Source organism: Drosophila pseudoobscura, chromosome 2 (genome assembly GCF_009870125.1).
Source record: "Drosophila pseudoobscura strain MV-25-SWS-2005 chromosome 2, UCI_Dpse_MV25, whole genome shotgun sequence".
Lineage (NCBI taxonomy): Eukaryota > Metazoa > Arthropoda > Insecta > Diptera > Drosophilidae > Drosophila > Drosophila pseudoobscura.
Genome location: NC_046679.1, coordinates 24,957,620 through 25,018,567, shown reverse-complemented (window position 1 = coordinate 25,018,567; position 60,948 = coordinate 24,957,620). Strand labels below are relative to the sequence as shown.

At 43.7% G+C, this 60,948-nt stretch overlaps 3 protein-coding genes and 1 long non-coding RNA gene across 4 annotated transcripts; 1 reads left to right on the top strand and 3 right to left on the bottom strand.

Moving 5' to 3' along the window:
- Window positions 1-7,953: 7,953 nt before the first annotated feature.
- On the top strand, window positions 7,954-10,570 carry LOC6897749 (uncharacterized; the record flags this gene model as incomplete). Its single annotated transcript, XM_033376418.1, has 3 exons — window positions 7,954-8,478; window positions 10,025-10,342; window positions 10,397-10,570. Coding segments are annotated over 3 exons (1,017 nt in total), but the record flags the coding sequence as incomplete, so codon positions are not given.
- Window positions 10,571-11,132: 562 nt separating this feature from the next.
- On the bottom strand, window positions 11,133-47,955 carry LOC26533586 (uncharacterized). Its single transcript, XR_004468495.1, has 4 exons — window positions 47,818-47,955; window positions 47,134-47,242; window positions 19,955-20,018; window positions 11,133-11,172 (listed from the first exon to the last, which is right to left on the bottom strand). It is a non-coding gene; the product is annotated as an uncharacterized lncRNA (long non-coding RNA).
- A 2,610-nt stretch (window positions 47,956-50,565) lies between these two features.
- Window positions 50,566-54,905, bottom strand: LOC4802709 (zinc finger protein 135). The gene is made up of 6 exons (XM_001359539.4): window positions 53,986-54,905; window positions 52,707-53,574; window positions 52,558-52,644; window positions 51,512-51,985; window positions 51,299-51,448; window positions 50,566-51,229 (listed from the first exon to the last, which is right to left on the bottom strand). Exons 1-6 carry the CDS (start codon window positions 54,121-54,123, stop codon window positions 51,144-51,146), a joined length of 1,803 nt encoding a protein of 600 aa, XP_001359576.3. The 5' UTR covers window positions 54,124-54,905; the 3' UTR covers window positions 50,566-51,143.
- Window positions 54,906-55,042: 137 nt separating this feature from the next.
- On the bottom strand, window positions 55,043-57,913 carry Son (Son RNA binding protein). The gene is made up of 2 exons (XM_001359538.4): window positions 55,888-57,913; window positions 55,043-55,824 (listed from the first exon to the last, which is right to left on the bottom strand). Exons 1-2 carry the CDS (start codon window positions 57,754-57,756, stop codon window positions 55,138-55,140), a joined length of 2,556 nt encoding a protein of 851 aa, XP_001359575.2. The 5' UTR covers window positions 57,757-57,913; the 3' UTR covers window positions 55,043-55,137.
- Window positions 57,914-60,948: the final 3,035 nt, after the last annotated feature.

The following is a 60,948-nucleotide window of genomic DNA, read 5'->3' as shown; positions in this document are numbered from 1 at the left end:
ATTGACCCTATCTCCCATCTCTGTTCTAAATTACCATAATCCCAGAGCACTCTATCATAACTGGAAGCTCCCTGCGCTCCTCCACTCATTGTTTGCCAACGCCTAATGCGAAAACAAACAAAACTCTGCTGTTGTTCGGAGTTGGAGGAGGAGACGATCATTGTCTGCCGACCGACGAACAAACAATAACCGAAGCGTTCTGTTAGAGCAAAATGTCTAATTAAATATTTATCAGGGATTTCGATCGAAAGAGGGGCCAGAGCAAAGGCAGACCAGGCCGGGCCGGGCCAGACCAGGCCCCGTATTAACTTATCAGGCAAATGAAATCTAGGCAGAGCCAAGATTATAATAGAGCTCTACTGCGAGTATGTTCCAGAACAATGGGTCGGGTCTGTTTTTAGTGGTTTTGAGTACTTTTTAGTGGGGAAACTACCTACTTACTCAGCACCGAAATAGGAAGAAGAAGTAAAACAAATAATAACTGTAGTCGCCGCTTAGATAAGAGAGGAGTGCACGTTAATGATCTGCCTCTCTCTCTCCCTCTCTCCCTCTGGAGCTGGCGACACTCTCCGATTCGGTAACGAAAAAGCAAAAGTGGAACACCATCCAAAAGTCGGAGACCGATTTGGCCGTGGATCTGGATGTGTTGACCAGGTGAAAAGTGGCATTGTAATAAATGTTTAACGTGACTTTAGATTAAAATTGTATTACCCGAAGCCGAACCCAAACACGAACTCGTTCACATCGCTCGCACTCGTGAAGTGTGAAAAAGAAAAATCACTAAGTGGGTTGGAGGTGGGAGGCACATCATCGCCGTCACCGTCGCCGTCACCGTCACCGGTTGGGTCTTCTGGAGGCGGAGGTGGAGATGGGTGTCAAGCTCCGTTAGCTGCCGGCCAGTGACACTAATGACATTCAAATTGTTGCGCCAAAAGAAGCCATAAAAAGTGAGCGAGAAAAGCAGCGGGAAAACAAATCAAAGCCTAGTCCGTGTGACACCGAGAAAGTGCGACCAGGTCTCGGTCCAAGCCCCGATCCGCATCCGAATCCGAGTTGGAGGCGTGCAATTGAAAGTGTCGCCGTTTGTTTTGTGGTCGCCGATGTGCAGCCATCAGTCAAACTCACTCAAACCGAGTCCCCATACCCATACCCGTGCCCATCCCCCCTCTCCATTTTCATTCCAGTTCATGTCGTGGGTTGTGGGCTGTCTCATAAATAAATGCGCTTCAATTGTAATATGTATCCAGCAGATACGACTATCAGAGATACATCAGACGACATGCCATGGCATGGCATGCCAGAGAGCATTCCATGCCACCAAGCATTTCATCTGACGTTTTCACTTGTCCAGTGTTGTGCAACGACAGTCGGATGGCCGCCTGACAATCGAACGGTCTCCGAGATGATACAAGTCTGTGTACGCCAAAGTATTCCGATTGTTCCAAGAGATGCACGATGAACTTTTTCCTAAAGATAAGCCAATACATTCCTTGCACAATCTGTTTCTTTACTATTTATATCAATTAAGAGCTTTTCATTCCTAGTACATTTTGAGAACAGATAGATAAGGTATACCTTTACCTCCCTTTATTAGGGCTTCCAACAAGGAAAGTTTGTTAAATAGTTCTGTCTTGAGAACTTCCCAAGATATTCCTATGCCTGCTTCAAAAAAACCTCTTCAACAAGGTTAAGATCAACGACTTCAATCGGGAAAAACATTAAACAGTAAAAACAAATAAATTGCAATGAACACGCTTTCAAGTGCATTTTGTGTGCAAATCGAAAACTATTTTTGGAACCAGAATCGAACATGGAGATCGCCAAAGGAAAGGGGGGGGGGGGGGGGGGGGGGAAAGATAAATATTTCTATAGATGCCAAGAAAAAATGATTGAAAATGCATATTGAAACTCTATTTTTAGCCTTGTGTTGTGTGTGTGGGTTTTGGCCAGCTCATTTCTTTGATTGCATTAATTGAAATATTTCTCAAGCGTGGCCAAGAAAAACAACCAAATGGAAAGTGAAGTGTGAAGTGAAGTCTCGACTTGGGTCTTGGTCTCCATCTCCGTTTCGGTTTTGGGTTTTTGGTTTTTGGTATTTGGTATTTGGTCTTTGTCTTTCGTTGTTGCCTTTCCAATCAGAGCAGCAGCAAGAGGCAGAGCTACAATCTTGGTTTTTTTTTAGTGGTACACTCGTATCATTGTACAATATCTGGGCAATTATCACGGTGCCACAGTGCGAACTATTCGACAATTCGACACGCAAAATTTTCAGTTCATTAAAATTTCAATATCGATAAGGCCCGAGATGCACTTTCGCTCCGCAGACCAGCCAAAAGATACGAATCAACGCCAATTGAAATTGTATATCGGAGTATCAGAGCATCAGTATCTGCATCTGGACCTAGAGTACGGACTCCGTCGCGGCGGTACAGCCTCCGACAATGTCAGTTTTCGTTAATAATAGTTATTGACTTATCCATGGCACATTCTTGTGGCCACCGAGTGGCAATTTGTAACTGTTTGCTTGTGACATGCATGCCTCCATCTCTATCTGCAGCTGCTGCCATCTCCATGAACATGTATCTCTATCTCTATCGGCTCGCCTTGGGGCAACAAATTTTGCACAAATCAGCAGGAAAATTGCGAAAAATCAAGCAAATGAAAGGAAAAGCAACCGAGCCACAGTCGGAGCCAGAGCAAACAATATACTGCAGCATTTGCATTCTAAGATACTCGTACAGCTCTCTGGCGGCAATTTGATTTCAATTTCTGTATCTTGTATCTGTGTGTACGTATCGGTTAGTTACGCTTACAGATACATTACATGTTGGGGCCAACTGCTGTGTTTTGCTGCCTGCAATTTCAAGCAAATTGTTTTGGCATCAGAGCGCCAACGGAAACCGATCTCTGAACTCCAATCGCCTCTCGCTTCATTAGCTCTCAAAACGCCCCTCAGACCTCCCGGACCTCCTCGGACCTCCCCGTACCCGAGCCAATGTCAGACAGTCAAATTTCTTCATTAATAATACCGTCTATATGGTCTGCACGGAGTTTTCGGTCTGAGGGGGGGCTATTTAATCAATCCCTCGACCCGGCACACGCTCACTTTTGCGGCCTGACCCATTTCGCGTGCCAGGGCAAAAGATTATTTTATTTGCATTCAAAATGAGTTACATATTAAAAATTTAAATTCGTACACACCCACCAAAAGTCAGAACTCCAGAACTTCAGAGCCGTACAGCCGTAGAGCCGTAGAGCCGCGGAGCCAAAGAACACGCCCCGAAGACCAGCCCCAAAAAAAATTACACAAAAGATTGCCAAGAATACTCTGTGTGGCTGAAATTAATATTTCATACATGGACAACGTTTTGGGCTTTTTCATAAGCAGTATAAATTGAGTTTGCTTCAGGGCGTGCCTGAATGTTTTATTCAAGTAAAACCAAGTGAAGAAGTTACCAGACATTGATCACTTTTGAATGGAGTATTCTGCCAAGGGAGAACCCCATTTTAAGGTTGTATATCTTCTTACAGAGAAGATCTGTCAAATCGGTCATTCGTTCAGATAAAACTTCAGACACGTAGGAAATATTATTTAAGTTTCTGGGAGTCCATTTGACTTCCCTGCAAGGATCACTCAATCCTCCATTAGTGGGGAGTGCGGGGTGTGCATAAATATTCTGTGAAGAGCATTTACAGCATAAAATATGTCGTATTCGTTACCTTAACTTTGATCGAGGCGAAGCCACAGCAAATTGTCGCATGCGTAGGCCCATTTTGTGTACCATTGTTGTTGATTTTTTGGGGCTAATGTCGTCGTTTGTATGGGCCATGGTTTGTGGAGTCAAAAAACTCAAGCTCAAATTCAACGGGCGAGTGTGTCCGGTTGCCAGAAGAGGAGGCACAGCAGAGTCGCCACCGACTGACTGGCCAAAGGCCCAACCCAACCAACCCGAGACTAAACAAAATGGGGCAGTGCCCTCAATTATGCCCCGGGGCTCACATGTGTTCCGCAGATGCAGCAGGAACTAAATAAAACTTTGGTTTTAATGTGCCTCGACGGCCGCAGAACAGAAGCAGCCCCCACCGATCCGTCTATTGTTTGGGGCAATGGTTTTCAATGCTGGAGCCCAGAGCCCATCGCTTCGTTAATTGTTGATGAATCGGTGGGGCTTTGATTCTAATATTAGCTCGAAAAATGCCAGAACATGTGAATGCGAATGGTTCTCATATCAGCACTGACTGAAGATCGTCTACAGATGATATATGTGCCCAACGCAAATCATCGAAATGGAATTGCCATACATTTCAGATCAATAGGAAAGAAATTGTAATATCAAGAATATATGGATTTGCAACCAATTCTTATCGTAGTCTACCCAATTAAAGAGTTCCTTTTCGGTTGATGTTCCTCCCGACCTGCCGACCTCCAAGTACCTCCTCTCCCAAATAGCGCACTCACCAACACCTCCTCTCTGAGGACAAATGACAAGAATAACGGCTAGCAGGGCAACGGAGACAAGGCACATCGAAAATAGTACGATAAGGACACAACCTGAGAACAATTTCGAAGTCAGCTCAAAATACACAGACTAATCTTACGATCCAACGATTACGATATCTCTAATGATGCCAATTTCCGAAAAATTTCAACGATATATCGATTTAAATTTGTTTCACCATCGAGCTTATGTATATCCAGAGTAAGTGCTGGCACACCTTTGAGTAATTTTGATGCTTCCAGATTGAATATAATTCGAAGAACTAATCTTGGGTTACAGTTACCTGTCGCCTAAAGGCAGTGAGACGGAAAAGGACTATATCCAGTGCAAGTCCAGGTCAAGTTTTAAAAGTTACAAATCAGAGTTATTCCATAGCTATTATTTTAAATCTATTATCTATTAGTTATAATACATCACATGTCCTTCAAGGTCGAATATTAAGGATCGTACTCCACTTGGTTGAAAAAAGTACATATAATCAATTTAAATTTTATTTTTAAAATAATAATAGTTACGGGATTAACTCCTATGTGTAACTTTTAAAATAAAAGTGTTATTTTTTTTTGTTATTTGGAATTTTTTTTAATACAAATTAATAAAAAATTGGATAATAATTGTTAGACTGCAATTTTTATTTTAAAACTTAGAGCAGTTACGGTCTCTGGTTGAAATAATACCGAAATTGGAATGGAAATCAGTGTTCTATTAGATAAGTTATTTATTATATATTAAATATTGGTCCTATAAAAATCATTAGGCTGGTTCACTTTTAAAGTTTCATTTTCTACACTCCTTTTTGGACCAGTTATTCTATAAATAAATGATTAAAACGGTTCATTGAAACTCACGTCAAGGAGGCCTAGCTTCTGATGCGGAGGCATTATATTTAGATTAAGCACATTAGAAGAAGATCTATAATTTGTATATTGGGATCCGATCGCTTATACCCTCTGGAAGGGTATCTAATTTGGAATTTCAATTGAATTGAAAAACCTGCTAATGCAGAAGGAATTCTGGTTAAGAATTGGGATTCAATTCGCATTTGTTTAGGATAGAATTTCAATATAAGTCCACATGTTTGGAGGGCAACAAACTATTTGCAAATTATTTTCTATAAATAAGATAATCGTACTATATGTGTACTGTATGTGGAATATAAACATGATCTCCCTTTTAAGAAGATTGCAGGTATCACTGACCTACAGCTAGTTCAAATGTCACTACGGACTCTGTTGCCGAGGCACTACGATATCTGTATACCCTTGCGAACCGTTTCCATTGAAGTTGTACGGATAGATAAGCGGATACACAGACAGATGCACCTCTCGATAGCCCCTTGAATGGTATTCAAATTAAATTTTAATTGATCAATCAAAGCTACTCATGTGGAATGAATTCTCTGATACGAATCTGATACGAATGTGAGTTTCGCGCTCATGGAGGATCTCCGGACGGCGCTAAAACTCGGAGATAAATACCGCTGAACCCTGGAGATTCAAGGAATACTAGAATTTGCGTAGTCGGGGTGGCTTTTATTGAGGGATAGGTGTTTATTTGAGATTTGTATTGTGTACCAACAATTTCCTACAATTGAGATACTATCGATGTACGCCGGATGTAATTCAAGCTAAGTGGAATGATCACTTACTGTAAATGGACTCTTTCATGCAGAAAGAAAAACAAAACTTGTTGGACTCTCGAATGTTATTTGACAACCAAGAGCTGGAGCGATGCCTTCCCGTTTGTTGATCGGCAGTCCTCTCGGACTGTTTTTAATACTTAACTTCAATGTTAGCGTACGTATGTGGCAAGTTCCTAGTCTGAACTGGCAAAATAATATTTCCCCAATTTTCAGGATGCAGTCGTTTTCAAGTTTACGAACATTGCTTGCGAGAGCTACAATAAGTCCTGGGTCGTGTTCGAGAACTGTCGTTTGAAGGCCGTCAGACGGGACAAGGTGATACTTAATTTGAACGCGACTCTAGTAAATCCGGCCCATGGTGTCACAATACATGGGAGAGTTTTGAAACGGGCGAATGGCTATAAGCCTTGGCTCTTCGATGTGACCTTTGACGCCTGTCGGTTCATGCGGACGCAAAACATCCCAATTGCTAAATTGGTTTTTGGGCTGTTTAAAGAGTTCACGAACATTAATCATTCGTGTCCTTATGCGGTGAGACTTAATAAAATCGTTTCAATTAACATCTAAGATCCGATTACAGGGTCCACAGATTATCAAGGATTTTTATTTGAAGCCCGAGCTGTTGCGTCTTCCCTTTCCTACCGGAGATTACATGCTAGCGCTTCGGTGGTTCTTCGAAAACCGTCAAGTATCTGATACGAATTTCAGTTTTGTGTTCATAGAGGATCTCCTGAAGAGCAAATAAGGAAAACCCTTGTTTCTATTCTATGCAAATAAATGAAGAACAATGAATTTATTTAATAATAAATTTAAGATCTATTCGTCTTGTCTCGGCTCAAGGTCTAACTGAAAACTAAAACAGACTTCCAACTGGAGATGGAAAGGTGCAAAACAGCAAATCGGGGCCCGTCTCAGATTCTTCTTCCATTGCAAAATGTTAACACAACGCAATTCAAGAGCGGCTCTTTCACCAAAGGACACGAGTACAGGAATATACTATGCAGACAACAAGAATAACGGCCAGCAAAGGCCAGAAGATCATACACTGAGAATAATTTCGTGGTGAATTCTGGTTTATTCTTTATTCTTCAGATTTCAACTATGGTCCCTTAAACTGTATAGCAAAAAATGTACAACACAAGAGCATCTACAAGCAGGCAATGGTAGTTTCTCTGACACAATTCAAGATTGATGAAAGTTAACAAAAGCAAAAGTGTCCAAGGAAAACAGATGGACTAAAGTATTGTAATTAGGGAAAAGGATACGGAAAGTTTTATGGTCAGTCTATTTATAAAGACAGAATGGAGGAATGAAGAACTCGTTTGACTGCATACTTTTAGGATATATAGAGACTGAGTACCGGTACTATTTACGTTCGCTTAATGTGTCCGAAAACGGACAATCAGTTAGAAGCAATAATTAAAACAAAATCAAAATGGTTACATCAGTTTTAATTACTTTTCATTTAAGCATGGGAGGCCCAGCTTTTGATACCGAGGCACTATATACCCTTGTGAAGCGTTTTGAAGAACATTTATCGTTTTTGAACTGGAATTGCACTCCTCATTGTGGATTCATCACATGTTCCCACCCACTAGAAGGGTATACAAATGGTATTTAAATTGAAGAAACAAAGCTACTAGAGCGGAATGGACTCTGGCTTAAAATATTGCTTAACTGGGATTCAATTCGCATTCGTTTATCGTTCGATTAGAAGCAATGCAGCCCAAGCTGTTATTCTGTGTTCTACTTGGAATATTTCTTACTTCTACATTCGATTCCAATGTAAATATAACCATACACCTCCAGTGAAACAGCTCCTGCACTAATTCGAGTTCACAGGATGCGGTCGTTTTCAAGTTTACAAACTTCGTCTGCGAGAGCTACAACAGATCCTGGCTCTTGTTCCACAACTGTCGTCTGAAGGCCGTCAGTCGCAGCAAAGTGCTCCTCAATATGAATGCGACGATGCTAGTTCCGGCCAATGATATAACAATTCGTGCCCAGATTTTCAAAAAGGCAAGCGGCTATAAGCCCTGGCTCTTCGACGTTACCTTTGATGCCTGCCAGTATTTGCGAAAGCCAAATCAACCCTTTGTTGCTCTAGTCTATGGGCTCTTCAAACAGTTTACCAACATTAATCACACATGCCCCTACGTGGTAAGATTATGCGGATATTTCTCGAAACTTCAGCATCTGAAACTTATTTTACAGGGTCCACAGATTATCAAGGATTTTTATTTGAGACCAGAGCTAATGCGCCTTCCCATTCCAACGGGGGATTATTTATTAACGATTCAGTGGTACTTAGATAAGAAGCCACAATTTGATACGAATGTTAGTTATACTTTCGTAGAGGATCTGTTAAAGAGCAAATAATCCATGTGTTGTGGATTGAAATAATGGGTTTTCGAATAAACTGCATACATATGTACCTATGTATTAGGTGCAGTTTTTCAGTGTTTTGTACAATTTTAGACCTTTTATACCCGATACTCAAAATGAGTATTGGGGTATATTGGAATTGTAGGGAAATTGGGTGTGTGTAACGTCCAGAGGGAAGCGTTTCCGACCCCATAAATAAATATATATTCTTGATCAGCATCGATAGCATGTCTTTCAGTCCCTATGAGTGCCTAGTGCTCAGCGACTATAAGAGCTAGAGCAACGATATTTTGTATCCAGACTTCTGTGATACGTCACTGTCACAAGTATATTTCAAAACTCCGCCCCGCCCTCTTCCGCCCACACAAAGGGCGAAAATCTTTGACATCCACAATTTTTAAGATAGAGAGATCATAGAGAGATCTGGATCAGATCGGATAATTTTTATAGCCAAAAGGAACAAATCACGCTCAGCCTGTGACTCTCGCACGCACTCTGTGTCGTGTCGTTTAATATTCGCGGCGTCTGCCGGAGGAGAGCCATACTGACTAAGTATCGGGTATAACTGTAGAGTTGCGGTGTCCGCAGCAACTCACAACGTTCCCCTCGTTTCTTCATTAGGTCGTGCTCAAGAGCACTTTTTCCCTATCTCTTTCCCAGTGTGGCTTATTAGTAAAGGGTGAGTTTTCACTACCGCCGAGTATTCAAAGTCTCTCGCTCTTTTGCGCTCATTGCAACTGATTTATAGATGTTCTATCTATTCAGCACGATGTGGTCAAACGTGATCATTGGAGCTCTCTTCGGAGTATTACCAGCCGTTCACTTCGGCACGTAACGTAGGAAATGTATCTTAAAGTAGAACATACAGATGAAATATTTCAGGATGCAGTCTACTTCAAGTTTACGAACTTGAATCAGTTCTGGTTGGTGGTCGAAAACCGTCCTCTGAAGATATTTCAATTCATGGCCAGATGTTGTAAAGGGCAAATGCATGTAAGCCTTAGCTATTCGACGTTAACTTTAATTCCTTTCAGTACCCTTTGTTGTGATAATGTATGGGCTTTTCACAGAGTTTTCCAACATTAATCACACCTGCAAAAACACCTAAAATTTCGTCAGGGACTTTTATCTGAAGCCCGAACTGTTGCGTCTCTGATAAGAACCCACAAATCGATACAAATGTTGGTTTCCAATATGTGGAGGATCTACTGCAGATCGATTAGAAATGGAAAATGACTTCACTTTTAATTGAAAATAAATGACACAAGAAACGATATAGGTGGAGTATATTAGTGATTCTGTCATGCGGAAATCCACTGGGCACTCGATTAGGCATTGGGGAATCATTTAGTCGCAGAATCTGAGGTACAGCAGTACCATGTGGTCCAGGCTGCTTTTCGGTGTTATCTTCGGAATTTTCCTTGCCGCCAACTTTGAAGTTAATGTAAATATCACATCTTCAGGAGGCTTCAGACTCAAATGCTCAAATACTCCACAGGATGCTGTCGTCTTTAGGTTCACGAACTTCGTCTGCAAGAGCTACAATGCATCCGCGTTTGTGTTCAATAACTGTCGCCTGAAGGCCGTCAGTCGGGAAAGGGTGCTCCTCAATATGAATGGGACGGTACTACATTCGATAAATAATGTATCGCTTCATGCCAAGATTTTCAAAAGAGCAAACGGCTTCCAGCCGTGGCTTCTAGAAGGAACCGTCGATGTGTGCCGATTTTTGCAGAAGAGAAATAATCCGTTTATACGTATCGTCTTCAATCTTTTCCAGGAATTTTCCAACATCAACCACACATGTCCGTATGTGGTAAGTGATATTTCAATATTCTTGGATTCAAATCTGTGCTAAGACCCCCCACAGGGTCCACAGATTGTCAAGGATTTCTATCTGAAGCCCGAGCTACTGCGACTGCCCTTTCCGACCGGAGATTATCTGTTGTCGATGCAGTGGCTCTTCTATAACAGACCCCAATTCGATACGAATGTTAGCTTCGCCTATGTGGAGGATCTGCTCGTACTTAAAAAGAACAACTAATGCAATATATTTTTAAAATGCAATTAAGAATTTCTTGTTATTTGTTTTTTATTTTTCAACTGAAAGGAAACCGTAATGACCCGAAAAGGTGATGTAATGGCTGCCTGGCTTGGGACAGCGGAAGCCCGTTGTCGGTTTGAAACGTTGCTACTAATGATTAAACGTACTCGTATCCGAACTTTTTTATATGCAAGATTTTTTTCACTTGCAACCGATGTTGAACAGAGATTGCAGATTGTTCGATATCATACATTCCTTGTCTGCAACAGTTTTTAGCCACCTCAAGGCACCTTGGCCTCTTGGCACCTTTCCTTAGCCAGAACGTACGCCACCTCATGTCCTTCGATGCCTTGGAGGCTGACTTTGTCGTGCTTACGATACGAGTATCTAGTGCTTTCCTGCTCCCAGGACATTTTTGGCCCTTACGATGGACGAACCCATGATTCTTGTCGTCGCTGGCACCTCCTGGCCCTCTATCCCGCTCTGCCCCAAGATACTCTATCTTTGTAAACGCATTCCAGGAACGATTTCATTGCTGTATATTTAAGATAAACCTACCAATTGTGGTCCGATTGAATTATTGTCAGTGTTTCGAATAAAATCTGCAAAGAGAAGAAAGAAACAAGATACAAACTAGAGTTCGTACAGCACCAATAATGATTATGGGTAGTTCTATGTAGTGATCGAAGCCCCTCGAAACAGAAACCCGTCTGGCGTGCAGAGGCCTAAAGAGGCACTAATGAAATTCCCATTGACGTAAATTCCCAACATCCCGACATAGACATCAACCAACCGCAATCGATGGATAAACAAAACTTAGCTGCTCTCTACGCCCCAAAAGAATATCTCACTAACAATCTTGAGTGCGGCAAGCTACCAATTTTAGGCATACGAACTCGACTCTCGAAGAAGAGAAGCAGTAACAGATACCAGAGATACATTTGGGGGGGGGGGGGGGCGGGGGGAGAGGAACGACATATGAGTGATTTCTATGGGTCTCCTAACGCAAGCGAGTATTCTCGAGGTCAGCCACTTTTGTTACGAGACAGTCTCCCACCAATCCCTACCCACCCTCCCCACTCTTGTATCTGTATCTGTATCTGTAGCTGTAGTCCCCGTCTCTCTCTATTCTGAGACACTCTTGACCAAGATATACTCCCAGCAAGCCAAAACCCAAGACTCTGGTTCTGTCCGGTTTGCAGTCAATGCATTTGTATCTATGTATCTGCTGTTGCTGTTGCTGTTGCTGCCGTGTGGTTTTTACTTAATTTACTTTACTGTTATGTTTTTGCTTTCCGCTTGTTAGGCAAGAGCCATGCAACCAACCAGTCAAGCCATCGACATGTGTACGTGTGTGTATCTGTCAGATACTTTTCAGTTTCGGCTGGTTCTATGGTGCAATGGCCATGCATCCATCCAACCATCCATCCATCGCTCGCTCGCTGCAATACACTTGACATTTGGTAGGCGGAGGCGGAGGCGTGGGCTGAACATATAAATAATTTCATAACCAATCCGTATGTGGATGTCTGTGTAATATCAAAGCGTAATGCCAAAGGTTAATGCCAAACCGATTTGACCAGCGAACAACGAAAAAGCCCACTATTTTCAAGTATTAAATATCTTATTATTACAGCATTTTTTGTAATTTGTAGTTTGTTTGGTGTCGAATCCAGCGGTTATGCAATGGTCTCTTGGCCATAAACAGCTGGGCTGGCCATTATCATCGCCATAAACAATTAGTGCAAGACCGAATCAATAACCGATTGCTGTTCACCTTTTACAGCTTTGATTTTTTATTGCCACACATCTCCTGTCCCTCGCCAGGCCCTGGCAACGCCCCGGTATCGCCCCGGTATCTTACGGATAGCAGTTGTATCTTTACGAGCTGAGCTCTCGCTGTATCCCATAAACAAAGAGGACGCTTTGTGTCCCATTGACATAGATTGCAATTTATGAAATTTTATTGCTCTGCTTGTGCCATATATTGGAGGTGTGTGCGTGTGCGTACGCGATTGGGCCTGACCTCCACCTGCCCCCGATGGAGGCCACTGCGCGACCCAAATACGATCTAAGCCTTTGAAAATGCTGGGGATAACAATAAAGTTGTTAAAAGCGGATGGGGAATCAGTATTCGGATCAGAGGAGATCCGATTGAAGGAGGAATGGCGATGGACACGATGGAACCCATAAGTCCGAGCTCAAGATACTAAACTACACTCTAAAAGATACAGAATTGAAACTAAGAAATTAAGATTCATTACGTCTAAGTCTCACTGGTCTGGAGCTGGAAGAAGAGAGAGAGTAGTTGTGAGCTCTCTCTGAGTACATGCCAGACTTGAAAACATACTGCTAAGCCACTCTGTGAGAGAGGAGAGTTATAACAACCGAAAGATAGAAAACTGAACACACTTTCCGAGACAGATTCGAGATTGTACCTTTAAGAATCTATATCAAATGTTGTACATCCAAGATATGGCTCGGCATCTGTAGATGCATCTGTAAGATACCTCAGGTACCTTAGGATGTACTCCGAAAAGGAGTCTACATTTACAGTTCCTGCTTCAGTTTAAAGATACTCAATGAATCCTTGGGCAGACTGATTCTCAGCTCAAGTTAAAGCTTGACAAAACATTTACCACGTGTAATGGAGGATGAGCCTCCATTGCCGCCGTCATTGACAACTTGAATGTGTGCAAAGATACAACGCCGGACCGGAGAGAGATCGCTGTTTGCCAAGGCCATGGGAGAGAGATAGAGATAGAGAGGGCTGCTGAAAGACTAAGTAAACTGGGGGTCTCTGGGAGACAAAAGGCGTGAAGCCTAAACCGACGATAAGTGCCTATAATGTCTATGAATATCCGGCTGGAGGCAGACACCAGGCGAAGCCAAGAGCTCCAGAGCCGAACCAAAGTAGTAGGCAAACAATGTGGCTCAAAGGATCCGCTCGGTCTGTCTGTCTGTGTGGAAGCGAAAGGGTAAGGAACCGTAGTGACAACATGACATGCAAAGTTTTGTCAAAGCCCAGACACGGGCACACAATGTTCCCGGCCTCGGATGGGGGGCGATGTGCTCACAGATGTGAATGTATCTGGGGTCGGGGATGGGGATGGGGATGAGCCTCTCCTTTGCAGACATAAGTAGCCAATGCGGCTGGATGCGGGTCTTAATCAACCCGAGAGCGAAAGAGAGAGAGGAGCAGGAGTACCACTCGCAGGAGGAGACGAGTGCTGTGTGCTGATTCTTTATTATTTTCTACATTTTTTTGTGCTTAGCACGTTATATGAATAACTAATTGAGAGCGTATACCGCAACATGCACACGTACACGTACACGTATTCGCACCGAAGATATACACGGGCCAAGAATGTGGCCAAATGCACTGAGAGAAATCTATCTTAGTGGAGCTAAAAGCTATCTTGTCTCTGGGTTTCCACCTCCCATAGCACGTCCTTGCTCCCACACGACGCGCACAGCGAAAGAAAGAACAACATGCATAGCGTGTGCATGAAATTAATCGAGCATATCCAATGGTGCTCCTCTGATAAGGGTTGTTTTTTGCTGTTGTTGCTGGACTGAGATCTTTCCTTGAAGAGATTTTATCTGAATTCCTAGGGAGATGGAATTTATCCCTTATACCAGGTTAGGGCTTCTTTCAGTGCACTGCATCCATTAGATACAAGTGTACACATGCCGTAGGTGCCTTGTATTTGTATCTGTGTATTCCTCCTGAGGGGCAATGCCTGTTGAGGGCGGGCAACCATGACTGGGCATAACAGCAAAGCAAAACGAAATCTTGGCTCAAAGAAGAAGTGGAGTAGGACAGCAGCAGCAGCAGCAGGCCATCATCTTGGGTTCTCTGTTCTCCGTTCGGTCTTCGATCTTCTGCTCTTCTCGATGCCAAACTGGTAGCACATTTCTTCTCGTATCTTTTTCTTTTTTTTTGCCAGGTCTGTGCCTTGGGTCTTGAGGCTGAGTCATCCTCAAGTCGGGTAGTCGGCTGTTGGCTGTGTTTTGCATTAGGCCAAGTTCGATGACTAAGCAGAGACTTGATTGCTGGTTCCTCTGTGGCTCGGTGGCTCTGTGGGGCCCCCGGCCTACCGGCATAGCTTTAATGTGTGACCGCATCCCCCAGATGGGAGCTTGACGGCTTGCAGATGTTGTCACCTCGGCCTCACTTTGTGCTTGAACTTGGTCTCTGAGATGGGATCTATTGTAGGCCCTTCCCTGTTCATTTTCACACCAGAAAGTATCTCTTAGATTGCACCATGTCTCATTTCCCACTTCAAATATTGCTCAAGTTTTCCTCCTCCGATTGCCTCTCCTTAGAGTAGCTTTCCCAACACTTTTTTCCCTATTTTTATCGCATATTGCACATTAAATAAGCTCGTTAAAATCAAATGCATTTGTTAAATGTGCAAAACAGAAATAGAAGCACACAGATCCGCAGATACAGATACAGATGTATATGAGCATGAAGCAAACAAAAGATACTTTTTGTGTTCTTTTTTCCCCCCTCTTTTTTTTTGGTTTTGTTTCAAAGCCAATGCTTGCGAAACCGTGACACATGGCGAAGGCCAACAACAGATCTGAACAGACTAGACGCCGATGCAGAGGATGATGCTGCTGCTGTTTGCTGATGATGATGATGATGATGATGATGATGATGAAGATGGTGTTTGAGCAATGAGCAAATAAAAATAAAACTTGACAAACGAAGGGGAATGGGAAGAAGAGGCACTGCTTTTGCCAGATTATATCTCTAGCCGTATCTTTCGATCAACGAGAGATTGGTAGCCCTAAATGGGGGATCCTTTATCGAATAGACTTAATCTCTATGTCCAAGGGGTATGCAACGACTGTGCTATGCTTCATGGGACTGTTGCTTTTGTGGGAGTGACAAAGATATCCTTTGAAATACTGAATTTTGCAGTTTTACGATGTGTCACGACGTCAAGTCCATTTCTACGATGAATTTCCAATAATTAATTGCAGTTTTGGAGCCACTGGCCTCTGCCGGTAGCTGCTGATTTGTCTAATTTCCGTTAATTTCCACGGATTGTTGTGGCGTTGCCACATGGCCTGTAATTTGGTAAGCTCGTCGGATCATTCGCCACACTCTTCCACAGTTGCAGTGCCAGTGCCAGTTTCAGTTCCAGTTTCCAGCCAAATTGCTGCTCAATCAATACTTAATTTCAATTTCATTCGAGTTGTCCCTCTCTTCGAGTCGCTCTTCCTCTCGATAGATACAGATACTCGTTCGCACATAGATACTCTATGTATGGGTGTCTGTATAGAGAGAATTCAATGAGTAGAATCAGCACAATGATCGTTCAAAATGAATTCCCCTTTAAACTATTATTTTGTTGTTGCTGCTCGGTCGTTGTCCACCGAAGTGGAACAATTTTTGTTTCGCTTTTGCGTTTAGTGGGACAATCGATGGATAGTCTCTAGGGGGTACTCGAACGGGGCGATCGAAGACCGATAAGGGTTTGATTTACAGAAAAACCAGGGGAATGGCCTGTAAAAGATGACAGGAGCTGTATGCAAATAATCCCAGTAACCGTAAGAGTATCTTTCGCAGATAGGAATATCTTTTACTCCCCAATACATAAAATATCTAAGGAAGAAGAGAATCTTTCCCCTTTCAAGAAGAATTAGAAGACCCCTTGTCTTTGGAAAATGGAGATCTTCATCTATGAAAGTCTTTACTGAAAATCTCTGAAATTCATTATAAAGCGACTTCCCATTGAGTCAACTTCAAGTTACCTTCTGCATCCCATGATTACATCAAGTTTAGCTGCAACTTAAAGGCTTCATTCCCCACTCTTCCGACTGGCCTACACTCCTCCCTCCCCCCACACCCCATACGAATGTCATGCAAAATACCTTCGGAGAGACCCAACGAAGCATGCAACAGAGTCTGCCTCTTAAGTCACACGCACAACGCCCCGAAAAGGCGAAACTTTGTGCAACAATTGCAGTGGCACGACGCAGGAGGAGGCGGATGCGAAGGCGGAGGCGGCGGAGACTCGCCTCGACTCATGTGAACAATCCGGTAAGGTAAGGTAGAGTCTAGAGGTCCATTGTATTTGGAAGTTAATCTTTATCTGTTGCCAACCTGCCACGTTATAAGCGAAAATCTCATAAGCTTTTAATTTTTCATATACATACGTATTTCTCTTGGCTTTTTCGCTGCGGTCGCGTAATCAGGGTGTAACAATTACGCGTCTTGAATTGCCATACCTCTCTAGATAGACCGATAGAGAGAGAGAGATAGAGAGAGATACTAAGATACAAATGCAGCTATGGCTGTGACTCTGCCGCGCCCCGTCACGTCTCACATGTTAGCCGTGCTCTTGCCTCTGCCTCTGCCTCCGCCTCTGCCTCTGTGCAGGGGTTCGGTTCTGTAAGAATATGCGAAATAATTTCAAACTTTGTATTGTAATTGTAGACTGTGGCTCTCAGGCTCCGTCATCGGGGGCTGTGCTTGTATCTGCATCTGTATCTGGCTGTTGTGTTAGATTCTTACTTAATTTCAATTCTGTGGTTACGCTTTGCCTTTGATTGCCTGCGACTGGCTTCATGGCTAATTAAACGCCTTAAACTCGGATTTCGGTTGAAGTCAACGCCATCTGTTGGCCGTCAATTCATAATGATTTCACATCGGTTGGGATCGAATCGGATTGCTTGAGGGTATGTAATTTTCGCAAAAGGCAGCCCCCCAAAAATTGTATTAAATTTTGTTTTAGAATGTTCAATCCGCCGATCCAGCGGCCGCGCACTCGATGGCCATATAATGTATAAGTACCGCTAATTTGGGTGTGGCACGAACGATACGTACCATGCGAGCGGCCACCCACCCACAAAATACAGATACAAAATATGTGTGCCACAAAGGAATGTGCCACGAGGAATGCTGCATGCCTAATGGCTGTACTTATGGGTAAATTGGTCAAATGGCATTTTCAAATGGTGTTCAAAATGTGTTCGCCAATTGATAAACAATTGAAGCTAATGGCCGCAAAATGCCAGGCGGGTCTGCGAATGGAATGGAGGTACAGTCCCTCACGTGTTGCGGTTACGAGGCGATAACATATCGAACGCAGCGCTGGCGGGACTGTACTTGAAGTTTAGTATGTTTGTTGAGGGATTTATGTAGATCTATCGGATGAGAAATAAAGCTGGGGCGCAAGAGTTCTTTGGGATGCCCAAAGATCTAGATATTTAGATGTCCACAGACCATGCTGTACCTTAATGGTGTCTATCTATTATATAAAAATATCGACGCGAGCGAAGCATGCCCCTAGTATTCAGTCAGGCTCCGATTTTCACTTACTTTTGCGTTTTCAGCGGCTCCCGTTAGCACAACATTTTTGTCACGTTTTCTCCTCGACTGTTAAGCGCACAATTCATGGCATTGAGCCTCTGTTCTGTGTACCCGATGTATCGATAATCGAATCGGGCTGCGTCAGCTGTTAGCACGAAAACGAAAAGTGTTGTTGCCCTGACCGATTATTTCAGATAATGAGATTGGGCTTATATGGTATAGATTTAACGGGCCAAAATATTAGTCTATCAAAAGTAGTCCCAAATTACAAATTCTTTAATCAGATATTATTATTTAGACTGAGAAAGTCAGAAGTAAATTTTTTGTTACCTTTTTTGATAGTGTTTTAAAAAAACTACAAAGGAAATAAACCTTTTCTCTAATGATATATTTATGGTAAATTCGGAAAAGTATATACTTCAGAGATCGTTTATCGACCAGTCCGGTGTCAGACTGCCAGATAAAAACGTTGATACATGATATAACTATCCAAAAAAGTGGCCGCAACCTCAAACAGAAGACAATCAATAACAAATCGAATAATAACCTGAGACCAAAGTAAAAACCAACAAATGATCAGACAACCCAAAACCAATCGTGCAAAAACACACACCATATATCACTGGAAGTGTAACCTTCGAGGCAAACGAAACGAAATCGTTCTATCAGATAATTCGAAACCCACTCCGAATCCGAATCCCCATCCCACACTGCAACCGAAAGATCAAAGCGAGACAGGGACAGAGAGAGAGAGAGAGAGAGAGATACGTGGACCCAAAAAGATGACAACGAATAGGGCAATCATTCATTTAGCTGCCTGCCAAAGTCATTGCTAGACATTGCAGATACATATCTTGCGAGTATGCGAGTATATTGTACTCGAACGATAGAAAGATACATAGATAGATAGGTAGATGCTAACGAATCGAAAGGCAGCCAAAGACTCGAGGCGCCACAGAAACAGAGCAAGGCGAGAAATTATTATTGCAGAGAGAAGAAAGCTAACGGAAGAAAAAGCTGGCAGCAAAGTGTTGATAAATGAAGGAAATCAAAATGCAGAAAACAGAGAAAAACAGAGCCGCCCACATGATCCACGGATCCCCAATCCCATATGCATTGCGGTTGCAGTTGCCTTTGGATTTGCAGATGCAGATACAGATACAGATACAGATACGGATGCAGAACTCGCCTGAAACTAAGCATTGATGAAAATATATCATCAGGAGGATGGGCCGGGGAGGCAGCCGCCCGCCAGCCATAGGCATAGATCATTTTCCGAGTTATTTTTAAAAGAAAGCGCACACAGACCCCCACACCACGCCACGCCACACACTGAGGAGGGGGCTGGCTCTACCTATGGCCTGCCGTAGATATTGTATCTGGTGGATGCGTTAGAAGCTATCCGCTATGATTCTTTTAGATCTCTCTCTCTCTCTCTATCTGTACTGTATCTGTATCTTTCGCTTTGTATGGTCTGGGCTGTCATTTTGATTTCGCTCGACATGTGTGCACACCGCATCTGATCTGACTTTCATCTGGTTGCGTTTTGTGTATCTTGTATCTGTATCTGGTATCTGGCATATCTCTCGCCTGCGTATCTCTGTACACATGTAACTATAACGCTTTGTTGAAAGGCAGACATGGGACAGGACGGACACAGACACAGACAGAGACCGGGACAGGGACTCAACACAACTCGCCTGCCTGTCAAATTAATTTCATTCAATTTAAATGCAATTTGACGCTGTTTCACTCGCTGCACTCGCTCTACCGCTGACGCTCGGATCTATAAGTATCTCTGTATCTGGCAGGTATGCATGCGCACGCATCCGCCAGATACTTGTACTAGTGTAGTGTGTAGAGCCCCTTCAGCGCTGATTCAACGTTAATGATGCAATGCCCCGTGTGAGACAACAAACTGTGCGTTTTATTTGTGATGCCTTTTGATTAACGACCCTTGGCCTAACATTTTTGCTCTAGGGGGGCGGTGGACGGGACTGTACCCTCGAAGAAAGTACTAGTACTCGTTCGAGAATATTTGGACATCTCCTTACCTCTGGAACTGGTCTTGACGGGGGGGGATTTATTGGGCGCGGTCGCAGTATTACTCGTTGGGATCTGCAAAAAGAAGAAAGTAAACCAATATTAGTATCTTGATCATTTCTCTTAGTGTAACATCATTTCTCAATTCCCCCGTCTCAACCATTAAAGATCTTTAAGTTCTTTAGTGCCCATAAGCCAAGAAGACCTGCAGCCATTGCCTTGAACAATTAGCCAAGGAAACAGGCAGGCAGCCCAAAGACCTTCGGCACTAATAAAATCTCTTCAGAGAGCTTCTGAAAGGCGTTAGCAATGCCACTCCCCACGGGGGCCTAGGTTTCATAAAACGTTTACCGCTAAAGACATTCGATGATCGTTTGGGGGCCAATCAAAATGGCCCAAAGACAAACCGAAATCGCGGCTTTAATTAACCAAAAAGTAAAAATAAATAACGCATAAATATACGAGCATTAATGAGTAAATCTGCTGTTAAATTATGATGATAGAACACGGATGATGGGGTAATAAACTCCCAAATGGTGTTCGTACACCCCAAGATACTGTATATAAAAGTATCTTTTAGTGCCATCCAGCGTCGTCTGTCCAGTGGGGTAACGAGGCCAACTCTACTTGCCGTTCCACTTACAACTGTCCAACAGCTGGCATTATCATCCGATTTTGTCATTGTTTAGAGGGAAAATCTTCTTTTTCTTTCCTTTTGCCGGCAAATGAGCGCAAACAAATGAAAAGTTTAGAAAACTCTTCACACTTCAGTGTGAAAATTCAACGGTTACTCATTTTTTTATGGTTAAAGATGATCTAACGCCCCGATTTGACCGAGAGAGAGAGAGAGAGAATGGGGTAAGATCGTGACTGAGACGGACACTGAGAACGGGAGCAAAAATGGGTTAACAGAAGCACACGGTAGCAGATGGAAATCTTTTGGGTTTATTCCGAGCGGAGAATGTTCTGATGTGGGCCTGAGGGGAGGGAGGGAATGGTCATAGCCTAAAGATATGTCCATACGGGAAACATTCTTAAAGTTTATGCCACAGATTCTCTAATTCTAATGTAGTAATACTCGTATGTTATACAGAGTCTACCCTAAAGATCATCTTCTAGAAAACCAAAGAATCTTGGTATGGAGATCTAGGGAGGGATAGGATAATCATAGAGAACCATAGAGAATCTTTGTACAGAGAATCTGCCTTAGATAAACCCCCCAGAATCTCCTCCCATTCACAAAACTGAATTACTATCCCCCTATCCCCCCAACTAATTCCACTTATACTCTCCACTATATTATCCACATTATATAGCACTCTCATAAATCACTAGTAACCCCTTTTTGATATACAACCCCGTAATTTATCCGAACAAATTCAACTAATTCGCCAAACGCTTTTATCATTTCTCACTTTGTTTCTGTGTTTGCTCCACTTTTTTTTTCTGTGACTCCACAAATCATCTCCCGAACGAAATAAAAACTTGCATAATTTTGGATATGGATATTGTATAACAACAAAAGCACCGCCATGCCGCGTACAGCTACGAAATTATGGTATGAAATTATGAAATGGGAAACACACTCCAAGTGGATGGATGGATGAATGGATGAATGGATGGTGTTTGAGCATGAAATTGACAAAAAACTCAATCAATTGTCGGAAGGTGGGAAGGTGGGGAGGGGTTGATTATGGATCATCATCAGTGTCATTAAACTCTTCAGCAGTTTCGCCGATTTATACATTGATTTTAACAGTTTTGTTCGAGACAAAATTATGCTAATTTGCGACTTTAGTTTTGGGTTTTGTGTGTGGCATTGGGATTAGCATATTGTGTCGATTAAGAGGGGGTTTTATGTATTGGAAGAGATCGAATGAGCATGAGATGTCTGCTCCTGTTCTAGCGTTGCGTATTTCCATTTTGCCCTTGAGTCCAGTGAGCGGCAATCGCTGCCTCTCGATCTCTCGGTCTTCCTCCTCACACGCATTGCATACTCTCGCAATTGCTCGGCTCTCGAAAACCACCCACAACAACGATGCGAGCGTAGAGGAGTTGCACTTCGTTGCAGCTTTCGCTCTGCCGATCGTTTCGGCATCGCCGCACGAGTTCTCTTTCACGTCGCTCCCTCGGCACATTCCTTCCAGCCCTACAGCAACAAAGATAAGCTTCAGGTGAGAGCAGCGTTGACACTCGCTCTCTTCCACGCTCTCAGCAAAGAACAAACGGGACCTCTACTGCTTTGCCGCTGCGTAGTTTCACACGCATCACATGCTCGGCTCTCAACCACCACCCACAACAACGAAGCGAGCGTAGAGGAGTTGCACTTCGTTGCAGCTTTCGCTCTGCCGATCGTACCCGCACGAGTTCTCTTTCAATTCCATCGCCCACTCGGCCATTCCTTCCAGCCCTACAACAACAAAGATAAGCTTTAGGTGAGAGAGAGCAGCGTTGACACTCGCTCTCTTCCACGCTCTAAGCAAAGAACAAACGGGACCTCTACTGCTTTGCCGCTGCGTAGTTTTTTCTGTATATTTCATTTTACTTTGAATTGACGAATAAAAATACCATTTATGCTGCAATCTCCCAGATCAAATCTTTTACCTACATTTATACACATGTATGTATGTATTTCTGCCTCATGAAATGATGATCAAAATCTCTTGACGGCACATCTTCTAGCCTCAATTTGTTTTGTTTATTTTATCTTGAAATTTGATTTCTCCAACATTTTCAATGCCAATTTTGTTTGACAATATTTTGCATGCGATTTTCGTTTATTTTTAAGCCATGACGACGTCGACCCTGAGATGTGAAAGTGTTGTGGAAAATTTAGACCAAGAAAATCGGGCGTTTGTGTATACACACTATATGTGGGAATGATGCATATATTTGGCACATTTCTGTCACATTATCAGCTCACATTTATTAATAACAATCATACGCCCCCTTGTCCCTGGCCCTGAACTGAAAGCCGAAACAGAGCGCAATATCCGAGGAAAAAATACAATTCATTCATTCGACGGAAAGTAAATAAAATACGCTCGCTCGACCGCTCGCCCGCTCGCTCGTATTTTCGCAGCTGTCTTTCTACGTTCCAACGTTCCTACGTTCCTCCGTTCCTCCGTTCCTACGTTCCGCCGTTCCTCCGTTCGCCCTGTTCTCGCTTCCCTTTTCGCTGTTTTGTGTAAACATTTTCGCACTTTTGGTTTTCTTTTTGTTTTCCTTTGCGCTTAATTAATAAATTTCATTTATGTGTTTGCCTTCCCCAACAGCTGGAGGATGGGCCCACCTACGACCCACAGATGGATTGTGTTTACAATTCCCAAAAGTCTGAGACGCAGTTCTCGATACATTCCGCGAATAAACACAGTTTCACACTCCACAACGACACTGTGGAATGAAGAATATGGAGAGGTTTGCTCTCTTTTTTTTTTGGGAATATTTACGCTTCTCAAAATGTGAAAGGCGCAGAATTGTGGCTACGTTTTCCCTTCTCTAGATTTTTCTTTGCTATTTCGCATTGTTTACAAATCGGTAATAATACATTTTAGACAAGCCGAGGTAGGGGGTCTCTGTGGGGGGAAAACACTAGAAAGCATTCGGCAGGAGAACAGTGATTGAGCAGTGCAACGGGTTGACTGAAGAAATGCTGAAACCACGGATAGTCCTGCGATAGAGTCCCAATTGAGGCAGGTGCCTTCTACCATCCTTACTATACAAATTCCCTCACAGAGATGTGCTCTCTCTCCCGATCATTCGCAGATATCGTCTCAGCCATTCCATGCTTTATTTTAGAGCAGAATCCAGATTGAAAGGCCAACCGCTTGCCATTCTCCACCTTCCACCCAATTTGCCGTATAATTTACAGTTTGTCTATAATTTATGCACATGCATAATCGATCCGGGGGCCAGGTTCAGAAGCGTCTCAGAGATTCTACTATATAGCCTAATCCGCACCGATTACTGAGCACGATTAGCATTTTTATATAATTTCGCAATCAAGTTCAACATTCAGACCAGCCAGCGAAACGGGTTCTATTGGGTTCTATGGATCTATAACTTATTTTGATTGCATAATAAAACACCAAATTCCGCAGACAATTTGGCTACTCAAAACACACTTGTGTAAACTGTGAATATTCCTGTTTTTGGCTTTAGCTCGGAAGCTTCTCGATTCAGAAATGAATCAGAGATATGGCTCATTTGTCGGATAAAGCCAACAATTGTTTGCATTGGCGGCAAAAAGGCAAAACAGCTGCAGGGAAACACGAAAGTATTTGCGGTATTTTGTCATGTTCAAAGCATTTCGATTCGATGGTTTATTTAATTATAGAAATAAGCCAAAACACACAGCACACATTCTCCGAGCATTTGTTATTATTCATTTGAATAGAAACAGCAACAGCAACAGCAACAAAAGCACGGCGGGATGACATAAGCGAGCCGCTGTTTCCCCCCCGAGTAAATGCTGATTTTCGATTAAATATAAATCAAAATGTGTGGCCACACTGGCCACGCTCTCAGTGCGTCCCTGGCACTAATAACAGAACACAAAAGTTTGCATTGCATGTTTTCTGCTGCTGTTTCTGTTGCTGTTTCTGCATTTTTTCCGTTGTAGCAGTGCATATTGCAAAATGCTAAACAATAGTCTGCACTGCCGTGAAATCATTCAAATACAACGCAGTGCATGCACCGACATGACGATAATTGTGTGTGCAAGCCAACAATTGCAGCACCGCCAGCCCCCGCAGCCCCAACAGCCCCTCCCGAGCCCCACGGAGCAGACGATCACACGAGCTCAACACGCACTGATTTTGCGAATTTTTTTTCGTCTTTGTTTTGCGGATAATTTTCCATTTAATTACACTTTTTTGTTTGCGTTAATTTCCTGCATTCAATTTTCATTGGAATCGGCAATCATTGTTTGTGCAAGGAGGAGGGGTAGAGCCGCGATTCGATGCGAAACAAGTTGTCCCATGATTTTCAGTGATTTTCTACCATCAATATTGTTAAATAGATACCTACATATATACAGTGGTGCTCATAGACTTAGGACACAAGAATTAAGCCCAGAGTTTAAACGAAAATCAAGAAAAGTTTTTATTTCACAGCTCCAGACATTAATCTTACATGTCAGTCTTCTAAAACAACAATAACCAAGTCTTTTAGTACTTACTTAAGTAGTACATTTTTGCCTTAATTTACTTAATACTTAATTTAGTATATTTACTTAAGCCACCTGGAAAAAAATGGTTTAAAAAGTTGAAATTTGCTTAGCATTCCTTGTATTTTTAATCAATTTAATTTAATATTGAGTGGGATGACCTTTTTGCTTAAGAACAGTGGAGCAACATTTGTATTTCTACCCAAAAGACAGCGAATTTCTTTTCTCAATTTACTCCCGTTGCCAGTGTTGCCCTATCAACAAACAGCAGCAAATAATAAAGAAAAGGCACCGCCGAGTGTCACCATACTAAGCCATGTTTATGGCGCTCTTTGGCTCCCCCCCACTCCCACTCCCACCTCCATTCCCACTTCCACTCCACTCCACTCCCACTCCTTCTCCTTCTCCATCTCTTTGGTCGTTGCGAGTGCCATTGGCTTTGTGGCCTGTGGCCAGAGCTTCGATAAGGCCAAATGCAGCAACATTGTTGCTACTATTATGGTGCTTGTTGCATGATGTTGTAGCTGTTGCTGTTGCTGTTGCTGCCTCGGCTTGTAGTCATTATAGTTTCTTGTTTATTTTCTGTCATCATCAGTTTTTCGGTTGTTTTGACTGTTATGCTGCGATGCGACCATCATCAACATCCATCGGTTTGGCTTGGTTTGGCTTGGGTTTGGGTTTGCGTTGGGTTTGTTTGGGGTCTCTCTGCACGAACTTCCACTACCATGTACGAGAGAGTGGAGTGTATCCCAGAGAGCAGTCAGTCAGTCGGAGCATTGAACCTTTGCCGACTGCCGAAAGTGATTGTTCGGAAACCGGAGATGATGCCGGCCAGCAGAGAGTTGATGCCGGGGAAATGGTAGACGACTAAAGCTGAATGATTTCCATTGTTGGGACTGCGCTCATCCATGTGCATTATTTATACCAATTTATGACACGACAATGATGTTTGAGCATTTGATTAGCGCGAAGAAAATACCAAATAGCAAACAAATGAAGAAAGCTGCGCACAAATTGTCAAAGGCAAAGGCTGGAGGGAGAAGGCAGGAGGGAGGAGGCAGGAGGTAGGAGGTAGGAGGCAGGAGGCAGGAGGGAGGAGGCTGGAGGGAGGAGGCAGGAGGGAGGAGGCAGGAGGTAGGAGGCAGGAGGCAGAAGGCATGAGGAAGGAGGCATGAGGGAGGAGGCATGAGGCATGAGGGAGGAGGTAGGAGGGAGGAGGCAGGAGGGAGGAGGGAGGAGGTAGGAGGGAGGAGCCAGGAGGGAGGAGGCATGAGGGAGGAGGCAGTAGGTAGGCCTCTAATTGACAGGCGCCAAAGCATTGATCGTTTATCCATGGCCATCGATGGGCAGTCCCATTGAACACTCTCTATAGGTATCCATCGCCCAGAAGCTTTTAGTGGACGCCCCGAAATTCCTAGAATTAAAAGCAAAAACCTTTGGAAACAAAAGAGTTCAACAACAATTTGCTTCCCCTTCGCTCTGTTTTTCGCTGTTGTGTTCTTTCGGCTGCCATTAGTTTTTGTTGAACCGAAAACAAAGCAAAGAACCATAGAACGGTCGATGGGGCGGCTGTGGGGATACCTGTTACTGGATTTTATTTTACTGAACTTTACTGGACCCTGAAATGCCACAAAGACGCCAGCGAGCATTCAAAATAAATAAATAAATTTAAATTTAATAGTTTAAAAATATTTAATTAATTTCAAATAATAAACAAAGACATTTTAACTCAAAAAAGTGTCTATATAACAACCTATAAATCCTATAGTTCCTGAAGAGGACTTCTATAGAAATGGCACTTTGGAAGCTGCCAGCTTTGGGTAAACACCAAACCCATACACCTTCCCTACCGTACGCATACAGGGTACCACGGGGACAGAATCCATTAGGCCCGAACCAACGATCCGCAGAGCGTCAGAGCCAAGGCAAGAGCCACAGCCAGAGCCAGAGCCAAACACCAACAGGAAGTTTACAAAAGTTGACAGTTGATCGCGTTTTTATGCACAACAGCAACAGTTCCCTCCCTCTCCCTCTCTCTCTCTCCCTCTCTCCCTCTCTCTCTCTGTCTGTGTGTGTCTCTTTTTTTATGGCTCAGTCAAATCAGTCAGGCATACAGAACATTGACATATCGTCGCAGCATGCCACAGAAAAAGCAGCCACCAGCGGCAGAAAGGAAAGGCATATCGATATGCAAAAAAAAACCACAAATTAAGAGCGGGATGGAGGGAAGGCCCTCCGCCGAAAGCGGTAACCCAAGACACACACACACACACACACACAAACGAGTACTCGTAAAGCGAAATCGGAAAAATACAAAAAAAAAACCAACGACGGTAGACAAAAGCGCATAAGTTTCCGTTGACCGTTAATTAAAGCCACAAAAGTCAGTAGCAGCAGCATGGCCTAAAACAGACACGGGGACAGAGAGACAAGAGAGCCGGAGAGACGGACGAATGGACGGACGGACATATGGGCACATAAATTTGTTAGCGCCTTGACACAGCTGCATGGCATTAGAAAACTGCAACGTCAACGGCCAAAAGCAAAAGCAAAACCAAAAACCACAGACGGTGGCACGCGCTCCAATTCGCCCAAAATGAAACCTGGAAAAACTGGCAGAGGGGGGGGAAGGGTGGGCCAACGCCTCCATCAAGGTTGCAGCCAAACAATTCCTGCGTCGGCGGCGGCGCCGCTAACTGTTTGATTAAAGGATCTGGCGGCAGGCGGCATTCACTCTTCCGACTAGAAAGTCCATTGGATTGGAAATATACCACCGAATGGGGAATACCCTGGATACCACAGAAAGGGGCATAGCAGGAGAGATAGAGATAGAGATCGCGGGGTAATTGGTATTTCCAAAGAACTTTTTGTACAAAGAATAGGGATATAAAGGATAGATTGAGAGAGAGAAAGATGTAGATAGAGGCTAATATTATTTAATAATTAATAAAGGATAAAATCCAATAATAAGAAAGGCATTCTACGGTCAAGAACTACGGATGAAGACTGCTGAAGTGGCCACCCTTTACTGCTAAGCTACTCTGAGAGAGAGTTTGCCAGGCAGGGCATTCAGCCACGGGAGATTTGTATCCTTATTCAGCGATTTTCGATATGAAAAACCATTCTTGAGCACTTTTTCCCACTCACAAAGCCCCATCGAAAGACGAAGGCCGAAGCAAACGCCCAACGAAAACAGGGTATGCAAAGATCAGGCTCGGGGAGAACGTTTTGGCGGCGGCAGCTGTGCCACAATTTATGGTAAATATTGCACAGCCGGCAACAAATCTGCAACAAATAAAAAAGAGAGTTGAACGTTGAACGTTGAATGTTGCACAGCCGCAAGAGATGTCAGCTGCTGCTGTTGCATGGATGACGATGATGATGATGATGCTGCCCCGCTGCCACATGGCGTTTGCAACATAACACGCATATGGAGGAGAAATTGTGCCAATTTGTTTGTTGCTTTTGTTGTTGTGTGGCAAAGGCAAAAGGCGGCAGGCCACAAGAGTAGAGGCAGAGGCAGCGGCAGAGGCACACAAGAAGTGTCTATATGGCGGCATTATTGATGATGACAGAAATGTGTCGTTTGTGGAAAGCATTTTCTAGGCGCGCAGCTGTTCCGCTCACGAGCCGGACCGGACCGAACCGAGCCATGAACCTCAGTCCAAAGTTTGAGGCCAAGTCAGAGCTCAAGTTCACCAGCCACAAGACACAGGCCGCATCGACCCCGGCCCTCCATCGAGAGCGGCAGCAGCTCCAACCAGTTGTTGATTAAGCTAAATGCGCCTTGAGGATCGCATCGCATCGGATGGGATGGGATCCTCCTCGCGGATGGGTCTGGGACTGGCAATATTTATGCCATGCATTAATTTTCATGTCTAAAAGGGTTTAAGCCCTACAGACGGAATGACCTTGTGCGTAAATTTTAATCAGCACATCCTTAAAAAAATACAAATAAAAAGTGACTGGACGGGTCTGTCTGATCCGTGTCTCGTGTCTCGTGTGTCGTGTATCGTGACTCATGCGCCCCGACACCAGAAAAGAAATGATGTACGGACAAGTTAAGATCTTTTTGCATGCGGAAGAGGCCGAGGCCGAGGACGAGGATGAGGGAACATCACTTTGATGGACAGACAGACACAATTGGGTTACTCTTCGCCTTCGTCTTCTTCTGATGCTGCTGCTGCTGCCATTGCAATTCCGTTTGGCGACCTAAGTATGCCTCATATGATATCATCTTTCAGCCAGCTTTATGCCGTTGCTGATGGGCAGGGGAGATTCTTTAGAAAAGCAAACCAGAAAGAACTTCAAGCTAAAAAGCAAAGACGCCCACATGGGGCATGTCAACCACAAGAGAACGACGTTGCGTCGTCTCCATTGTCATCTTCATCATCATCAGATACAGATGCAAAGATACAAATACAGATGGAGATTGACAAACAGATACAGCTACAGATACAGCAATGTGATATACAAATTAGCAAATTGTTATTTTTATAATTTAATTGAAATGCCAACGAGCCAAAACCAAAGCCAACAAAAAAGAAAGAAAAAAAAACCTGGCAGAAAGCAGAGGAATCTTTAAGCCAAAAGCCAAACAAAAGACAAAATTCCCCCACGAGTCACAGACCCGACAAAAATTAATGCAAAAAGAGGGGCAGCAAAAGGCATTTAAAAATTAAAAATTAACATGATAATCTTTACTTTTGCTGTCTCTCGGATTTTTATGTAGTGTTTTTACTGTGTCCAACACGCGTTCCCCCCCCTATCACCCGTAAAATACCAGCGATACAGTGTGTCCCCATGTAGAACCGACTGAAGAACACTCAAACATTCACCACTCACAAATCATTCATGCGGGTTTGGCACATTGAAAATATTCTTCAGAGAATCCCCCAATGCCAAATTCTTTGTCGTTGGTCTAGATATTATTTTCTGGATTTTCTGTACATTTTTCTCCGATGCAGAGTACAAGGATTTCAGATCTGTGCAGGCTGGCTGTCATGATAGAAGAAGAACCCATGGAATTCATGGAGGTTAAGGAAATCTGATGAATCTTTATTACCATTATTTTTCCATATGTACACACTGCTTGTGTTTATCGTGTTTTTAGAAGAGCAGAGAATACAATTTGAAATGAAGCAAACAATTAGTCATCGAAATTTCTTTATTTTGTATAAAATAAATTATTTATTTTTCCATGTGTACACACTGTTTGTGGTTATCGGGTTTTTAGAAGAGCAGAGAAAGCAAATTAAAGGAATCAAACAATTAGTCATCGATATTTCCTTATTTTTTATTCATTTGTCCATGTGTACACACTGTTCGCAGGTACAGTACTTCTCTGATTAAGAGAAGACACAAGGAAAGCTCTTTTCTGTCCGCAAATGAATGTATCAGTCAGATCATTGAAACACCTTTAAATCTGATCGAGCTCCTACGATACTTCACTCCCCAAGTCTCATCTACACCATATACCATATTTATTTCTCATAATTTATTGAGTTCCATCCAGCACACAGAAACCCAGAGCTTGGAGCCGAGTCGAAAGCCGTGATCCACTCGGAGCTGCTTGCAATTTAGGCATCTGCCAAGATAAATGTTTTGTTAACCGCAAAAGGCAAAAAGGCCTGAAAACAATGAAGTGGAGTCTGCATCCGAGAGTGAGAAAACCAGAGGAAACCAAACCTGCGTCGGGGCTGTCTTGTCAACTGGCATATAAATTTCATTTGGCCAAAAAAGAAGAAGGCAAGAAGGTAATAGGCGCCGTTGCGGTTTAACATGACCCGAATTCGCCTTTGGGCCTTTATTTAAATGCAAGAAAGATGCTCCGGTAACTGTCAAAACGTTTATATACTCTCGTACCGCAAAACCCTATAAACAACACTGGCAGGGCAGTGTAGGGCAGTGCAGGGCAGGGCACAGAAGGCAGAGCGACAGACCGACAGGTAGGTAGGTGGAAGACGCGCTCCTTCTTATCGAGCACATCATCGGATCACTCAACACTCGGATCCCAGGGCAGGAAAAACGCACTCGAACGCTCTCCGAAGAAAGGCAGATTATGTAAGCTTCTAACCTCAGCCCGAAACTCCGGCAGTGGGCCGCAACCACAGCGAAATTATTATTATAACAGAAAATGGGGATGGAGGCAGAAATATGCGTGGGAATCGGAGTTGTTCAAATGCTCAAATGTTTACAATATACAAAGTAGAAGTAGAGATAATCATAAAAAGAAATAATGCCAGGTCTCGGGGGCAACACTGAACAATTTTTGCTACTGTTTTGTCCCGCGAGAAGTGGAGTGTAAAGTGCCACCTGAAGAGGCGGCAGGAGGGGCACTCTCTCGAAGAGTAGCAGAGTCATCATCAGCGGGTTTTGTGGTCGTCATCATCATCATCACCATCATCACCATCCTCCTCCGTCTAAGCATATTCCAGCATCGTATTCCTGTAGGTGTTCTCCCTCCCCGCTCCTTCCTTATCGCCTAATCTCCCCCTCCTGGTCTGCAGATGAGAACGACTTTTGACCGTGAAATATTATATTGCCGCTCATTTCGTGGGCATGAATTTTTTATATTTTAATTAGGAATTTTCCTGCGCAAGCAGCATAAAAATACCTTTATTCGTCGGAGACCAATGTAAATAAGAGCTGGACAGGAGCATGTTCCTTCAAAAGGAATGACCTTTGATATCAACTCTCTCGCTGTCTCTCTTCTTTCCCTTATTCTTTCCCTTGTTCTCTCACAGAGTAGCTTAGCAGTACTCAAGGAGGGGGCAACACTTCCTTCTCTTCCCCAGCAAGTGAGACTTTCTTAGAATTCCTCGACTTCCCACAGAACTTTTCCACAAAAAAGTCACCAAAAAAATCAATCAGGTCTTTCGTCAAGTTGAACTTTAACAGAGAACCCACTAACTTGGCCAATTAGCATGTTCCCTTGGCCTTGTTTCCTGTACAAGCTCTGGGAGGGGGTCGAATGACAAGCACAACAACCTCTTCCGCTGAAAGCCAAACTCCCAGTAAAAGGTCCAACAAATTCCAGGAAAAAGTTTACATTTCGTAGCACAGTTTCACAGTTCCACAGATCCACAGTGGGGCTGTCTGGGATTCTCTTGTGGGGTGATCCCACAATTAAGAAGCAGCTCCACCGAGCTGCTAAAGATTGACAAAAACAGAAAGAAGAGAATCAACATTCCCTCGCCAAAGAAAACGAGTTGTACAAAAGAACAAGAGGAATGGCTCTGATGAGCGTCTATTCAAAGTGTTTATAAAATTATGATTGTCTCTTCGGCGGCTCTTCAACCTGTCCCAGGTGTCCGTCAAATGTTTGGCGCTGAAGTTGACTTTCAAAACACGTGTTGCCTCGGCCCGCAGCCCCCTTCCGCCCCTCCCCTCCGAAAGATTACGAGTATTATCATGCATATCATGCGAGTATCGTATCGTATCATAATCTAAAAGTAAACCCGTGAATATGTCATTTGTGGACACATTTAAATGCTCAGCTCGTAAATCTATAGAAAGTCCATGTAAAGGGTTTCATAATGAGAGGGGGGAGGGGGGGTGACCTGCTGAGCGTTTTACGATTTGACAAAAGACAAGCATCGCATCGTAAAAGAATGGAATCTAGATAATCTTCGAAGAAGATCCATGGCGGATTATGGTCAGAGATATACGAATATTTTGGGTTGGTTCTTTTGGGCCTGGCAGATTCCAACTCCCCAGAGGGGGAGGGGCAGGCGGAGAAAGTGAAAGAACAGCGCCATAAATTCAGTTGTCCCAAAATGTCTTGGCGCCCCAAAGGAGGAAAATAAAGCAACAACAAAATGCGCACATTTCCCAATTCGAGAAGAATTCCTGTCGTCTGGCTCCCAAGACAGGGAGCTCTATGTCTCTCCCTCTCCCTCTCTCTCTACAAATATCTGGGATATATATAGAATGGAAACACGTATAGGCATATATACATATAGTACATACATACATGTGTATTTGTGTGCATATAATTATATAGAACCTATTTTCATCTAATTTCTTTCATTTCTATCCACATGCCTTGCTCTATTTCTGTGGGGCGCAGCATTTTTAGCGCTGTTTCTTCTAACTCAATTTTCATTGCATTTCTTTCACTCTCTCCACTCTCTCTTCTCTCTCCCTCTCCTTCTGCTCTGCTCCATTTTCGGGGACTTTGTTTTCGTTTACGCATTGTCTGGCAAACATTAAAAATCATCGAAATAAAAGCCTTCCCCCCCCTGACCCCCTCCAGCCCCACAAATGCTCCCCATTTTATTGTTTGGGCCAAATATCTAGATTTTTTTATTTTTACGTTTGTATTTTTGCATTCCCTTTTTTTTCCACCGCATTTCACTAATTTAAATCGTATGCTCTATAAAATATTTCGATTCCATTTGCCATAAATTATCGAGGGGGCCCTCTGTTCACGCACTTTGAACCGGCGCCTGCCATAGAAATAGAAAACTTTATATTTGGCCCACAACTGGAGCGCATAAACGTCGGATCATCTGATTTATAGCAGGTGGTTATGGCTAATCCCGCGTGGGTGTGCTTTTCGGGGGTCTACAAGGGTTTGCCTGGCATTCGGGGACTGGGAATACGGCTATAATCGGGTCATTTCCATGTCGTTTCAGTGGGGAAATTCTGTCAGTTCTCCAGTGATCCATTACTCGATATACCATAATATACTAGGACGCCAGTCTCTCGAGAGTTGAAATGATATCCTCTAGCTTCGAGGATAATCCTCTCTTCCGATGCGACTTCTTGCAGATGGAGATCACAGTCCCATTCCATCGGTCTCATATGTCCTTCAATGGCTTATCTTTTTCTGCGCTAGATCTATTCCGAGGATCTTACATCGGTTCCAATTCTCTTCTTATCTCTCTCTTCATATGATCTCATTCATTAAGTGTTCTCTCTGATTATCCATTTAGAAGATACATATGTTATCTCCCTCTCGCTATCGATCTGCTTACCTCGTTATACATAATCGTCTTCCCGGAGCTGTAACTCCGTTTTCAAACTCTATCTCAGGCCTTTGCGAGCATAATCGGTTGGACTCGAAAATACTCTATTAATATGCGTTGCATACAGCCATAAATTGCGAATCAGGAGGTACAGTACTCGCCGCTTTCTTTAGCCATAAATTATCGGAAAGCAATGGCCGATTAATAATGGATAGCTCCATCGACTCCAGCCGCTCACGATCCGAGGTGTGGCGTACTCGAGAGATACTTGAAATTCCGATCCGATTCGTTTATATACCACATACCCGTACTATACACAAGTTTATGAACAAATTCGGCAAACGATATCAAAATGCACTTCCGAGCAGAGATAAGGGGGCGTGGTCTTACCATAAAAAGCAGTCAGGGGCTTCGCTTCGTCGAATGTTTTTATGGCTACATTCGAGCCTGCAAGAGAGATAAGATTAACGAGGAAATTTATTAGATACAAGTTACAAGATAAAAGAGTTCAGCCCATAAACTGTGATATCTAAAGAAAAAGAAATATAATGATAATGCAAATGCAAATGCAGAGCGGAGATCAGATAGGAGCTTGTCCGGGGGCTTTCATATGCAGTTTTATTATTTTATTGTACAGTTTTGATCTTTATTTATGGGGGAGTTGTGGAGTTATCAAAGAAAAAAACCATTTAAAATGGATCGATTTATCGATTGTTTATCGACTTTTATCAAAATCAAAGCCCATTAATCGTTAATAATTCAACAATGTACCTCCAGTGTTGCCCACCATCTCCATTTCTGAATTATGGCCAACATTTACACAATTTCTCAATTATATTTGTTCTATTTAATCACTAAACTATCACCAGTGTGACCCCAAAATATATTACATTTAATATTTCCCTAGTTGAGGTGTGCACGCACATCCACCTCTCGATAGTGCCAGTGTCACCCCATTTTCTATGCAATGCAGGCAACATTTACCCATTAAATAAAGATATTTCTTGATTTCTTTGCAATATTTTGCCGAAATTTATGGCAAACTGCATAATTTGTAGAGCCAAGAATGCGTAACCGTCTCCGTTCTCCCCTCGAACACCCTCTCTATAGAGACGATATTTTAATTTTTTCCTCAGAGCGCCAAGAACTCAAAATTCCTAAAGATCAGCCAGGCAGGGCAGGGCAGGGCAGAGCAGGGCGGGGCGGGGCGGGGCAGGGCGCAAGAGCAAAAAGCAGCATAAAGCAGCATAAAAATAGTCACGAAATTTAGCTATTTTCTGGTTGCCATTTTCTATTTTTGCCATCTCCTCTGTTGATTTGACAGCTTTGCAAACGACAAACAAATTATAGAAAATTATGCAGGCAGCAGAAATCCACAGAAATCCACGGAGACGAGAATCAATAACGAATCGGCGGAGGGGTCTCGCAGACAATTAAAATTGATGAGGATCAGAACTTGAAAGAACTATCCATCAAATGGCCAAGGGGCTGAGGCGAAACAAAACCCAAATTCTTGACAAATCTCCCAAAAAAAATAAAGAGAATTCTTGCTGTTTTTTGCGGCTTCAGTATCAGTATCTGTCCCTCTTTATTGTGGAGGCCCCTGGCCAGGCCCACCCTCCCCTCTTTGGGGCCGTTTTCAATTAAGATGAACAAAAAACTTGCCCGTCGGAGCCGTAATTTTCGCGGTGTGTGCCAAAATAAACATTTTTATTGCCTGCATGGCGCCGAGAGGCGACGATGTATCTGGAAGACATCCCAAATTCGAGAGATTCGTGCATTTGTGCAATTTATTTCAATTGCCAGTCGCTAATAAATACACAATTAAAACGCAAAGAACACACAGTACGCAGAGCATTTCTAACGCACGCAAAGCGATCAAGGATCCCCGTCCCCGAGAGCCCCGAGAGCCCCGAGGGCAGGGCCCCAGGGCAGATCCATTCGAAGATCCATCAGATCTGTTGGATCTGTTGGCCACTCACATTCAGAGATCAAACGCTGGCTCTGGCTTTATCGCTGGCTCTGCTATCATTTCGCTAATTGATCATAAAAACCCAACGAGGCGCACCACAAATCCAATTGGACAGAAGAGAACACCAGCGATGTTTTTCCTGGGAAGGAAGGGGAGAACTCCTCTTAGATCTACACTGAATAGAATCCAAGATATTGCAGCCCTCTGATGATTGTAGTAGCTGTCCAATTTGTGTATTTTTGATGCTAGAAATTGTTTGCGAAACAAAGTTTAGCCTGGGATCTTGTAGGACTTTTAGACTGGATATTCGATGATATATATATTTGTTTCTTTGGGATATTCTCTTATTAATTTGATGACCCAGGAAACCAAACGCTCACAAATGATATCGCATACGATCTGATTGGTTTGGATCCGCATTTGAATTCGGAAACGATACAAATACGATACTTGTGTCGTTTAGTTGGTGTGAGGCGATCCCAGATGGTGTTTAGGATAGTGCGTAATATTTGAATGACCCTGTCATAATGTCCTTTCTGTATACATATGTGTGCCTATGCCTATAGATAGAACGATCTTTCCTTTGTATAACTACCGCCAAATCTCTGTCTTTTCTTTTGGATTCTTTTAACCTTTGGATTCAGGTTAGTATTAGGATTCAGTATAGGTACGGTTTATATTTATATAGCAACCGACAAACGATGGTGAAGTGTGAGAGATTCACCACGAATCAGTCCAGACGATGAATCAGTTGAAGACGTTCGATAGTTCGATCAGGATTGCAGCAGAATAGCGTGAGATACCAATTGAAATAACTGATGTCTGGGCAGTGCAATGACCGAACAATACAGGGAGTTACCTACCCTACAACCCTATGTTCACTACCTGTAAGATATAGGCTATCATACCTTACAAAATGTGAACCCCACAGCTGTTTCGAGTACCAGCCATACCCAAAGACACTTTAAAGCTTAAATGCTCTTCATTTCCATCACAATTCCATACCGTACGCCGGACTTAGTGCCACTTACCAGCACTTACTTTCCCTCTCTCTCGCGATCAATCCCATTATTAATTGACCCAATCCCAGCGGTGCACAAACTTTCTATAACCCAACAAATAACCCAGTTAAGATTCTTTACAATGCCACACGTAGGAGAACCAACCAATGGGGGTAGGGGTAGGGGGGGAAGGGCAGGGCAATATGGTCAGGCGTCAGTCGTCAGTCGTCTGTCGTTGGGACTTTCTTTGTTGATCAAAAATCCATAAAGTGAAGAAATTTTCACCAAAAGAATGGCCATAGAATACACCTCTACGGTCTGCGGCATACGATCCCTCCTCTGTCTATCTTTCTATCTGTCCATCTGTCTATATGAAAAGTTAATCAAAGAACTGAAGAATGACGAGCCCGAACAGGCGGCATACAAATTAGAAAACGCTTTACAATGCAAAATGCAAACAATTACAACAAGACGTTGGAAAAACTTCGTGACAAAATTACAAATTGTTGCGTTTAAATAAACAGAGAAGCAGCAGATAGAGAAACAGAGACAGAGCCAGAACTGAAGGCACTTTGAGTGGTAAAAACTAAACAAAATAACAGACAAATAGAAGAAGAAAAAGCCAGAGCCAAAAGCCATTAAGTGAAAACAAATTTATGACAATTCAAGCTCATCGAGAGAGAAGAAGCGACGACGACGACCGACCGACCCCCAAAGAACCCCAAAGACCTCGGGAAGAACACCAAAAGTCAAGTGCATGCAGATGGGAAAGAGCTCTTCCCTTGCCTCTTACGCCACCCCACACCGGGGGCTTTCTTTCCCGCCGTTACATTCCATTCCACTCCGTTCCATTCCGCACAGTTTACAGTTTTACAATTGCATTGTCGATAAGACGTCGGGCTGTAATGGTTTTATTATCGAAACGACTGGCGCTAATGTGGAATCGTTGTAGGAAGAGCACTAGCTCTAGTACACACTATATAACATTTTATGGCCGAGAGAGAGAGAGACAGAGATGGTATGAAAGGAAGAGAAAAGTAGCTGGAAGTAGAAGTAGAACCAATAATGTATTCTCTGCGAGATTGTAAAGACAAAGACTGCTAAGCCACGCTGTGAGAGAGAAAGAGCTTTGCTTTCCTCATCGTCTGACTATAATATCGATCCAAAGGCACTAATCTGATAGATAATATGCCTAATTTTTCATGATTCGATCAAATACCAGTCCTTCTTTAGGAACTGCCACAAATTGTAGAATATTCTTTCGTTTTGGCCACCACAAAGCACTTTCTTTATGGGGGGATTTCATAGTCTCTTGGCTTTTTCGCATCAAAGGCCCCTTTCAGAGCCATCAACAAAGGCCATTGATTGTGGATTTATCAAAGACAAATGCACTTAGAGTGTATAAGTATTTGCCACTATATTTGTGCCACTAATCGTGTCTCGGCAAGTGACTGATTGTCCACCCGTTCCAGTCGATAGAAGGGCGGAAACCCTCCAGTGATAAGGTCCGGTGACTCCTAACTGAGGGAGCTCTCTATGGCCCATCTATAAATAGATAATGATTGCTGATTTTATGACTGGTCACAGGCGGAAATTGTCCATTTAGTTGGTGCTGGAACACGGCCCAAAGGCCCCTCTGGCTTTGACAGTGTTGGTCAATGCCAAGCAGATGCTAAACGGAAGAAGGGAGTGGCCTACCAGTCTACCAGTCCTTCAGTCACGTCTCCTCAGATGATCAATGGATGGAGCATAAACTGATTGTGATCGAAGGCTGCTCTGTGTCTGCTGCTGCCTCAACATAGTCGGAGTCGGACACACTGAACAGTCACTGAACTTGCAACAACAGCAGGAGATGATCGCGAGAGAAGCTGCCGGGAGGAAAGAGCGTCAAAAGGCCAACAAACGCACGCATACCAATCCCACTGGCCCCTCTTCGGGCAACCCTCCCCATCCCCTTCCCCATCCCCATCGCTCACGGCACATATGGTCAACATTGTCTGGGGGCCAACTAATAACAAAACACACACAACCGGCTTTAGGCCGGGCCAAGAGAGCGAGAGAGAGGTGCAAGTTGTGCGAGGAGCGATGGAAAGAAAAGTTTGTTTACTTACGAGGCAACAGTTTTTGTGTCTGCCGCACGAAACACGTCGTTTGTTGTACCCTTCTCTGGAGAAGGAGTGCTACGACCACGAAAAGAAAGTATATCCGATTCGCAGTGCGGGTTTCGTCAATGTCCATGGATCTGCCTGGCTATCATAGTCCAAACTACACTAGATCGTCTCACTAAAGGGTATCATTCGCTTCGAACTTCGTTTCTTGGCGGCTTGCCCTTGTGGCATGCGCAAAAGTCACTCTCCTCTCCCGTTAATGGTTGGGGCCCAGCCGAGAGGGGGCTGTGGAGGCTGCTCCGGCTCTGGGTCTGGCTTTGGCTGTTGCTCTTTCTGCAGCAAATTGCGCAAATTCCTTAGCCGCCGCCGCCGCCACACATCTGTCGTCACATTGCGGCAATTGTCGCTTCACAACACTGTCCGAGGAGAGCGAGACAGCGAGACAGCGAGAGAGCGAGTTAGAGTGTGAGTGTGAGAGAGGTGAAGGCCGCACCGGAGCTGGCTGTGGATGGAGGAGTCGCACAAATAATTGCATAGCCCGCATCCCAAAGAGAGCCTCGAGCCTCGAGCTTCGAGGAGCCTCCACTCTTGGGGCCATAACGAATTCGCAATAATGTGCATTTTATTAGATACTCTCCAGTGCCACTACCACTGCCACTCCTGCGCTCTCTGCTCCCTCCCCCCGAAACTCCACTTAACTCTGAGTGCATTTTCCGCTTGAACACGATTTCATTTAAATTTTCCTCCAGCATTGCCCTTTCGGGGGCTCCGAGGAAGCAAATGGCATGCCTCTGGCTGATGGCTCCAAGGTGTTGGATGTTGGATGTTGGCTCGATGGGCAAATGGCTTAGCACAGGGTTGTCAGCTAAGCGGAAAATATGTGTGCCAGTGGCAGTGCCAGTGCCAGGGTTTGCATTTGCGTGTTAGGGCGTTCACTTTGATGGCTTTTGGTGGGGAAAATGATGTGGGTTTTCAAAGGGAAACTTATAGTTCCATAAAGATTTCTATAGCTACTCCTCTGATCATCTCTCTTGAGCTGTCTGTGATCTCTGGCAGAGGCTTACATTTATCTTCCAATTAGAAAGAACTTCCGAAACTCTCGGGGGAAGCACTCCCGGCCGAACGGATGGGTTTGTTGCCTGCCACATCCACAAACGACAGACAGACAGACAGACAGACTATTTCCACTGCCATTTATTTTATTTATTAGCTTTTCTGTTGCGGCAAAAGCGAGAGTAAAGCCCGCCGTAGCTCGCCATAGAAATAAAAGTGAAATTTTTCCCAGCCAGAGCCAGAGAGAGAGAGAAATTGTTGCACATTCGCTTCAGGTTAAAGTAGAAGTAAAAGAGATACAGTACAGTGCAGTACATGTGTATATACCGTATAATTGGTGAATAATTAAATAATTATCCAAGCATTTTACTCGTGCGAAATGTCAATGGAGTATTCGGTAATCGGAGGAGACCCACATCGGATCCACAGATCTGTTCGAAGGGTAACCCGAACCCGAACCCATTTATCAAAACCCCTTATACACAAAAAAAAAAACAGAAACTACGACAGGCCTGAAAATTATGCGTTAATTAACGTGGCAGCTGGGAGACGAGGCCTCCCCAGATAAAGGCCCCAAAGAGCTGACTTTGAAGGTCTCTGTCGGGGCGTGGTCGATTGGGTTTCCGTGGGAGATCTGGTTTTCGGGTCCGTAAATCGACATTGACATGTGTGACCCCCGACCCCTGACGCCCCTGAGTCTGACCTTCACAGAAGCCCAGTCCGAACGAATAACGGGTAATACTTTAAGACCACAAATATTTCAATGGTTTACTACAATTGGGGGATTGATCGATCAGTTTTCCCCCAATTTTCGAGTACTTTTCCACGCCACAAACTGTGACGCAGTTCCGCCCCTCGACTGAAGCGGAACTTCTTGGCATTTCTATAAAAATTCTTTCAAAGTTCGGGGATCTCTCGCGATAGCGCAAGAATTCCAGAATTGCCAAAGCGATAGTAAAATTAAATTTGATTAGCTTATCGACGAGCGGGTCTAAACAGAGCTTCTATGGTTGAGTCAGAATAGTCATAGATACAGATACAGTTGCACGGAATACGTGAGGTACTGGCATTATTTATTCAACTGCTGTGTAGCCAATTTTCAATTGAAAGAAAACACAGCCATTCTTAAATAAAATATGCGGTTTTTAAATACAAATAAATACTTTAAACAAAAAAAAAAGAGTTCAATGCGGGCTAGGCCATTTTTGTTTTTAATATAAAAATCTTACAAAAATATATACTAAATCAGTAGTCTAATCTGCTTAATATTTATATTAAATATTATAAGGACTCAATTGAAAAACTATTTATTTTTAAATATAAATTTATAATAATAAATAAATAATAAACATTATACAATTTCAGGTATTTTTTCAATGTTTTTGGTCTATGCGAATCTTTTCAGATCTCTCTCTCCCTCTTTGTATCTATCACTCCCTCTCTCTCTCGCTCTCTCTATCTCTCTCTGTCTTCACCATTAGCTCTATCTTTCTGTTATTTGTATCATTTTTAATTAATGTAATATCCAGTTTTAGGTGTTTCTGTTTAGCGCAACAGTCAGACCTTGTTCAAATTTCCCATAAGGAAACGGACACATTCATTTCGAATGACAATTAGATGTCATACGATTTTTGATGAGTAATACCTGGTCAACGGCGAATATTCAGCCCATGGAACTCCAGTTTAAATCTCAACTAAATTGTAGCTCAATTACAGGCGGTGTTGTTGCCACACTTCCACTTCCACTACCACCTCCAACCTCCACGGCACTCTACTGCGCTGCCAATTTTCAATGCACCTCAATCTGATTCACAAACATCTGCTGTCTGTTGTCTGTTCGTTCTCCCCTTTGTGCGACTCTAAACAATATTTACTTTGTTAACAAAAAGGCAAATAGAAAACTTAATTGCTACAGAAATGTAAACAGTGAAATGCAGAGAGAGGCACCTGAGAGTCAGAAGGCGGCGCTACGTGGGGGACGGACGGGACCTGGGCAAATAGACAACTTGACGTTCGCTCGTTCGTTCCACTGATAATTGCTGATAAACGTTGACGCTGCACTCCATACAGCAGACAGACAGACAGACAGACAGTCCATATAAGAGTCTTGGGTGTCTGTTCTGGTCTGGTCTGCTCTTTTCTGTTGGCTTTAATCAAATGAGCCTCCCCTTAACCCGCTCTAGCCATAAATTCACTTTGAAGCGCAGTTCTGGGTGCAATCAGAGCTGTATATTTGCATAAATGGGACAAGCGCTATATATATAGAGCAGATAAGACCTGGCCGGGGGCTGGGAAGGTGTGAATAATTGCAATATTTAAATAAGATTGTTCGGACAAAGGTGGGAGCAAAGTACAAAAGTGAAAGATAACCCGTTGGCAGGGCCTTGCCCCCCGGTGAAATAGTTATTTACATACCCAAGATTTGCACAAAGGATCTCTATAGTGCGGAAGTTCTCGTTGAATTTCCCTTTAAATTTCGATGGAGCCAGCCGTCAAACTTTTATCCACTCAACCCCATTTCACGCCTGGCGAAAATATATTAAAAATTCACGGATATTTGCCAATAGCGTTCCATTTACGCGCACACCACATCCCTACAGATCCGGACACGTTAAGGACTCGTGAAGAACTGAGGAACTGGAGCCGGAGCCGGAAAGCATTCAAGCCGCCTGATAAGGCTGCTCCTTCTGTGGAGGAACATCAAAAGCCATTTGTGTGCACACCCGTCCCTCCCAGCCCCCCCTTTATATCTATCTAAAAGCATAGAAAAGTCTCTACGATATGGCCTTATATACCCGAACGAGTATGTACAATATGTGTATCTGTATATCTGTATTCAATTTCTTATATGGGTCACAAGCTGTCGACTGACTCTCTGTTGCAATGGCAAAATCGGGAAAACTTCGTTGCACTCGTTTTTGTCCGCCGTCGGCACACGATTCCCGAATCGCTCTCGGAACAGCTGTCGGGGTTCACAGCCACCCTTAACAGCGCTAACAGCGCTAACAGCGATGGCTAACATGGCTGTTAAAGCTTCAGCTGTTGGAATGTTGGGATAGGTTCAACGAGACTTCCACTCCAAAATGCAGAGTACACTGCACCTCTCTTCAAGAGGAAAATTACTTATTCGAGTGGACTGTCCACCGAATAAATCAAATGGACAGATCAAAAATAAACTGTTTAATACGGTTTGCAGACTCCTGTTAAGCTTTAACATTCCACAAATACATACAGACAAACGAAACTTTCGACTTTTGTGCCACTGGCAATTAATTCTCTCCGCTCTTGGAGCTCTTGGAGCTCTTTGAGCTAGGTCAACAGTTTGTACCCTCATATAAATACAAACACATCCCCTAAGTGTGTGTTCTTATTGGGGTTGTATCCTTCGAGTGTGGAGGGTTGACAAATGTCCGACTATGCCTTTTGGGCAGCAGTGAGGGGAGTCCCCGCCGCCCGAGGGACCTGCTGATAAGCGAAAATGATGATGTAATTGAAAATTTCAATTAAATGAATTGCCAATCCTTTGGGTTTCGGTGAAACACTGCAAAGCGAATCATTTTGCGAGAGTAAATATTTTATGTGGTTGAAAGGCCACGAAAGGAAATGGATGGTAGGAAAATCTTTCTTGCCAGCTACATATTATTATTATTATTTATTATTTATTTAATCTGCATCCAATCTTCGATTTCCAAACCAAATTTCCGTCCCAGGGCACACAGAGTAGCCACTAATCACAGGCTTTAAGCTTAATCACTCTTTAATGATAAGCAATCCCAAACCCGAAACTCAGACCCAAAGCTAGACCCGAAACCCTAACAATCAGGTTGCATTTTAATTATAGAGTAAATCTACGAATACGAACTAATAAATAGACAGACGGTGCGATGCCGTGGACGGGGCGCCGTCAATTTTCTAGAGATCTGGAGATAGGAGGGCGCCGAATCAGAAGGGAGGAACATGGATAGAACATCTCAGCTGGACACGGCCTGGTCCAGGGTCTGGACAGAGGAACAGAGGAGGAGGAGGAGGAGGAGGAGGAGAAGAGAGTTTCAAGAAATCACCCCCTGCGGCATTTCCGTTCATGTTCATTCAGGAAAAACAGAAAATAGAAAAAAAAAACAAAAAACGAGCGTGCAAAAGAGAAGCCAGAAAGAGAGGCAGAGGCACATCGTTACAGAAACAAAAGAAATCCAAGCGAGGGCGACTAATCCACGGACACGGACACGGACACAGAGACGGGACGGACACGCCGCACCACACGGCAAGTGCAGTGCATTTTCCAGTCTGGCAGAGACGGAGCCGGCTCTGGGCTCTTGGCTCTGGGCTCTGCCTGTGCGTGTGAAAAATGAAAATGGTTAAGATAGCAGGTAAGTTAATAAGCGAGAAGGCACTGCCGCAGCACAAAAGCATTTTCACTAAATACCCGGCATTGTTTCAATGGATCCGCCGCTGCCGCTGAACCACCCGACAAAGAAAACAGACAAAGGTACATACATACAGGTGTAGGTACGAAAAGGGAAGCGGCAACCTGCCCCCAAGAGGGGTTCTACACTGTGCCACACAGACTGGACTCGACGACTGGGCAACAATAATTGCACAAGTGTCTTGCACTTCACGCGGGGAGGAGTGAAATAGTGTTTTTGGTGGAACGAACAAACAGGTAAGCAGGCGACAGACCCAAACTGGGCCCATCATATGGGTGGGCCCACAAGTGGCAGCAGCAGATGGCCCAAAGAGAGAGAGACACGTTTTGATGGCCGATTATGAAAGAGCCAGCCCGAGAGTTAAACCAGAAATTATTATGAAATAATACGAGTACATGTAATAAGACACAAGAAGGTGTTGCTCTCCATAAAAGGAGCAGAGGCGTGTCTTCGGAGCCGCAGAGTGCGCTGCGGAATATCTAGGGACACCCAGGCCCCAGAGGCATCTCCCGAAAAAGGAGACAATGTAATTCCTCGAGAAATTCCTAAGGGCAACACTGTTACCACATTGCCACAAAAATTACAGCTGGCAATACTGCACCCAGAGAGCAGTAAAAAAATTCGGAAAATGCACCTAAAGTCAACGGAAAATGAAATGTTTCTTCTATGCAATTCTGATTACCTCAACAGGGGGTCAAAAAAACGAAATGCAAGAAACGAAAGAAAAACCAGACCCGACCCGACTCCGACTACGGTACCAAATGGGCCCCAAACAGGCATTGCCAACACTTTCAACTCGAAAAAGTAGAAAAATAGAGACCAAAAACAACTGCAAGACAAATGGCCATAAAAAAAAAAAAAAATGAAAATTGCAACTTTGGAAATTATGCGGCAAACAAGTTTCAAGTTTTCGTGTTTTTTTTTTTTTTGAACGGCTGCGGGCCAATTTTCCACGGGTTGTACTATGTGGGGGAAAAGCTACCAGGGCACCCTTTTTTCTTTAGTTTTTCTTTGGTTTTTCTGCTGTTATTCCCCAGCTGCAGCCGCTACTGGGAGCTCCGCTACGAGTATTATTTGTATCATTAAGTGCTTCCGTCTTGGGAGCGAGCGAACGAACTGAAATCCACATAAATTCGACGCACGAGGCGCGCAAAAACAATAAGATGGGAAAAGCATAAACAAAACAGAAGCACAACAAGAAACAGGGAGAAGAAAGACATGATACAGCAGCGGGAAAACGGCTGACAAAAGAGGGGGCAAGGGAGGCAATTGATTTTCATGGAAAAATGCATTTTTCTTAAGAGGGGAAATGGGAAATGCTTCGGTTTGGATAATTGTGTAATGTCCCCAGTCCCACACACAACTTTTCTCTCGTTCGCCAAAAGTCACTTCGTGGCGGCGATTTATCACCGTTTCTTGTGGGTGGCACTGGCAGTGTGTACACACCCAAAAGCTGCTTGAGACCTGAGGTTAGGTAAGGAGACGAGGAGCGTGTGTGTAACCCTAGCCCTATCTGCCTTTCTCCCAGCTACTTACGAGATACAATCCAATCCAATCCAATCCAATCCAACAATCGCCCTTGCCGGCTGTTGCGAAAGTTCAGCCGCCGCTCGAAAGCAAATGAAGCATGAAGCCTGAAATATTAGCCAAGTGCAGGGAATGGGTGTTTCGCACAAAAAAAAAATGCGTCGCGTCGCCCTGTCGCACAACTAGGCAACCCTGACGACCGACCGACACGGGACACGGGAGACGTTACTGGGGCTGCATTCCGCAAATGCAATCAAATCAACTTTCCAATGATGGATATTTTTTTCTCTTTCGATTATAATTTAGCCATTTTTTTCATCATCTCTTTCGGCATTACCTTATTAGACGCAAAAACCTGTTGCACTCGACAATGGCGATGATTATGACGATGATGATGATGATGATATCAAATAAATGACCAGGCGCCTAAATGCTGCTAACGTCTGTTTGCAGAGGGAGGGGAGCAGGGAGTGGTGGCTGCATTGGCATGCAAAGTGAAAATGATCAAAAGGAAAAATAAAAAAAAAGTAGTAGGCCTTACTGGAAATACACAAATACTGATTACTAAAAGTCACGCTTCGAATCAAAGCAACATGGATTCAATAGAATCGATCAAAGCTCTTAGTTCGAGGAACCAAAGGTTACTATTTTTTACAACTAAGGGAATAGAGGATCTGGTGGCGGAAACAACGCAGCATGGACCCAAAGTGGAGGAGACTGACAACGTTGGACTCTATGCGGTTGTCATAATGGCTATGTTGGTTGCCGTATTCTGCTGGATATGCTATTTAGTCAATAAGGGATAAGGCCATCATTTTATGGACACCACTTCGTTATTCCGTTCTACCTGCTACAAGCTACCACAGTATTTTTTAAGAGTTCTTAATTAATGATGAGTGTTATCAATTCCCCCACCCACATGCATGCACCTCTGCTAGAACAGTTACTTTAAAATCCAACACTCACCTTCAGAATCAAAGTTGTAAGGGTATCCTGCTGTTTCCGTTGTTATTAAAAATTAAAAATCATAAAACACGCACTAACAGAATCCCAATTGTTGTTGCTGTTTTTGTGGCTATTTTTGAATACAAACGAAACGAAAAAAGCATTAGAAATTTCTATACACAAACACACACAATGACACGACAGAGGAGCAACACGTACACACAGCATCCATCCCACTAGCACACACACTGATGGCCCGAAAACGTGTTTGTTTGTGTAAAACTCTTAGAACAGTTGTTGTTGCACTGTTTTATGGCTTTTGTTGTAGTTTTTTATAAACTGGTATTAGACACAAACGAACGGTAGAAGGGAAAAATCTTTATTTTCACGATATTATTCACTTGAAAATGAATGGTATTTCTCTCGGCTGGTTTTCAATTTCCATTCGCGAAAATGAATACAAAACGGTACTCGCACAACATTCACACACTCACACACACCTCGCACACCACACACACACACACAAACATACAGCATAAGAGAGGGAGACGAACTAGACCGCGGCACAGAAGCACAGGTGCAACTTATTAACAAATTATCAACTATAATTTCACACGTATTCTGCCTCTGCCTCTGCCGGAAGAAGCAAGCAAAACAACCACAATACTAGACAACAAACGCGTTCAAATTTGTTGTCAACTTTACCCCGTAGAGTACCAACAAAAACAAGCGCGAGAGTATTACTTCTTTATTTATATTTTCCGCGACGCGCGCAACGACAACCGCGCAGGTAAAAGTTTTATTCAGTGTGGCCACGGACTCATCGTTGAAATATACCCTCGGAAATATACCAAAATATACCGCCTCCTTTTAAAAATATACCGTTTTTATACTGACAAATTCAGCTCTACCATACATATTCCTCGTTTTTGATATTCCGTCGAATATTACTAGCTATATAGAACATTTAGCCATGCCCACATAGTTTTATACCATTGATGAATAAATTTTCTACAAGATTGGATAGTTTTTAATCCTTGCTTTTATCTTATTTTGGCTAAAGCAAGGCTTAAACGAATTAGTTCAACAAAAAAACAGTCGCAATGTTGCTGGTATTTGAAGACATGATGCGGGTATAGGCATTTTATACCCTATTTCGTTAATTTTATATGAAGATGAAACGTGATTTATAAAGACTTTTTCTGTAATTGATTATCTGTAGACATTATAAAATACATTATTAGTATCTTGTATATATTTATGTCGATCCTGATACCTACTGAGCCTTGGAAGACAAACATTTTCTATAACAGGGTATGTGTGCATGGAATGGGACTCATTGTTGTCAACCGGCTATTACCGATTCTACCCGATTCAAATAAGTACCGAAATATACGGTCTCATCTTCAAAAATATACGGACGAATTCAAGTTATTTTTTACATATTCCTCGTTTTTTATATTCCGTGGTATATTACTAGATATATAGAACATTTAGCCATGCCCATATAATTTTATGCGATAAATGAATCAATTTTCTACTTGGCCGGTTTTTTTTGAATACTTGACTTGTTTTCTTGTTACGGCGATTGCTGTTTTTCCTCCTCAACAGCAATATAGCTTCTCGTATGATGAAAGAACTTAGCCCACTTAAGCCCTCTCTATTAAAATAGCTCAGCTGCTTGAGGTAAATGGTGAAATATATTAACGATTGCAAATTCATGCCATCTTTCCTCTGAACTTAAAAAAAAACACTATATCTTTCACCTGCACTGCGCTAACGTTATAATATTTTCATTGTTTTCGGCGGAAAATTGAAGTACCTCCTTGGCTTATAATAGGTTAATCGTTCTCCGTCAAGGATGGGAAACCATATTGCTCAATTTTGATGTTCCGTAAAATTGTATTAGCTATTTAGAACATTTAGCCATGCCCCCACAGTTTTATACGACTGATAAATTAGATTTCTACCTAACTGGTTTATTCTAAATACTTGCTTTTATTGGATCTAGCGCAAAAAGGCCAAACCCATAAAACGTAGGTGATCTCAATTTGTATATACCATTGAATAATGCAGGCTAACTAAGACTCTCAGATCTGCCAAAATAATTGTATGCTATTGATGAATAAATTTTGTTTAAGATTAACTCCTTTTGATTGTACTTTGGCTAAAACAAGGTTTAACAAAAAACTTCTTATGAAAATTTTTTAAACGATAACGTTTTTTTTGCATATATCGTATGGACGAAAACTCCTGAAAACACATCGCGTACATTTCTCGGTGGGTTCACCTTTTCAATGTTTGGGAAATACAGTTCCAATTATCACCACATGGTGATCGACCTATGTCGATCCAAGTACACTAATTAAAGCACATAATTTAAAAGTATGGAATGGTCAACATTGTGATTGGAATGAGTCTCATTGTTGCTACCTTTTCAGTACCCGATTCACAGAGAGCGAAAAAGAGAGATTTGAAGAGAGCGTTGAGACCCGAAAACCGTTACGAAAATGCAGTTCGGCTATCATTGTGCGCGCCAAATAGAAATTGTTTGAACTTTTACAAAAATATCTTTCGGCCAGGGTACAAATTTAATTTTTCCAACGGTAGACTAGTGTGTTTTTTTGGGGGGGACTTTTCCCAATTGAGCATTTTTTAATGTGAAATTTTATCTAAAGTGGTTTAACATGTTCAAGTTAACTTAACAGTTTAGGTTAGGAACAATAACAGCCGAAAATTTACAGCAATTCAATTTATCGCACTATTATATCGATATATAAAATGGTTTAAATATGTCATCCGCAGAAGACAGTTATAGCTCAACGAGAATCATAGTCTGAATTGAAAATCATTTTAACTCCAGAATTCCGGCAGTAAATCTGTACTGAGGTGCTTAATAATCTCAACAATGAATATAATGAGCGAACTGTAACTGCAACTGCATACATAACGTATTTCGCGCGGATTTCGGATTGCAACTCAGTTGCATTTCTTGGATTTTCTGAATATTTAATGAATTAAATTAAAGGAACATACTCGTATAAGCATGTTTTTTTTGTTAATTGGTAGCGAGAAGATACAGGGCCTAAAAAAAGTATAGTTGCTTTAGACTAATGTAAAAACCGGATGCAATTCAATATCAAATATTTGTCAATAATCCATACCGCTCGAATACATCGGAATGTTCTTGAAAATTATGCAGCGATGGAAATTTTGCATTGCTGTTTACAATATCAACCTTTAATGGTAGAACTCAAGATTTAGCGCCGATCCACGGTATCCACCACTGTCCATAACGCCGTACTCCTCCTCCAAATCTTTGCGAACTCCCTGCCGGCGTTCACCTTTGCCAACAAATTAGAGGAGCATCCCATTGACTTATGTTGTCCAGCACAACGAACAAACCATCGAACAACCAAAATTACCAACAAATTAAAAAAAAACTACTTCATCTTTTCAAATTGATGTTTTTATAGAGCACGAATTTGGTAAATATATCTGGAACTACACATAGTAAAATTCATAGTACATTGATATTTTAAATACGACTTATACTCTTTCGGTAGATATTGTAAATATTTTTTGGTTTTTGAAATAAATGCAAATGCATTGAGCATTAAGTGGTTGCCGTGTAGCTTGAAGTTCTTTTTAAATATTGCTTATCGCTAAATGGTCGTCAATGGTCGTGTGTTTCTATGTGCTGCAGGTGTGTGAATATATAGATGGACAGCACTCGCGGTATTCAGGCGAATACGATGATGGAGGAAGAAAGATATAGTAGAAGATATATATGTATGATAGAGAGTGAATCATTTGCCTAGAGAGTATAAAGCTTTCAGCCCTGGTGCGTTCCTGCGGCCGCATATGGTCTAATGATAAGGTTGAATGGAGGGTATGGTTTTAGTAGTTTGGTTTTGGTAGTTTGTCAGTTTAGTAGGAGTTAGTGAGAGCTACGCTCTCTGTCTCTCTCTCTCTATTTGCGCTTGGCTACAAAAGTACAGTAGGGGCTTTCATTTGCTATCTTGTTCTGTTTAGGAAATCACAATCTTTATCAAATCATCCAGGGAGTCCGGTGAAGGCGTCTCAGATGCGTGTGCATGCATTTTCTGCATATGAGCTGAAACACAATAATCACACTTTTAGTACCAGTCCAGACCCTTCGGTTATGATATGGTCTTTCAAATACTTTTCAGTTTAATGTGCGTCACGAAGCGTTCCTGGCACAGATCGCATTTGTAGTAGGTGTTGCCCGTGTGGATGCGTTGATGCAGCCGCAGGCTCTTTTCAAACAGATAGGCCCGACCGCAAACGTTGCACTTAAAGTTCTTCTCCAAAACTGGCAGAGAAAAGAGAACACATTGATTGGAATTCTGCAATTACTGGGGAATCATTTACCCACCTTCATGGCTGAGCCGATGCTGTGTGAGGACATACTTCAAGGCAAAGGCCTTGCCACACACGTCACAAACATTGGGCTTCTCCTTCTCGTGCGTCTTGATGTGCCACTTCAGGTCCTGGGCCCGTTTGAAACGCTTTGAGCAGTGCAGACAGGCATGCGGCCTGTCCTTCTCCGAATGGACAGCGGCATGGCGATCCAGGGCCGACTTCATATTGAATCTCTGGGTGCAGCTGTCGCACTGAAAGAGTCCCGAATACTGACGCTCTCGCTTCTGCTGCAGGACACGCTTATTGTTGGCAATCACTGGCGCACTGGCCGCCCGCTGCAAGTGATCCACGGACATGTGATGTATGAGCTCCTGCTCGCTGCCAAAGGGCTGGCGGCACAACATGCATTCGCTGCGTTCAATGGGCGTTAGGTTCTCCCTGTGCCGCTCCAGCATATGGATCCTTTTCTCCGCGTACGAGGCGAACACTAGATGGCAGGGGGATGGCAGAGGAGGACTGTTAATAGGGCACAGGCACGGGTTTTGGATGGTAACTAGTCGGTTAGTGATTGGGTGTCATGAAATAGATGTACGATGCATGCTGCTCTCCAAGGGGGTACGTACTTGGTGGTTGGACTTGGGTTGGGTTGATTTATTTTGTGGTTTAAAAACTCTAATGATGTGGGCTAAGATTATGGCAAAGTACAAAACGTTTTGTTAATTTTCGAGGGCATGCTTTTTGGCTAAAAAAAGGTATACAAAAAGAGCTGCTATAGCCATTATGTTTACCGTTGCTTTAGACTTGACTAACAGACACACTCTATGTACGATATAAGAGGCAGCTGAGGACTGGCTCTGGCTGGGCCACAGTTCTATGATCTTAGGCGCTGGTTTCAATGTGAGAGTGTTCGATGATGCGACAAATTGTTATGATTAATGTTAATGTTTATGTTTATGTTTCCTGATCCCTCAACCTGATTGCATCTTTAGATCCAATCAGGCTATTCAGGGCTCTAGCGTTCCTGCGCTCCTGGTTTGCTCTCTCTCCCTTTCCACTTACCCTCCGTGCAGTTGGCGCATTTGTAGGGCTTTTCCCCGCCATGCTGTCTATAGATATGCCATCGTAGTGTCTTTAGGTGTATGAAAGCTATGGAAAGGGCTCTATTTAGTAGATCTATCACTGTCAAATCCGTATTGGCAGATACATACTTTTACCACAGAAGCCACAGTGCTCGCTCTTCCTGGCACTGGCGCCCGTATGGGTGGCCTCATGGCATTTCAGATGCCGCTGATTGATGAACAAACGCTCGCAGCCGCTCTGCCGGCACTTGAGCTGGCGCTCCGGATTGTGCCACTTCATGTGATAGTTGAGGCTTTTGCGCGTAAAGAAGCGCTTCTCGCACATGGTGCACTCAAAGTCCGTCTCCGAGTGATACTTCTCGATGTGATGGCGCAGGTTGTGCCGATCGCTGTACTGCTTGCCGCACACCTCGCACTTGAACTGCTTCTCCACATGACTGCTCTTGAGGTGCACAGTCCGGGAGGCAGCATCCTGGAAGCACTCCTCGCACTCCGGACAGTTGTACGGCTGCTCTGGATCGTGGCTGGCATTTATGTGCTCCAGCAGCAGCTGCTGCAGCTGGTAGCTCTCCTGCGGCCTAAAGCAGAACTTACAAGCAAAGCTAATGGTCAGTTCCTGAGTGGCATCATCATCATCATCATCCTGGTATAGTGGCTGTGAGTCGTTATCGTTACTCGCTTCGGTGTGGCCTATGGTTTCCACAAAAAACTCTATTGGGGGGGCAGTGGCAGTGTTTGGTTGTGTTTCGATTGAAACCGTCGTTGTTGTTGTTGTTGTTGCTCCTATAATTGTTGTTTCTGGCACAGCTTCCGCATCTTCATGTTCCCCTTCCCCTTCCTGGCATTCATCCTCCAAGCTGCTGGCATCGATTTTGTCATAAATGTTCGACAACTTCAACTGCGCTTCCTGGCAGCCCAGTCGAAATGTGTAAATGGAGCAGAACTTGGTAAAACAGTCGCTGCATATTTTCTGTGGCAATCCATCGTTGGGAGAAATCTGCAATTGTATTAAAATATAAGGGAAAAACTCTAAGCTTAAGGCCCTCTTTAAACGGGTCTGCAGTAGATTGTGTTCCTATTTATTGAGTCTCAAACAACATATAATAAACGGTTGCGCGACTTTTGAATATTGACATAAAACTTTAGATTCAATAGAAACAGACAGACATCTATAGATCTATAAACATCTATAGTATAAGTTGACTTGCGGTTTGATAGACATAACGAAAACCCTTATCAAGTTCAAAGACCCCTGAGTAAGCGAAATCAGATCTCAAGCCAAAGCTCAACTCAATGCAGTTTTCGTTGCATTGCCACACACCACACAGACTTTCACTTTGGTGGAAAATGTGTAATTTTCAGTTGCCAACTCCACGACAGACCGACCATCCATACGTTGGGTACGTACCTTCAGATTCCAGTGGACAAACTCCAGTCGTATCTGGGCCATTTCACTCTGCCAGCAGGTGGGATGGAATAGGTCCAGAAAATTGTTGCTGCCATGGCAAACAAACATGGAAATCGCACAGGTACGACAAGTTTCCATGGCTGCAGCAGCAAGCGAAATGCATGGAGGAGCGCCACATCAAACCGCAACAACGCCCAACAGTTCCATGGCCAGTGGCAGTGGCAGGTATGCCTATTGGTATGGGTATGGTGCATGGGGCATGGGTGTGTGCGTGTGCGTATTCGTGTGCGTGTAATTATGCAACTCTAAAAACTACGTTTCACTGCCGCCGCCGCCGCTCCCGCTCCCGCATCACCATCCGACAATTGTCGTCGCTGTTTGTTTGTGCCAAATCCAAAGCCGAATTCCCGTCCAGTTCTGTGGCCATGCAGTGGGACGCAAGAAACATCTGTAGTACAACATGCACACACTTTTCAGCAGCAATAATTTCGCATGGAATGGATGCTGCGACCTGGACTAGGGCACTCAGAAAAGTTTTGTGTCTGTATCTGGGCGACAGCGGGGTGACAACAATAACAATGGCAACAACAACAGCCCATTGACCATATCCTGTCCTGCGCCTGTGTCTACTGCTGCCATCCGATCCGACGAAGTTGTTTGGAGCGCACTCCCGCGTGAACTGACCTTCAATGTTTGGGCTAAGCTGCTTTTGCTTGGGAGTGTCGTGTCGAGAGATTTAATGGACTGCAAATATACTCACTCCCACGCCCGCCCCCCTCTGCAGCAGGGCCTTCGCGTCAGCTGTTTGTTTGGCCTGCGCCTTAGCCCCGTTACCCGCAATCAAAGCTCTTTCGCAAATGGCAAGCCGAGAGTTGCACCGTGGGCCAAAAGCAGTTTGAGCTGAGCGTAAGCCGTTTAGTGGTTCAAACTCTCCCATTCTTGCCTTTCCCATGCCACTGTACTGTTAAGAGAGCGGCTCTCTTTTTTCTCTCTAAGAGCTTTCCTGCAAACATTGCAAGCTTTTGCCCGATGGAAAGCTTCGCGAAAATGCTTACGGTTCAGATTTAAAACTAATTTTATACGTATTTACATGTAAACTTTACAGAATATATCCTGACTTTTTCCTTATCCTTAACATCATAGATTACGCCCCTAACTGGGCTGCAAGATGCCCAAACTTTCCAAGCACAATTTGGCCGCGTTCAGCTTGGCCTCCTTCTTGTTGTTGCACGGCCGGTCGGGGGTGTACGATTGCCCATTGATCTCCACGGAGAAGAGGAAACTGCGTATGTGCGACGGGCCTGATTCCTGCTGCAGGATATACTGCGGCGGCGTCCACCGGTTCTTCGATGTCAGCTCATTCAGCACACACACGGGATGCTTGTCCACCGTTACTACCATGGGTGCAACCCCTTGGCCAGAAGGGCCGCCACCGACGCCGCCGCAGCCCCTATCCTTGTTTTTACGCTGACCGGCCGCTGGGCGCGGGGGCTGCAGTTTGATATCCTCGCGCGACACCAGTCCGCGTTTGTCCAGTTTCACATCCAGCAGCAGCGGCTGCAGGGACCCCGTCTTGCACCGTCCCAGTCCTTCGCCGGGCTTCCAGCCCATTTTCTGCAACAGTGCCATGCCCATGCCGCCCGTCACCGGCTTGGTGGAGGTCAGCTGATCCCGACGTACCCACAGCTGCGGTCCGCTATTCAGCTCATGTGCCTTCATTACATGGGCGCCCGTGCTGCCAGTGAATTGGCCTGGCAGATGCTTCGAGGAGGCCCACGAGGACATGTCCCGCTGTGCGTTGTGCATCATTTTGATGGCCTCGCAGTCGGTGGGATTTGTCTGCGCAATGATTCAGATTGGCTTCAGATTGGGATGCTATAGGCCATTGCTAGGGAGACTCACCTGTAGTCGACGGATGGCACTAAGTCGCTGGGTAATTATACTCGACACATCCATGCTGAGCGGCCCCGACTCCGGGAAGATGGAAGCACTGTGTGACGAATGATGCTGCGTCGCTGCTGACCGGCTGGGCGTCACTGGTGTTGTCGCAGATGGTATGGGGACCTCAGGCACAAACGGTATCGGAGCGGGAGTGGATGCAATTACTGGAGCTGGAACTGGCTCTGGACGAGGCGGAGGAACCGGTGCGGGAACGGGTGCAGGTCCGGTCACAGGTGAAGGTGTAGACGTAGACGTAGACGCTTCCAATGCTGTTGCACCTATCGACTTAAAGGCGGGCTCTTGCTTCTCCAATTGCGGTATGGATTTGGCAAACACATTCTTCTGTATGTCCTGAAAGATATTCGTAGATTGTTTGGCAGGCGGTAACGATGGTAGTGGGGTCAACGAATCCCTACGCCCCACAGGCACCCAGGTCTCGGTTTTGCGATGCTCCTGCCCAGAAGACACCGGAAACTGCATGGTTATGGCCTTGGTTTGATCCTCCCTCCGCGGCAGTATCGGCGTCGAGTTGCGGATGTGCATCACAATCGGTTCCCGCTCTTTGAGCTGGAAGGGGTGGTGGAAGGCCTTGGCATTCCCATTCTTATCCGTATCGGACTCCTCGTCGGAGCTGAGATCGGATAACGCATCGCCGCTGGAGATCTTCTTGCAAAAGTCCGTCAGATCCTGGACGGTACGTCCCCCATAACGCATCTTGATCAAGACCTTGTCCTTCACCTCGGGCGTCATATCGGCCACTCCCGGCAGATTTCCCCGCTTGAACATGTGGATTGCATTCTTTCGCGCCACCTCCAGAAGCCGCTTCTTGTCAATGCCAAGATCTCGAGGTCGGGATCGAGACCGGGACCGTGACCGACGTGGCCGCCTCGTGCCGGAGTCCCAAGCATTGCGCTTACCGTGGTGCAGCTGGGGGAGCTCCTCCTTGGGCTCTTCTTTCACATCGTAGAAGCTGTTCTGAGGTCGTCGGCGTCCGTTGGAGGCCTTCTCGCGGAGATATGATTCCTCGTCGGAGAGCGAGACATCGGACATTTCACGAGCCTTGTTGCTAGGTCTTTCGCTGGGCCTCTCGCTGGCTCGTTCGCCATCCCTGTAGCCATTATAGAAGCTATTGTGGCTGCGGTCACGCTCTCGCTCCCGCTTCTCCCTCTTTGGTTGCAGGACTTCCGCATGCTTGTTTCTCTCCGAGGCTCGTTTCTTAGTCTCAGGTTTCTCTTTCTCCTTGAGACAGGCAGAAACCACAGAAACAACAGGAGCATGAGCAGCAGCTTGCTTCTCCTTGGCCTTGTCGCGATCCTTTTCCTTGGTGTCCTTGTGTTTATGCTTATGCTTTTTCCGCCTGTGCTTATGCTTGCCCTCCGCATCCGATTCCGAACACTCGCCATCCGATTTGGTCTTCTTCTTTTTTTTCTTCTCCTTTTTGACCTTTTTGTGCTTGAGCTTGAGAAGATTTTTGTCATCGAGCAGCTCCGCGGGAGGTGCTGCATTGAAAACGCCAAAGAGTTCTGCGAGTATTTCGTTGGACGACTTCACCGGCACAATGGCCTTTTTATCATCCACAGAGGAGCCATCGCCATCACAGTCTTCGTCATCGTCTTCCGTGTCGTCATCCTGCTGGCCATGGCTATGCCTTTGCTTCTGTTCCGACTTATTCTTCGCATTCAAGGCTCTCAGCTTGGCCTCAACCTCGGCATCAAACTTCTCGGATTTTACCATGATCTGCGAAGAAGGACCACTGGGGGAAGACTGTTCCCCCGACTGTTCCAATTGAGAACTCTCCACATTCGAGGCATTCTCCGACTTTTCCGTCATTGCGATGGCCGTGTCACCGGGCTGGCCTTATACAGTCATTCATATCCTTTCCAGTTGTACGCACATTTATAGTTTCTCTGCTATTTTATTTATTTTTGCACGCCTAGAATATTTCAATAATAGTGACCAGTGTGACCGTCCGACCCTCAGCAATATACGTAAATATACCGTCTCATTTTGAAAATATACCGTAAATATACTGACGAATGCAAGTACTATTATACAAATTGATCGTTTTTGATATTCCGTTGAATATTACCAGCTTAAATGAACCCTCAGCCATGCCCACATAATTTTATCCGATTGATACACAAATTTTCTAGAGAGACTGACTAGTTTCTGCATATATTGGAGCTTGATATGACAAACATTCTCTCCATTCCATAATATCACTAACCATACAGTATATAGATGTGCCAGTTCATACAACGAAAGTGTCACACACCGGCTTGCGCTATCCGTACCCCAGAGTGACGTCATCATGAGAGAGAGAGCGCAGAGAGAACATCTTTGCATGTGTTAGTACACACGCAATATGTTTCGACAAAAATATGTGATTGTATGTTTTTTCAGATTTTTTGAACTCTCTCAGGTCTGATCTGTTTTGCCACCAGCATGTTTTAGTGTATGGGTGCACATGCATTCTCACGTACTTTGCGTGTGTGTGTTTACTATTGCTGGCCGCTAGAACTGAAATTTGAGTTTGGTTCTTGTTTCGGGTCTTTTGATGGACTGACCTACCGCCACAAAATAAATGAAGAATGGGCAGGGGGTGGGGGTATGGTACACTAGGGCGCGGGAAATGAAATAAAAGCTGTTATTTGTTTGATTTATACCACAAAATATAAAATATTAAAATAATATATTTACACATTTATTTCCTTATTTCAAACAGGATTATTATAAATTATAAAAATTATGCAAACGCCGTCGGTTCTCGACGTTTTGTTTATATTTATATTTATATTATATTATATTTTTGTTTATTATAACTAAAACAATGATGTATGTACATATCTAAATATACAATATAAGAAAAAATATATATATACTTAAATAAATATGCATAAATATAAATGGAATTGGTTTTACATATGTATATTTCAAATCAATTGTCAATCGCGCGCTTTCCGACGGGAATCTGCAAAGTACAAATTTTGATGCGGGTCGCACCTTGAATACTCTCATGGACAATACCCATAAATTTTCTAATTCAATTATAAAGACAACATTAAGACACCAGTAATTTTGAAAATCCTCATGCAATATATATATATATATAACAAAAAATATATAATACCAAGATGTTGCATGAGCGACCAAAAAGCTGACCACCGGTTTTGAAATTCCTCACGAAGATATATCACTGCAACATAGCCGAAGGCAGAATCCATGTGGACATTCTGAGCTCATCCTGGTCGCCGGTCCTGACCGTGGACAAGATTCTGCTCTCCATCCAATCGCTGCTGTCGGACCCCATTAGGGACAGCCGCATGATGTCCGCCGCAGCCGCCATGTTCAAGAAAGACCGCGAGAAGTACGACCGCTTGGCACGCTTCTGACTTCTGTGATATGTCACTGCTACAAAAATATTTCAAAACTTTGCCCCGCCCACTTCCGCCCCCACAAAGGGCGAAAATCTGTGGCATCCACAGATCGACAGAGTACTCAGATTTGTGCCCACAAATTGCCAGGAATCGTGCCAGTCAGTGCAGTCAGAGTGTATTTCAGGAGATCAAAATAACAATTTTGTTAGCGTTGGTTTTTGGATTTTATTCAAGCCCCAGAGCAAACCGAAGGCTGCTGCTTCGACCAAGATGGCGACTGCTCGGCGTGGCACCACACCCGGCGGCAATGGAACACTTACGTCGGATATGCAGCAGTCATCACATTCTCGGTTCCGGCGGATAAAATACATACGATATATTTATGCTGAGTCAGAGTATCGGGTAGAACTTTAGAGCACATCATGCCCGCCTCCTTGTGCATTCAATTTAACACCAAATCGACAACAAAAGAATAAAACGTCAGTTGTGAAACAGTACAGAAAGTCAGTCACACATTTGTCGTTGGCTAAAATAATAACCAAATACAAAATCCTAGAAACTGCTCTGGGAAAGATCTGCATCATGCCGAATAGAGCTGAAACTCGCGTCAAAAAAGATTTCGAGCAATTTATTGGCTTCGAGGAGGTAAGTGGGGCGATCAGAACATGGAGTCCCATGGCGGCGGAGGCCGCAGTAATACCTAACACAAATACTTGCCTCTCTCTGACAGATCGGGGGCCAGTTATTTGTTATTCTATCATAGGAAATTGAATAGCCTCGATCCGAATAGTCTTAGATACAACACTAGTCAGTGAAAACTCATGTTATATATATATACTTACATATAAGATTTACTCGTCCACATATATATCCCAGACCATAGTCCAACACACATGAACACCAACGGACGAATATTACACGACTGGTTAAACGAGCAGCCAAACATAATGATATATCCAACAAAAGAACCGACCAGACGAAATTACAACACAGGCAGGCACTCATCATTAGATTTTTTCATTTGCACCACAGAACTGCCAGCTGAGCTAAATGAGGGACTATGCACAGCACCAATTATCACAGACAAAATGCGGTTGCGGAGGTTCAATTACGCTCCAAGAAGTGTGGTTGCGGAGGTTTAAGTGCGATCCGAGAAGTGTGGTTGCGGAGGTTCAATTTCGCTCCAAGAAGTGTGGTTGCGGAGGTTAGATTACGCTCCAAGAAGTGTGGTTGCGCAGGTTAGATTACGCACCAAGAAGTGTGGTTGCGGAGGTTAGATTACGCTCCAAGAAGTGTGGTTGCGGAGGTTCAATTACGCTCCAAGAAGTGTGGTTGCGGAGGTTCAAAAACACTCCGAGAAGTCTGGTTGCGGAGGTTCAATTACGTTCCGAGAAGTCTGGTTGCGGAGGTTCAATTACGCTCCGAGAAGTCTGGTTGCGGAGGTTCAATTACGCTCCGAGAAGTCTAGTTGCGGAGGTTCAATTACGCTCCGAGAAGTGTGGTTGCGGAGGTTCAATTACGCTCCGAGAAGTCTGGTTGCGGAGGTCCACCATCACCATTTCATTGAACCGCTGCCAAAGTATGTGGAAAAAGTTCCCACTACGAAATGCACAACAAACTAGTTCCTATACTTTTTATAAGTATA

What these genes read in the sequence shown, in the direction of transcription:
- LOC4802709 (XM_001359539.4), bottom strand. Translation starts at nt 54,123, where the DNA reads ATGGAAACTTGTCGTACCTGTGCGATTTCCATGTTTGTTTGCCATGGC. An exon ending in CTGTGGCTTCTGTGGTAAAA is followed by an intron (nt 52,645 to 52,706) that starts GTATGTATCTGC and finishes CCCTTTCCATAG; the next exon opens with CTTTCATACACCTAAAGACA. An exon ending in GCATCGGCTCAGCCATGAAG is followed by an intron (nt 51,449 to 51,511) that starts GTGGGTAAATGA and finishes TTTCTCTGCCAG; the next exon opens with TTTTGGAGAAGAACTTTAAG.
- Son (XM_001359538.4), bottom strand. Translation starts at nt 57,756, where the DNA reads ATGACGGAAAAGTCGGAGAATGCCTCGAATGTGGAGAGTTCTCAATTG. An exon ending in GTGCCATCCGTCGACTACAG is followed by an intron (nt 55,825 to 55,887) that starts GTGAGTCTCCCT and finishes ATCATTGCGCAG; the next exon opens with ACAAATCCCACCGACTGCGA.